The 54,867-nt window shown below is 40.3% G+C and overlaps 3 protein-coding genes and 1 non-coding gene across 4 annotated transcripts; 3 read left to right on the top strand and 1 right to left on the bottom strand.

Moving 5' to 3' along the window:
* Positions 1 to 9,968: 9,968 nt before the first annotated feature.
* LOC145451787 (ammonium transporter Rh type B-A-like) lies at positions 9,969 to 18,308 on the bottom strand. Its single transcript, XM_080330022.1, has 10 exons — positions 18,151 to 18,308; positions 16,379 to 16,554; positions 15,921 to 16,113; positions 14,601 to 14,751; positions 13,362 to 13,506; positions 13,117 to 13,280; positions 12,104 to 12,241; positions 10,970 to 11,103; positions 10,711 to 10,888; positions 9,969 to 10,420 (listed from the first exon to the last, which is right to left on the bottom strand). The coding sequence occupies exons 1-10, from the start codon at positions 18,153 to 18,155 to the stop codon at positions 10,262 to 10,264; spliced, it is 1,443 nt and encodes a 480-aa protein (XP_080186148.1). The 5' UTR covers positions 18,156 to 18,308; the 3' UTR covers positions 9,969 to 10,261.
* A 4,134-nt stretch (positions 18,309 to 22,442) lies between these two features.
* LOC145451786 (uncharacterized) lies at positions 22,443 to 34,431 on the top strand. The gene is made up of 16 exons (XM_080330021.1): positions 22,443 to 22,588; positions 23,776 to 23,923; positions 24,549 to 24,666; positions 24,797 to 24,936; positions 25,011 to 25,200; positions 26,264 to 26,423; positions 26,524 to 26,621; positions 26,692 to 26,812; positions 27,361 to 27,535; positions 28,937 to 29,174; positions 31,716 to 31,876; positions 32,602 to 32,707; positions 33,158 to 33,294; positions 33,656 to 33,821; positions 33,886 to 33,980; positions 34,056 to 34,431. The coding sequence occupies exons 1-16, from the start codon at positions 22,495 to 22,497 to the stop codon at positions 34,186 to 34,188; spliced, it is 2,280 nt and encodes a 759-aa protein (XP_080186147.1). The 5' UTR covers positions 22,443 to 22,494; the 3' UTR covers positions 34,189 to 34,431.
* Positions 27,781 to 27,852, top strand: Trnap-agg (transfer RNA proline (anticodon AGG)). Its single transcript has one exon. It is a non-coding gene; the product is annotated as a tRNA-Pro (tRNA).
* A 2,782-nt stretch (positions 34,432 to 37,213) lies between the features above and the next one.
* On the top strand, positions 37,214 to 51,370 carry LOC145452940 (uncharacterized). Its single transcript, XM_080331068.1, has 16 exons — positions 37,214 to 37,876; positions 38,441 to 38,573; positions 39,437 to 39,554; positions 40,264 to 40,403; positions 40,495 to 40,684; positions 41,388 to 41,547; positions 41,662 to 41,759; positions 41,822 to 41,942; positions 44,475 to 44,649; positions 44,785 to 45,022; positions 45,856 to 46,016; positions 47,416 to 47,521; positions 47,852 to 47,988; positions 49,622 to 49,787; positions 49,859 to 49,956; positions 51,150 to 51,370. Exons 1-16 carry the CDS (start codon positions 37,783 to 37,785, stop codon positions 51,280 to 51,282), a joined length of 2,268 nt encoding a protein of 755 aa, XP_080187194.1. The 5' UTR covers positions 37,214 to 37,782; the 3' UTR covers positions 51,283 to 51,370.
* The last annotated feature ends 3,497 nt before the right edge of the window (positions 51,371 to 54,867 follow it).

The following is a 54,867-nucleotide window of genomic DNA, read 5'->3' as shown; positions in this document are numbered from 1 at the left end:
TTTGTTGTCTTACGAAAGATGATGCGACCTCGGTGTCGTAAATTGTGTTAACTAAACTCGTATGGATACCACAATTGTGCCGGACTTACACATGATATTTGTATACTGTACACATACAACTTTTGTGTAACCAACTCTGGTGTTTCTGTTAATACTAGTTCTGTGTTGAACTATTTGATTATTAAGATACATGAACAACCATTCAGACAATAAAGTTCTTGAGGTATCGAAATAGTTTGAAAGCACCACCAATCATTGTACAGGTTTTTTAGCATGGGAATATTTTCGTGTAACATGAATATATTTCATATGGCTTTGGTAAGAAATGAGTTATGTGGGATAATAATTATAGTATCGTAAAACTTGTGTTTGATTGCATACTTTTTTAACATTGTTTGTTGTTGAAAGACGGGTGAGTTTACATTTTACATTAAGCAGAGCAACTCAAGTAATAAATTTTACCCGTTTGAAAATCAACAACGGAAAAATACCGATGAATGGAGTAACAGTAATAATCTGTGTGGTATATTATTTTTAGTGATATGCAACCAATCGTCTAAGCAGAACTTGTCAATAATTTATCATACCATAGAAAAGCCTATTGTTATGAATTCAAAACAAATGTACTTCGCTTATCACGACGATGGAAATTAAGATCGATGCAGTATTTCAGAGATGGATGTGTATCGTTTGGTGTGGTCCCCAGTCACTAAATGTCAGTTAGTTAAACGATACATTTACAAGTTTACCGAAATCTTGATTTACAAATAACAGCTTGATGATGTAAAGCTCAACCACGCAAATGTGTTCATTGTAAAGTATTTGACACAAACAAAATATCATTACCAAGCTAGTGAAAATTGTTTTCTGATGGCCAGGTAGGCCACATTTGACAAACATCGTACACATTGTATCTTCGTGATGGTAACGACTTTCAGCGGTTTGGTTTCATGTCGGGAATTATTATTTGAGGGTTCAAGAATGATTTCAATCAATACTAGAAATGAACAACAATGTAAAACACGTTTAGCAAATAACAGTGTAGCAAGTACTTTTTTGATATTACGAATGTTGGGCACTAGACACTTCTAGTTGAATTGGATGCATCTAACAAACATATCACAATTTACTTTTACAATAATCAAAGTCGTAGAGTGTATAACCTCGCGATATTTTACATTTAGCACGCACAATGGGGAGTTACTGAAATGATTAGGAATTGATCGCTAGCTTCGAACGGTACTCGATACTCAAAGTGATATTTTCATACTCTGTAAAGTGCATATGTTTCAATTCTCTGTCACAAATTCTGACAATAAATCGTTGGATTCAATAGTAACGATATTGTGATATACTGATTCTACACTTAGTCGTTTCAATTACCCGTTGGGAATCGGGATAATAAAGCATTTTGTATCGGATGTTCAATGTATGAATACTGGAATTATTACATCTTTAGTGTTGTTTATCGCAAACGATAGATTTTAATAATTATACTGATTGTTGAATGTAATAATACCGATATTGTCGTTTCATCTTTAGTCTTGGTTACTGGAAATATTTTCTGATATCCGCGATACGCAGAGTGATTTTTACCAAGGTGGAGTAATTTCCCTATCGAGAACATTTCAGACACACATAGTTTTGCAGCTTAATATGTTAATAACATTGGTACTGAAAAGTTTGTTGCTGTCATAACATTTACCACAACGCGGGGTCTAATTAACGCAAATAATTTAATAATAAAGTAATGATCAACTATTACAAAATCTCATATGTCAAATCAATGTGTCAATCCTTATGTTTACATCATGATAATCTTTGATATAACACCTGTGTTCGTTTGTAAGAAATGAATTCTCAACTACGACGGTCAGACTGTCAAATCTCGTATACTCAAACATATTATGTTAATCTCAAGTCGCCGACACTGAGAAGTAATTACTTTTGTCTTTCAAAATATACCGAGTAGTAATTAGTTTGTCTTGCAGAATATACCCCGTAGTAATTCCTTTATCTTACTGAATAGTAACGACTTTTCAAGTTGAATAAAAAAGACGCGTAGGGATATGAATACAACCAAGCTTGTTATGGATTTTAGGCTTTAGTGATTGTATGGATTCGTGTATGTTTGGCTGTTTTTCATATTGATACTGTTTGAGTTGGTCGGTTAACGGATTTACTTGACAATGTTTTCGTGGTTGATTCTTTGAATATGGTAAGATGGTAAGATGTCGAGACGTAATACTATTTCCGTTAACTCAATTACAACAAAACATAACCAGCATTCAAATAATCCGTAAGCTACAAGTGGATTTAAAACTTGATGCTGTTTTGTGGTTAACTCAAGTCAGTGGTCATATTTGTGTTGATTTCAGAAATGATCATGACGAGTTGGTCGGGTAAATTAGTGGTAGTAACTATGACCGTACAGAGTTGCTGACATTCAAACATCTTTTACGCTGTAATATACGTATTTTATTGTGATAAATTATTTCTCAGTTATTTTTCAGACATTCAAATCTCGTATACTCAAAATATAATATGTTTATGTCAAGTCGTTTATGTGTCGATTAGTAAATAGCTTACTTTGTCTTCAGAATAGTAACGACCTTTACAATTGAATAAAAAAGACCGATCATACGAATACAACCAGGATGAATTAATTCAAGTTTGCGAATTGTAGTGGTATAATCAAGTAAGTGAAAACTATATTTTAACACCGGTTGATATTATGAATAATTCTTTTGAGTATGGTAAGATGTTAAAATGTCTCTTTGACAAACGGAAAGCCGGATCGTGAATAGAGTTGTAAGGTTTCATTACTTGTTTCAAATCAATATGCGTATAATCTCTAAATATGACCGGGTTGAAATTTGGTAGTCTTGTTTGTCAATCCTATTTCAATTCACACTACGCCAAAGTCCAAATATTTCATTTTGGATTATCTGGATTTACCTATAGATTCCGACCATGCTATAACTAGATCGCTATGTCTGATGCATTATCCTGTCAGCGACGTAGGGTTTTACAATTATTTCACACCTTTTCGAATAAGCGTCAACTTCGCAAAGGATTAGGGCGGGATCAGAAATAAGTGAGAATTTGTCGGTATTCGAATCATCGTCTGTGACGGTTCTGTTATTCGTTACTTATTAAATTTTACCAGTGAAATCCAATTCCTGGGACATACCGATTATCAAAATATTACATTATTGTGGCGATTGGAATGTATGTAACAACAAGTTGCGAGGGATGGCTATGTCTTAGGTGTTATCTCGTGAGTGATCGTGGGATTTGCAACCTATTTCACACCTTTTTGAATAAGCGTACACTTCACAAAGGATTAGGGTTAGAGTAGAAATAAGTGACAATTTGTCGCTATTCAAGTTGCCGACACTGGCGGTCTGTTATTCGTTACTTATTAAATCTTTACGAGTGAAATCAATTTCTGTGACAAACTGCTTACGAAAATTTCACCGCGTGAGCGATCGATATGCCTGTAACATCAAGTCGCGTATGTCTGAGACATTATCTTGTCAGCGATCGCAGGGTTTGCAAACTATTTCACACCTATTTGGAGTTTTAATATGTGTACGCGGCTATTGTTGGTATTGGAAACGCCGTCTACGCCGGCTCCGTGGTAAACTAATTACCAACCGACTGATTCCTAGATTTAGCAAACTATTTCACACCCTTTTTTGCTAAAAGTACGACATGCCGCCCGCAGTCTATACCCGAAAGTACGAATCACCGCCGCGGCCATAAGAATAACGATATATTATACCACACTCACCGTAAACGTTGGGATTACTTCAAATTGGTCATATATAATAATTTGAGGTATACACATTAACTAAGAGTCAATCACGTGACTATTTACTATACCTAATACATATTCAACACCGTGCCGCCGCCGCCTATACCCACAACGTTAGTCAAATCATCTCTACCCGAAAGGTCACCATGTCACCACGAGTTTTCACGTCACCGTGCCGCCGCAGCCTATACCCGAGAAGGTAACCGTGCCACCCCCGCCATAAGACACAATGGCACCGTGCCACCGCACCCATAAGAGATAAGGGTCACCGTGCCACCACGAGTTTCTTGGCACCGTGCCGCCGCACCCATAAGAGCCCCTGCCACCTCACGAGAGATCTACTATACTACTCGCTATATCTACACTTCGCAATCGTGGATGCCTCTTTCACACTTCAACGAATATACTGTGCAGCCATGGGAGCAACCAGAAATAACTGTGCAGTGTCCAGAGTTTTTTCATCTTGTCTTCATCATAATGTATGTGCCATGTGGGTTGTTTGGAGCTAGAGATTCTATATCGATATCAACCCGGCGGGCGTTACGCCAGATCGCCGATACGTTTCCGGCACTATATAAAATGATTAGATCCATGCATCTACTGTGGGATTATTTCATGGTCGTGAAGCTATTTTATATCCGTATTTGTCTATGTCATCGCGTGTGCTGTTATATGCCGTTCACGGGCGTGACAGCGTTATGTCAAAACGACAAAATTCATTGTAGACTCTGAATATAGTTTACCGCATATACAGACGTTTACCGACGAGAGTCGGTCGAAAGGCCAGGGGGAAAACTTCGCTATATAGGAAACTGTTGTTTGATGTGATAACTGATATTGAAGAAATATTGAAAAAAGCTCGTTCCCATGAACATGTCATCGCTACAAGTTTGGCAATCATGGCTTGAAGAGTCCACAGCGGGGGTGGAGTAATTAAAACTATAATTATCCAAGTTAAAATAACTGAGTGACAAGGGGTATATAATTTCGGCGCGCGACAGCATTGTCTCTCACCACCCAACACGAAACCATGCAATCGATTCGGATTTAATTACTCGAATTGTCGTGACCGCAGTCTTACTGATAGGAAAATGTGGTCAGTAAAGAAGTACTTCTTTGTCGCGCTCCGAAGTAGGTTTTGCCTCCTTGCACCACTACCTCAGGTGGTTATTATTTTAGATCAATTTTACTTCGTAGTTTTCAAAACTATAGTCCTAGTTCTGACAAGATAGCGTAATGGTGAAGCGTCCGGCTTCTTTATCGGTAGGTCGTGGCTTCGATCCCCGGCCGGGTCAGACCAAAGACCTGATTAGTAACACTGGTATCCATGACTTCCCTGCTTGGCGCTCATGCATTACTGGGATAGCATTGGAGGGGTGGTGCATGACTTAGAAAGCCGTAAAGGCTATATCTGCACCTTGTCTAGCGGCATATGCACATCATGCACTCATGGTATGCATATGCACAGATCGTGTGTAGTGTATGCGCAAAAAAACATCAAGGACAAAAAATAAACTACGTCATTTCCTTTAAAACGGACATTTTTCATACTTGGAAATCGCTTCGTATATACTTGTATTTGAATAGATATTTTCTTAGTTTCTTTTACTATCACTTGAGTACCAACGATGAACACCTCTGCTTAATCGTGCACAACTCACATTTACATTGACTTACACGTGTATGGTTATTGGTTATGGCTCATGTCGTCACGCCTGGCTGTTGCTCATGCTGACAGAGACTTTTGTAACTACTCTCTATCAGATGAAGGTATAGTGACAAGTCCACATATAGGTTAAGTTTATCTTCCGTTTCTTTACTGCTTAATCCCCCGAAAAGTCTCTGTCCGCATGGGCAATAGTTATACGTGACGACAAGAGAGAGAGAGAGAGAGAGAGAATCTTTATTCGTATACATTACATATCAACATAACACTACAAAAATGTTACAGTGAAATGCGACATGCAAGGTAGACGGGAGGCTCGATATGACAAAGTCTTCAGAGCCGAGCCACCCGGGACAGGAGCAATTTTCACAGTCGATAACTAATGAAAAAAAAAAAAAATTAAAATAAACTAACGAACGAAAGGGAAAATAAGACACAGTATCATGGACCAATTTGAAATACAACGCAAATACAATTTAGCGGTAGTTAGAGATAAGAGATTGAAAACATTGTTTTTTAAAAGCACAAGAGTCTAAATTGCGGAGATTAGGTGGCAGCTTATTCCAAACATTGACACCAATAAAACTGATTGAATTTTGCACTAGACTGGTAGAGTGGTGTTGCACAGACAGAGACAAGTTAGAAGAAAATCTGGTATGATGTTGGTGGGTATCTGAAGGTATCTTGAACAGATTATCAAAATATAGTGGCAGTTCACCATGATGATAGCTATGCATGAATTTCATTACCTCAAATTTGAAAATGTCTTCCACTTTCAATATTCTAACGCTACGATACATGCTATTACAATTCTCATATCTAGATTTCCGACAGAGAATTCGTATGGCTCGATTTTGCAAGACTTGCAATTTCTGCAGATGTTTTTTCGCAGCAGGTCCCCAAACTAGGATCCCATAAATGAGATAGCAGTGAATTAAGGCATAGTAGACTGATCTGAGAGTTTGATGAGGAATTAAATTTTTAAGGCGATAGAGAGCCCCGACACCACGCGAGATTTTAGTTTTTATATTGTTGATATGATCAGACCATCCGAGTTTATCATCAATGATAATGCCAAGATATTTAACAGTTTTATGTGTATCAAGATGTGCGTTATTTACTATAATTCTACTGCGATTCACTTGTGTATGAAATACGAGAGTTTTGGTTTTGGAGGCATTGAGCTGAAGTTGGTTAGATGCCATCCATTTTGACACTGTCGATAGCTTAGTGTTAATGTTGTCAAATGCATCAGATAAATTTTTACCGGGTATAACTAGGCTGGTGTCGTCAGCAAACAGTGTGATGTATACAATATGATGTATTCAATATGAATTCCAAGACGCTCTAATCCAGCGGTTCTCAACCTTTTTGGACATGCGCCCCCCTTGGCGATGGTCGAAAGAATTGCGCCCCCTGACCCCCCTGCACTTTTAGTCATGTCAAAAAGAGCATATAATCTAGGGTTACCATATTTCTGTGAACGAATTTCTGAACACTCTTTAGCGCACACTAGTGGATTTCAAAATGAGGTATGACGTCACACTAGCAAAACCTCGCTCATGTCATAGACCAGAGGTGGTGACGATCCGGTTCAGGAGTATGTGGCTGTGTCTTGTGCAACCGGGACCGAAACCACATTTTTTCAGCCCCTTCCCGCCCAAATAAACAATGATTTTGAGCCCAACATAGGGTAATAGAGGCAACTTCTTGGGGGCGGGTGCTTGATATATGAATCTGGTTTCTATATGCATCTGGTCGTTAAATATTTTGAATGAATTTTGTCAATAATATTGGTTGTTCCATATATTACTACATAGTTACTACTCTCCGCCTACATGATCAGAGTTAGCGGTAGAGCTGGTGGAGGATGATGAGTACGAAAATACAGGGAGCGTAATTGTACATCGTTAAGTCATGTTCATGTCCCACCGATAAATTTGTTTATCAGTCTTATGCCGGTGTGCCCCACGGAGCTTTGTAAACACTCCACATCCAGTGGTTTCCAACCTTTTATGATCGGGCTCCATCTCCTATTTGAAAATGTTCCGTGGCCCAGGTCAAAATTTGACGACCTGCCTGATTACTACAAAAAGTCATCACCTTTGCCCAGATTTACTCACGGGCTATTTTGGAAGTTGATTGTGTTCAACATATTCGCGAACCCCAGAATAAAGGCAAACGACCCCCACGTTTGGAACCACTATCTTTGAATAAAGCATTTAAACGGCCTTAACGATCTCTAGGAATTTACCGTTCTCCTTTACTAATTGCGATTACAATTAGGCTTATTCCAGTAGATGAAGGTTGTTTTTATTCATATTTTATTGCAGTTTTTGCGAGGTTGGTAGTCCCGATAATAAAATCAATAAATGTGATAGTAAATCGCGCGCAGCGCGAAGAAAAATATCATGCATGAGCAATTGAGCATAAATATTCCCAAAGAGAATGTTTTTATGTTGATTTACGAAAAAATTATTAGCTTATACGTCAAGTCTTCAAAATTCCGGACATTTGGCATATTTTAGAAATTTCTCCCGGACGCTAGTTTGAACAGTGAAATTCCGGACGTATGGCAACCCTAATATAATCTAATAGTATATATATGGTATATCTTACGTCAAGTTTGAATCCACATTCCAGTTGTTGAGTCTTTTACATTTCTGACAAATTTCCACTGAACTTGTTTGAAAATATCAAAAAACATTGAACAGGACATCAATTTATTTCAAGGTAGGTTGCAGTGAGACTAATCCTAATGCTGGTAGTGACTACAGAAAGCACGACGTCATTCTGTCCTGCCATGCTAAATTTGATCAGTTTTGGAATTTCAATAAATTGTGTTGATTTAGCGTAGCCTAATTGAGGGTGAAACCGGGCAACCTATATTGCATGTAAGATTGTAAGTCTGTCTTAGGCACTGCAGTTCGCCAGCTATTAACAACAGCTACCCAGCACACCGAGCTTTAGGCTACTGCCAAAGCTATGAAGTAAAGAATGACTTACGCGTGGGAATTGAGAACCACTGCTCTAACCAGAGTTGATCATGGATTAGGATTTGGAAAAACTGGATTTGTGAAATTTAGAAAGATTAGGATTTAAAATTTATTTTTCAACGGATTAGGATTAGGATTGGATCTACCGATTTTCGGTGAGATTGATGTCCTGTGGCGAACGACGACAAAGTTTTATGTCCTACCAAAGTTACTTCATGTACTTTGGCACTCACTCATGTAGCGGTTTATTTTTTTTTACACAAATATAAGCATAAGATGTAGACTTTCCAAGTGGAATTCTAAGTTTGAATCGGACTAGGATCAGAATAAGGGTTGAAATATATAAAAAAATGGATTAGGATTTGAAGCTTCGGATTTAGATTGGATTAGGAGTAGGGCTGGGCAAAATGATTCGAGTACTCGAATCTGAATCGAGTAGTAATTGTAATGATTCGAGTCGAGTAGTGAAAGACGAGTTTTTCGAGTACTGAAATTATACGCACCTCGTAACTGAAAGTTAATTTACTTACGAGAATTATAGTTTTGATACTATTTTCCACTGAGGAAGCCGTGAAACCTTGATTGGCCGTGTTTCAGCATACCAGGCACAGTACAAAGCTACGAACGTTACTGGAAATAACACATTTTCGAAGTCATGATCATCCAACAAATTTGTTAAGAAATGCAATGAAATCGGTATCGTCGAAAAAATACCAAAGCATCTGTAATGTGATGGATAACAGGCATTACATTCTTTGTGGTGGCATAAAAGGTTCATATTTGGACATCGACATAGTACATCCTGTTGTGACGTCATAATGAGTTATACTCGATTACTCGACTCGAAGCATATTACGTGATTCAGAATCGAATCACTCAGGTACTCGATTTTGCCCAGCCCTATTAGGACATAGAAATTTCAAATCCGCTCATCTCTGGAACCACCGTCGTCATTTATCACCATGTTCAGCTCATGACCATTCAACATAATAATAATAATCAGGTTTTCTGCCATTTTTATCCGCTAAAGACACACGATGCATAAGACTTCACACGATGTAATGGACGTATATACACGGTCTCTCAATATAGCAATCACCTCGGCATAATGTCCGATGTAACAGTGTTCGATCTTGATCTTTCGATAATTTCAAGGTGATCTCCTTTTCTGATGCTTTTCCTTGACTTTTTTCATTCTTTCTTCACCGGGCCTCTGTCTTGGCTTTTTGTAAACACGGTAGTAGCACACGGCAGTATAGGAGCCAAGCTAACGTCGGAAAGGCGGTATTGCCGGTGATCGGGGTGGAATTACCATGTGGACAGCTATACCTTAAGCAACATCAGCACCCCTCGTGACTCATCACATCTGCCCAAACGTCAGCGATTAAACAGTTAGCCTACGTCATTTAAAACCACCCGACTCTCGGTTTATCTGACTAATTCTCTTGATCCCTGACTCTGCGACAGAAGCTGTAATGAAAAAGAATTTTTAAACTCTCAAATGATGATTATTTTATTAGAGGGTTACATCTTCATCGACACGAATTTCATATCGTGTGTAATCCAGTCCCTCACGGCCAATTATTTGATTTCAATATGTGGTTAGCACGTAACAATGAGAGGTAGTTTGACGCGACGTTAAACGACAGCAGGAGACCCGGCATTTGTCTGACCGGAATGACATGATTCCAAGCTTCATCTTCTTGAAGCACAGTATAGCTGGTCAATGGTCTAATTTATTAATGATGCGTTAATATCGACGGATGGTTAGCCGAAGTATCATTCGGTCTGCTGATTAAGGGAAGACCCCCCGGAGCTTTTGCGTTTCTTTATGTCAGAAAACGACGACCCAGCCTCGTCGTCATCGACGCCTTCGATTTTCTGATATTCCTTGTCGTCAGACGGCGAAATACTACCGTAGTCGCTTGTGTCCGGCATCTGTAAACATTTCGTAACTTCTCAATAGCGTACTCAAAGTAATAGGGTTCAGCGAAATATTAATCCCTTTCAGATGGAGCCACTATAGGCTGAACAGGTTCAGGCCTATACTGTGTCATACACTAATCGGTTCAGTGCAGCCTAGTTGTTGCGTTGGAAGATAACGGAATCCCGACAAATTCCCGGTCGTAACCATGATCAAATCTATTAGCAATATAATCGTGGGGCTTTCCGGGTTTCAGGTCCGCTATGGAGTTGCTAAGGATGGAAAATACTATCGACAATATTACCTCCCAGAAGGCGTTGTCATCGTATAGTTCCTCCCGCAAAAGCCTGTCCCAAATTGGCAGCTTCATGAGAAATCCAGTGAGGGTACCACCTGTGATAGCGATCGCTATGGTAGCTACCAAACCCGCGATCTGATATCCGCCTTGCATTGTGGGACTTCTCACGAAGATCTCATCGAAGCTGGAACCCAAATACGCAACGTGCGTCAGTATCAGAGAGATATGCAGACCGTTGGATATCCCTCATCGAGTGAGCGCCTACCTGTTTTTATAAATCTCGGGCGTCGCGATCGAACAAAGAACCGCGCTGATCATGGCTCCCAGTATGCCGGGCATCCCGTGGAGGTTATTGACGCCGCACGTATCGTGGATCTTGAATACTCTCAGCAATGCAGGCTGCGCGAGAATACCGTAAATGTATATATGCTGTTAGTTACGAAACTATATACGCGTTAGGCTCCATACCCCCTTTCCGTCACCATATATTCGATTCAGCAATGGCAATCCAATAAGGTCAGAAAGATAACGTATTGCACCGATTTTTCTTTATTATTTCATTATTCATATCGATATTGTGAGGAGGTTTACCATTTCAACCATGACAAATCCACAGGTGGTCAGTAACGAAGTACTTCTACCATTTGCGAGTTCTCACGAATACGTTTTGCCTACAATTGTACTACTCAATCGAGAGATTTTACACTCTGGATTCTGTAAAGTAGAAAGTACTTTTGGGATGTGCTTGCTTACTATTCTGAGTGAAAATGCCATGAAAACTGGTTAAAAGAGCCCATGCATCATGTCATTAGTAATTTTACGTCAGTCGCGAAGATGTGCATTGGAATTTCGAAAGTAGAGCCACATCTGATTACAGTGTGCGACTGCAGCATACCCCTCTGCGAGCCCTTGACCAAATATACTTTTTAAACTACTTACTCGCGTACCTTTTAGGCCTTCATTTTCTAGTTGCACGTGCAGTAGCTGTAAATCTTGGAAATTCCTACTTCTTATAATTGAGTAGAAACTCGCGGCTTTACTTCTACGTCTGCTTGAGTACCAACGCTACCTATTTTGACCACCACTGTTGTTGTTGTTGTTAGTATTGTACATATGGTGTTCGGCTACTATGGCCTTTTACACCACACATTTATTTGTACATGTGAAATCAATGTTATGGTTCCAATCCGATCAGAAAGATTACGTACTCTCAACGATTTTCGGCGATCCTTCAGTATTTCATAATCCATATTGTAATTGTGATGCTGACCATTCCAACTATAATGACAATTTAACTTTCTAACATACCCGTACGTCTAAGATGGTACGTAATTTCAGACCTATTCCAAATAATGCCGTATTCATATAGTCAACTCACTTACGTGCGTACTGTACTTACTTGAATGTACTTGAATCCAACTACACTAATAATGCCGGCAGTCGTTCCCGCCAACATCGCGCCGAATGGATGAATCATCAAGTTCGCACTAGATCCAACCGCGACACCCCCGGCAAGCGTGGCATTTTGAACGTGTACCTATAAAACAACATTGGAAATCACTAATAGAGCTGCGATGTACATTTCATTATCATTATGTGGCAGCGACATGCCGATTTATTATTCCAAATCTGAATTGTACATTCTTATGGCTTGTCCACATCCACGTCAATAACCAGTATGTAAAATTTTATGAAACTGTAACCTGAAAATTCAAGATCCTTAACAATTACATGTTCATATTAAATTTATCTTGTAGTTCAAACATATTCTTCATATTTCAGTGCTAACATTGCGGCACCGTATCGTAGGTTCGAAATTGTATAGTTGAGTAAAAAATCCCGCCATTAAAATAAACCCCAAAGTTATTATTAGGACTGAGCAAAATCGAGTACCTGAATGATTCGATTCTGAATCACGCAATATGCTTCAAGTCGAGTCGAGTAATCGAGTATCGTTCATTATGGCGTCATAACAAATATGTACAGTTTATGCCACCACAAAGAATATAATGCCTAATAGATCCATCTAATAAATGATACTTCGGTATTTTTTCGCCCATACCGATTTCATTCCACATTGGTGACAATGCTGTGGGATAATAATGACTTCGGAAATATGCTACGTCCAGTAACCTTCGTAGCTTTGTACTGCCTATATGTTTCCTATGCTACGATATCGCCAAATCAAGATTTCAAGGCTTCAATTCAACAGTGAAAATTAGAATCGAAACAATAATTCTTGTTCATAAATTAACTTTCAGTGGCGATAAGCGTATAATTTCAGTACTCGAAAAAATCTTCTTTTACTACTTGACTCGAATCATTAAAATTAACACTCGATTCCGATTCGAATACTCGAATAATTGCGCCCAGCCTGAGTTATTATCACCAGAATATTTAGTTAACACTAACCATATCAATTTTATTTTTCTTGCTTGTCACTGCCGACACCGCAAACGTAACGATTGTGCACGCGGCCAAGCTGAATATTGTATTGATCACTGCTCTGTGTCTCGCATCTCCCGTGAGAAGACCGGCGTTAAAGCTCGGCCAAAACACCCACAAGAAAACGGTACCTGAATAACACATCGTTTAACCCAGATATAATGTGAGGGTGTGCCAACGGTAAATCGAGCAAATATATATAGGCTACTAACCGACCATGGAAAAGAGATCTGAATGGTAGACAGACCCTTCTTTAGGACTTGTCGTCTGTTCCGTCTTGTATAACACTCTTGCTATTGCCAAACCGAAATATGCACCAAACGCGTGGATGTAAATCGACCCGCCGACATCCGTTACCTTAATAAATCGATATCCGATTATTCATTTATCATGTCTGCGCACTTCGCGTACCTGCAAACCACGGCGAGTTGTCAACGATATTGACATCGAAGCGGCATAATGAAGCAATATATATTAACAGACCGGGACGGGCTCGATGTCTCGATGTGCACGCGACGCAGGTCCGAATACGAAATTTTTATCCACTGCAGTCTGCGCGAACAACCACTAACACATGGTTCGAGTATTTGCTTCGCAACAGGCAATCTAAGGAGGAGTTTATACCACGAAATACGTCCTTTACGAACGAAAGTGGGTTCATGACACCATTTTAGATTTGAGCTGGTGATATGACTTACTGGGAACGAAGAAGGGTTCAAAATTTGGCGCTCGTAGGCTAAATTTATTCATATTGCCTATTTCAAATGAAGGGGTTGCAAAACTTCACCCTTTTAAGCGACATTTGGTGATACCACATATTTTGAGCGAAGGATGGTTCTCAAGACCACCCTTTGAAGTGGGATTTGATGATACTATACTCCGCGGTCGGACAGCAGAAAGCACGATTTTGTTTGATGAGCTCCGGAGCAGATATGGGTGAATAATTGCAATCGACTGCAATTACTGAGATTACTTCTGATATGCGCGATTCCGATTAGGATTACAGTAAACTCTGACAGTGTCGCATAAGCGGTGCATCAGATTGTCGGCCTTTCTGTGCTTGAATACAATGATACCTAACCAGGCTGTACCAGTAACTTGACCTTGCATCCGCTGCTACCCTGGTATTGGTATTAGTGGATTCTCAATCCACAGATACATCCAATATACATAATGGCTGATGGTAAGATTCACATATGAAGTGAAGTAGAAACATCAGAGAATTTTTGCAATTTATGCCATATTCAATATAGTCCTATTAAAACTATAAGGATAAGTAACCGTCCTTTACAGAGCAGTTACGATTACTTCGATTCTTAATACAGTCTATTACTATTACGATTACCCATTTCTGGTCTGAAGTTTCAAAATGTCGATCATTTAAATGACCAAGGGAGCAACTTGATATATCTATGCACAAAATCTGAAATCTGAAAAAAATGAACAGTTACCTCCATAACAGACTCGCCAATCCATAAGGACAGATTATAAATCACGATTTCAAAAAGCGCCATCACGAGGACTTGAATAGGACTGACTTTTCCAAGAACTGCTCCGAAAGAAATCATTACTGCGGCCAACGCAAAATCAACCTTGATTAGTCTGAAAAAGCGTCATAGCGAGAGTAACCATCAAGATCAAATACATCAAACAATATCATATTAGCAATCGTTTAACTCAGGGGTGGGTAAACTTTTGAGCTCGCGGGCCGCATTCAACTCCTAAATCCATTCGCGGGCCGCACTATATAAAATTGAGATAAACCGAAACGCAATATTGGTATTTGATTATATAGTGAGGACATGGAGATTATATATGTTCTTATTTAAAACAAAACAAACATTGCTTTGATGATATCGTACACACGTCAGAAACATAGTGGCGAGATTTCATAGGCTGATCGACCTCAATAACCAATTAGTCATAACTATAGAGATGAAAGTCGGTTGTCCCGATTCTTAGAACAGGATTGAAATTTAAATCTGTGAGCATCGATCTGTTCATAGAGTTACTAATTCCACTTTTGGTTCAGTTCCAGGACACACAATTCTGACAGCATCATAACCATGTTAGAGCTTCAAGCACGCTTCTACGATGTGTAGATAAACTATAAATACCCCATTTCTACGCGTACAGAGAACAAATCTACCTAAGACACGCGCAAATCGTTTGTATAAGCACATCACTGAAATAATTAAAACAGGAGGGGCCAATATGAAATCCCACTCGTCATCCAAATTACGTCAATCTCGTTAAGGATTTCTGTGATGTTTAGTAGTTGAAACCTTTCAAACTGCGTGGGCCTTGAGATCGGGGTGTCGAGCCAGAAATTAAACATAAAGTAAGGAAGTATTTAAGAACAGTGGTTCTCAAACTTTTTAAGACACGCCAACCCCCCCCCCCCCCCCCTTATGATGGTGAAAGATTTCGCGCCAGCCTTATCGTCATATCACAAAACGCAGCCAGGATGCTGGCAAGCCTAACGGATTGTTTGATGGCACGGAAGGTTACGACTGTGGATCAGGGATTTTTAAATATGAAATTGAGACTAAATACAGAGCAATGATAATGAAGTGAAGGGGAGAAAAATTTTTTCAGTGGGGGGGGGGGCGCACCCCAGTTTTAGTACCACTGCCTTGGAATTATCATGGCGAAATATACTGAGAAAAAGTTTAATCAGTTCCCTGCATTATTCGATTTTTAGTACGGGCCGTAGTTTGCCCACCCCTGATTTAACTGAATATAATAATGTAATTAATGTTGTTACTCACTCTACGACGTCCACGAATATTTTGGATTCTCCCGTTTCAATAATTTTAAACCATCCGTTAACAAGAGTCGCCCATTCAATCAGGAAGCAACCCAGAAGGAAATTGAATCCAATAGACCCGAAACCGTGAAGTTTCAAGAACGCCATCAAAAAGCCGAAGCCGACAAATATCATGACGTGGATGTCTTGGAACACTACAAAGGAATGGTGAAACAAAATCACCAAAAAGTTTGGTTTTCATACGCATTTTCCGCAGTTGTGAATTGACCAAATCTCTTCATGTCCAAGAATTTTATCAGTTAGGACGAATAACGGATGGAAGAATATGGTTTTACAGAATGAAACTGTCTGCAGTTAATTAACCATTCGTTTTAAATACAACCCTAGACATCATGTTACGGATGGTACGTTGGCGTGATAAAATTCCAGCAACCACGGTATACGCATTTGGAAGCTTACTCGGGTAGTAGAACGACAAGCTGGGATCCTTCCCATCCACAGCTGCATCAGAACCGCCTTCAGACGCTTTGCCTTGTGGAGAGGCGACATCATTGTAGTCCACGAAAAGTCCGAAAAGAACCACAAATATTACGTGCATCACCAGCAAGAACCCGGTCACTTTGCCTTTGGTGTTCCTGAATAAAATTGGAGCTTGATCAACAAAATGGTGTGCACGAATTCTAAAGATAGTGAACAAGAACTCAAATTCAAAGACGCATATATTATGCAACCCTGATTGAGAATTGGATGTTGTACGTATAGTACACAATGCTGGAATATAAAGGTCCAATACTCCAATGGGTTGAATTTTACAATGTCCACTTTTATAAAGATCCAGTCAACGTTAAATAAGCTGGTCAGTGGTCATGCGAAACGAAACGACTACGGTCAAAGAAATACTGAGCAAAAGTATGTTAGGACGAATTCACCCCTAAAAGCCATTAAGTCTGTGCTTTAGCGCTACGTGCAAAAGATAGAGATGCAAGTAATATCAATTTACGTAAGATTGACAGAATTATATACCGCACTCTGCCCGTGGTGGATTAACTTATAAAAAAATCAGAAATATATGACTCGCCAAGATAAATCTGTAGGTGACAAGCGGATGGAGGCGGTGGTCTAGTTCGAATTATTAGCTAGTTAGTTAGTTGGTTCTATCAAAAATGTCATCTTTTTCAGCTAGTTCTGTTACTAGTTGTCATTGACAGCAGCCAGGAAATTTCGTGCGGATGTTCCACACAGGGATATCTAGTACTGTATCTGGTACTATAGAACCGGTGCGAATCGAATGAATCCGATCGCTGGTTGGATGTTACCATATATCGAGCATTCAAGCTTGGTGCGATAGATTATGCAGGTTTAACAGCACTACGATCGGTACATTCGGAAACCGACCCAGCATTACTAAAAATCGTCATAATAGGCCTAATGAAAAGGCTCCAGATCTGGAAACTTGCAGACCCGCGTGAGGTCTTGATTTTTTGTGTGCATGGTGTCTCGCCATCAGTGCTCGTGGTGATCATACGCCAGACCGAAGTTCGTAATCATGATTCTTAAGCTGTCGACTTATATCACGGCCCACTTTCGTTCTAGGCTTTTGTAGACACCGCTGAGCCGGATCGGATACCACGGTAAATCTGTGTAATCGGCATCGCTATGGGATTCTTCATCAGTATAAATTTACTGTGGCTGATAAGCTTTGTAGCAAACGGTGCATAACGCTGCTTCAACGGTTGGCCGATCGCCCTCAGGGAAAACGAAGGCGTCGTTAACAACTTGACTTAATGCGCTTGTTTTCGTAGTAAATTCCTAGAATTTCTTGCGTCCTACAATCCCGACAGGTCGTACTATAGTTGGGATCATTAACATTAGGCAATGCAGAGCGGATATGTAATATATATCGACAAATAGTCATTCTCGTATACATTCGGTAATGACATACTAAATCGCATAGCATTTATTTCTGTATTCTGAGGCTAAATCATCGACAGACACATTCACAAAACGAATTCCAACCTGGCAGTCAGTAGGCCTAAAATCGTCATACATTCGGCGATTACCATTAAAGCATTTTGTAAGTTGTACCCAAATGACGAGAATCGTTCAAATTGCCTTAATCAAATGCATTGCCTATCGTTAACGCAGTATATGCAGATCATACGTGAACTATATCAAAATTTTACTAGGAAGGCAGTATTGCATTTCTTAAAATAATGCTCCCATGTACTTACGCCATCGCTTCTATCTTCGTATATTCTTGACGGCCCAGATATCCTGTCAGATCTCACACCCGCACTCGCCAACCCGGTGATTGATGAATGAGTTGGATTTCATTGCGGGCGTATAGAAAAGAGAACCACGCCTCTCACGAAAAAATGCCGAGATCTGCTGCATTACTTTTGCGAAATCAGCGTCGCAGTACAGCTGCAACAGGAAATTCCGGCTGATGATGAGGATTGCTATCATCTTGCGATTGATCTGTGCATCAAATTCCCGTGCTATTTTCGAAACATGTGATTCTATTAGTCGATCATTGAGGGGAGTGTACCCATGTAGGATGATCTGATCAACCACGCCCCTGAGGGGGGGGGGGCGAACCCCTCAGACACTTTCATTCTACGAGTCATATTACTATACATACGATTCACAAACCCGCACACACCCTATCCGTAGCGAATTAAGTCCGATACCACGCGATTTATGGACTAGCCAGAATAGGCAAGCCTAAACGGGGAAAGCCAGACTTTCTATATATCTACATCGGCTAGTTGCGCTAAAAAGGAAAGTAATAATAATCCTAAAAATGAGTGAGCGTGAGCATTCGCGATGAGGTGCGAAAATACTTTCGTGGTATGAAGTACAAAATCTTTTATCGTATGCTACGTACCGTACTAATTCACCGCAGGCTATATATTTATAAACAGAGGCCTGGACAGGAAGGCACAGGAAGCGCTTTTCAATGCGACCCTGTCGATTGAAATAGCAGAAATTCCAAAAAGTTCAAATCGCACCGTTGCTAATTTCAAAAAGCGGGCCATGAATGCAATATCTATCAACTAAACAGATAGAAAGGGTATGGGTGTTCGTCCTGCGAATCTTGATATTTCAGAGGTCAGTGTTCGCAAACGAACCTTGGGAGGTGCGACACTATGAATATTTTTGGGAGATTGCAGGATTTTACAGTAATATTAACACCTTTGAATTAAAATCAAAGTTCGCTACAATCTCCAGTTGCGTGCTGCAGTCGCCTGTTCAATCTTGTAGGTGACATGCGGCTAACATATAGCCCGGCCTGTAGTACGCCGTATCTTCAGAAGTCAGAAGGTGTTTTTTGGTGTCGAAACGATTTATCAGCAAAACCATTACCCCAACCCCATCCTCATATGTGTACGTAAGTACGTCAGAGTTGGTAACAAATGGACGAGAATACGCGTCTCATAAAGTAGATCCTATTGACAATAGAGCATTTTAACATGAGTTTGATATCCCTGCCATAGATAGTTTGATACCATCAACTAACCATCGATATATGTAGTAATAATAATAATATTGATAATAATCTGATAATATTTCAACATTCGCTCAGTTACAAGTGCGCACATTGTATACTCGTGTACGTAAAACATTGGTGCACTTTCAACAGCATGATACATCTAAGCAGGATGCCAGGTGATTTCAATATCCTCGGGATGATTTGACTGTTTTCCATTTCCTTCGTACTCCATATACGCAAGCTATTCTTGACAGCGCAGCCGCTAGGATCAACGATACCGCATGCAATCGCGAGAATATGTTTCAGGAATTGTGATATCTATTGACATACCGCAACAATAAGTTTAAATCAAGTTACAGTTTGTCACCGATATTTATTTTGAGCATGTTTATAGCAGTCGTTTAATGCAGATATCTGCATTCTAGGAGCACATCTATTTTATTGGTAATAGAGTGTTTTTGCCTCGTAGTTTATTGCTTGATTGATTGAATTCTCAATGTAATACTATTAATATTAGACTTGGGATTAGCGGCGTAAAACAGTGGTTCCCAAAGTGGGCGATATCCATTCTAGTTGTAAGTAAGTAAATCAACGATTAGAAATACTTGTTTGATTTATAACAGGAATTCTACACGTAAAGACTCAGACTCATATGAGTGTATGGTGTGAGTTGAAACACGAGATAAAATTGTATAGTAGACTATTGAACTATTTCTTCTACTGAAAGTCAAGTTTATCTATAATTTCTCCGGAATTATGCATTCTCAAATGCAACATTATCAATGCTGTAGTCTCCAGATGTATAGTGTAGGCAGGCCTACACGAGAAGAATTCTATTCGTCGATGCTCCATATCATTACCAAATTGCCAGAGATGAAAGCGATTCCATATTACACTAGCAGAATGCGAAAAATTGAGGAGGCGGTAAATAAAAATAAATATTCGGCACACCTATAAATGTTTTCATTGTTTTCGGTTATGAGTCAACGGAGAGAGCCTTGCTTGCAGCTCGGAGCATACATAAGCTTTGTCCTGGAATGAATTACTTTTAATCGATTTCGGCTTGTCAGTTTATTTTCACGTTTCCAGTTTAACTTTTACGCAACATAGAGCTATCTGCATCCATGGCGTTTCCCGTAAAATTAATGTAGCAAAAAGAGTACGCATTTGAAAATACAAAGCACAACAAACTATCTGTTTACACTTTCGAACATCTTTGCACAGTGCATACACTTGATGCGACGGATGAACTTGACGCTTCTCCGCGAGTGAATATATTCTTGGAATTGTTTTGGAAACCACACGCATAATAATCACGCGAAATTTGTTCTTCGTTATGCACATGTTTAAAAACCTTGGACACAATTGTACGTTGGGAGGAATAGTAAAAGACTTTCCACGCCCTTTTGAAACTGCTACATAATACTTTACCATAATAGACCAAATCTTTTGCAGGGAAGGCGAGCCTGGTATGGTGCAATACAGAATCAGTTTGTTAGAAATTCAGCTTAAACTCGATCATCGGCAGTCCATAATATACTATAACATTGTACACATGCAAAACACTGAATATTGAAATATCGCTAATCAAGTCGCCATCAGCAAATGCATATGACACTGGTTGTGGTTGACCTAATCCGTGATCTACATTGTAATCTACGTAAAAATCTCATCACTGCAGCATTAGAGAAACAGAAATTCACTTTAGGTAATGTATAGATGAGGCGATATAAACGAATTTTAGTTTTAACCGTGATCGCTACATTCAGTGATGGCCCTACGAATGGGGGGGGGGCTGGGCGAGACCTACCGGGGGGCCCCTATAAGCATCTAACCGTAACTTCTGGGGGGCTCCGCCCCCAGACCCCCTTTCGCATCTCTTGTTGTTATCTATCTTTCACCACGCCCCACGGTAAGGTAAGGTCAGGAGCTGGATTCGGCCATGTCTATTATTGAATGCGTGCAAGGATAGACTACATCTAAACTAAGTAGGCCTAATTCTACCGCATGCAGAGACGTGATGATCATCGGGATACGGGACTTTTCTAACAAATGCAGAGATTTGATGATGACTGCACGGAATCATATTCTGGCTTGGTACACGGATTTCCATGTTTATTCGTTATTATCCTTGAAAAAAGAGCATCATCCAAATAGGGGGCCCTTCGACCAGGGGGGGGGCGGGCGATCGCCCACCTCGCCCATCCCAAAAGCCACCACTGGCTACATTTAGTCAGCCTAAACTTTTTTCTCGCTTGCCACATAAACGTCAAAATCTCTGTTGGAGAAAATTGTCACATTACCAGGGAAAATTAGGCCGCTCGCGTACCCCAGTTTGGGAGCACCTAGTGTATGAGAAAATAAACTTCCGTCCCCCTCCTGTTATTGGAGTTTCCAATTTCCAATTTGGAAATACGACAGATTTATGTTGACAGCATGAAGATATCGATATCCTCAGACGGAATTTTCAATGTTTTTTCGATTTGTGCGCATGGACGCAATTTGATATCAAACTAGTACAGTGGTCCCAAGCCTTTATGTCTCCGCCGACTGAATCACGCATAACATAATTTGACCGAATACCACTCAAGACGTGTGAAACGCGGGGTGTTTTTAAATTTCTTGTCTTTTTCATTAGGAATAGGATAAGTTGCACCAAAAATAATTATCAATTTAAACATGGATCGTGTGTCTGAAATAACAATATCATACCAAATATTGACATAACGATATCTCGGTACTTCCTCAAAAACAAAAATTTAAATTCACTAAAATATCATCAGGCTTCAAAATGATTGCAGCAGATTTTACTGACCAAACCTTTTTCACTCCACCCCAATCATTTCAGTTATTGTCAGATGTCCGAAGATGGTGGTTCGGTATAACAGTTGACTGTACTAAGTGCCTGACCGGACAATGTACGGTTTGCGGATTTTGAGCAATCATCCGAGTCGACGTAATTAATAACACTTATTAACAATTTCTTGTACGGACTGCGGGTTGTAGAATGAGTTACACAGAAAATTGTTTATAATTGTAATAACTTGATGATTCGTCACAGATATAGGCTTTATACATCAAAATGACTATCTTGTTTCGCGTGTTTACAGCAGTCGTTGTATGCAGCTTTGTTCAATTTCATTCGCCTGGCACTTTCTTTGCATATGCTCTAGTCGGTGAGTATGAAATTTTTGTTGCTTTTTATATTCGTTGAACCTAACTTCCTTTTTATCATGCAATCACTTTTCAACAGCTTATTCAGCGCCGACATTAGATTAGTTAGAGAAGTGCTCCATTACATTCAGCTTTCTAAGTGGGTCTTACTTGCACCTTGGACTTCTTGTTTCTGTAAAACCGCACGCGACTTCCGCTACGGTTACAATGCAAATCCCGGACACCCTCCTAATTCGTCTTAGGTATAGAATAAATAGCACGTGGATGTACTCCCTGTTGACAAGCGAGGCAAATAAATTCTGTGAAGTTTGCACTGTAGGCTACTTCTTCGCGATCAAATCATTAATTTCTGGATCGATTATAGTGTATGAATAACATGAATCCCCTCCAAAATGTTCTGATTTCCTGATATTACTTAGCCTATGTCTCAAATTTCTAAGAGAATACGACTTCTCAAAAAGGGCGATCCATGTGATATTTTGGTCCTAGGAGACTTGTTTGAGATTCGAAGGCGGAAACGATCATTAGATGAGCTTTTAATAAGCTTGCGAGCTTCCGTCGTTATACAGCCGATCGGGTGAACATGAACATTTGAGAAATCAGCCACTCAGCTAACTTCCAAGTTATCAACATACATTTAATTAGGCGAAATATCGTTGGAAAGTGACGACACCAATTGCCCCTGGTAATAATACCAAACTCACCGATGGAGGAATCCTGACGTATTTCATCCCTAACTTCCACGGAATATTTCTTGGAATATTTTATGTATGCATATTTTGCGCAGTGAAGATAGCATTTACACATATTTTTATCACCCAACTGTCACCAAAATGATGTGTATATACTGCTACATTGAAAACAGTCCGATGGAATATGCAAAAGCTGTGTGTTTATGATCGTCTAAATCAGTGGTTCTCAACCTTTTTTTAAACACGCCCCCCTTTATGATAGTGAAAAATTTAGCGCCCCCTTATCGTCATATCAAAAAATCCAACCGAGATGCTAGCAACCTCAACAGATTGTTTGAGGGCATGGAATGTTATGATGTTCATGAGAGAATTAAAAAGTATGACATTCGATCTATATATAGAGAAACATGCGGGAATTGGAGGTACCCCCCCCCCCCTAAGGCGCGCGCCCCAAGTTGGATACCACTGGTCTAAATGATGGCAATGAATCGTTGCAGGGATTGGAAGTAGCACTCACGGCGTCACTGTCGAGGACTTTCTTCATATATTCAATGAGCATCGTCAGGATCTCATCCCGCCCGCAGCAGATATGATGCTACTTAGATGGAACGCAGGACTGCACGAAGCTGCTGATATTGTAGCGAGGTAAGCGGACACACGCAGTCATTACTCGCTACTCCCTCTTGGCTGAGACCGGATCCTGGCGAAACGCGAGGCGCTTGTTTGAGAACCCAGTAAGAGCTGTATAAGATTTATCATATACTGGAAACTAACAAAGGTAATTTAATAAATAATTCACAATCCACGATGTCGTTATGAGCCAGCACTCTTGGCAAAAAATGTGTATTCACGTCCGTATACAACCCGCGATGTAGGGTGTGCAATGTGCATATATACACTCTTTTCAGCAACGATCATATCAAATTCTGCATAGTACACCATAGCTCACAAGCAAGCCAGGACAACTCCCAGAAAGAGGAAAAGTTCACGCTGCTTTTCTTTGATTAGTTCTCTGAATACTGAGGAGTTATCCAATCCATTTTCATTGAATTGAATGCTCATGATTATCCACTTCTCAAAATGGATGAATCATCGTGAGAATTTGGTCACAAAATCGTCATTGTAAAATTCCATCTTATGTACTGGACAAGTGGACATTCTTGTAAAGCTATAAAAACTGTCCTTAGATTTCGTTTCAGCGCACACCCAAGAGAGACAAGGAATAGTAAATATTAACTTATCCTCACAGCAATAACATTTCCATATTTAGGCAGTGTACAAGTACAGAGGAAGTAGTCGTGTCAGAGTCCGGATACATGGGATTACGATTGGAAGTACCGCCGTCAGGAGATATCGAGCAATACATCTATGAATATTTCAACAATCAGGTGAGCACATTTCAGATGAATCCATACATAAGCGATGGGCTGAAGCCGCCAAATTTTTTATGACTATATATTTGGTCGACCTAAATTCTGTCATGTATGCATAATGTACTTATTTCACCATTCCACGCAGTCGACAAGCTGTAATAATGGAAGCTGCGATATAGCATATCTCAATACAATATGGCATGATCTACAAGAAATTGGTTGCGCTGCAGCAGAATGCGAAAGCGAGATCCAAGGATATCTCGTCGTATGCTTGTATCCTAATATGTGAGTATCGGTTTACTGGGTTGACTCCATGCGAGTACCTATAGAAATTTTAAGGCTACATTCAACCATTGCAGAGCCACAGTTACAGATCTCGATTCGGCTTATACTGTGGGAACTCCGTGTACTCTTTGTCCGGGTGATTTCCCAGCATGCCACAACAATTATTCGCTCTGTACTAATCAAATACCAACGGAGATCAACATCATCCAGCATCCAGGACCGAACGTCACTAAAGCCGGTCAACGCTTCACTTCTAACGCCATGGTAACACGCGCTGTGTATCTTTGGAATAAGTAGCCTATATTTCTAAAAGTCGACAAGATGTCAAACCGTAAACTTGTAAACCATTCTTATATTCAACCCAACTTTAACGATAGTGTTACTTTCAATATTAAAGTGTTCATTTTGTTTTTTGTTTTTGTGTTATTCATGGTGTTTGTCGACTATACCATGGTCATTTACATCAGGCCGATATAAATCCTTATTTTTTATTCCGTAGCTGCGGGCGTGTAGCACGCCTAGCACGGCCCACTTCATAGGCTTTGCTTAGACACCGCTTACACGGAGGAGATGACGAGGAAGCGCCTAGATAAACCTCTAACACTTAGATAGGAATTCTGGAGTCGACCTCGGTCGGACTCGAACCCACAATCCATTGGTGTGGCCGCTGTGGATTATACCACGTTACCAATATATCCTATCTCGCCACTAAAGTATTTTTGCTCACACAGGGTTGTAACCAGGTCACAAGGTTCCATTCTGATATACAAACACAAGTCTATATTTCTTTTATAATTTTTCTGGAGTGAAGTCAAATTCTGATCGTACGACTGTAACTCTTACGACTAATACTTTATCGACTCTATTTTCTGTAAGAAATACACACCGTTCATTCAATTTGATTTAAACGATACTATATATTGATGGAGGTATTGTTTGACGGAAGCGACGCAAAATGCTTTTTGTGGGATATCAACTTGCAATTTACATACTAAGGGGTAAAAAGGTCAAGGGTCGGGTCGCCGGCACGTCCCAGTGCAAAATTCAGCTTTTCGGGTGGTAGATAACTGTTTTCGCTAACAGCGCTGTTAAGTATAGAGACATACAACACCTCGTTGTATCGCACGAACAACATCACGAAACGGGTCAGTAGCAAAGCAACCGGTTGGAAACCTCTGGCCAACACTCTACAAAGTTTTTGTGCCTTCTGCGCCATGGAGTGATTTCTAAGATATGGCAAAACGGCATCAGGTGGAAGTGGGGGAGTGGAAAACGGGAGGTTTGAAGGTATACTTCTACTGTTATTAACACGATCCCTTCCTCCCAGATTCAAGTCGTGGATCAAAATGGAGAACCGTTCACGGGAAAGCAGAATTCTGCATGCCCATATGAAATTGGAGTTGAGTTTTCAATGAGAAGTCACCACGAAGCTCGACTTCGAGGTGACACGGTTGTGAATTTAGTGGAAGGAGTTGCGACATTTGAAGGTTAGCAGCGAATAGGTCCTATTGTATATTGCATTTGCATGCGTATCTTTGTTCACGCGAGTTGTGTTATTTTCGGCAATCACGCGACTTATGTTTTTAGACCTTACAATAACCCAGCCGGGTGAATACAAGCTGCGGTTTTATCTTGAATCCCCTGAGAACGTAACAGCATTAGAGGTCACGTCTGATATGTTGACGGTAAGCTTGCAGCTCAACTGTAATATTTTTATCGCAATTTGCGAGCTTTTCCTTGATTTATCTCACGTAGATCGATTACCCGCCAGATACCATTGACAATTGCACGGTGGAAGAGGGAGATGGGCAATTCGAGAGATTCTATGAATGGAAGACATCCAATTGTTCGAAAGTATGCATCGAAGATTGCAAAGGTATATTAAGAAATTGGAAGTATTGGTTTTACTCGTTATTACAAACCTAAAGAGTCTCTCACATACGGTAGCATTTCACAAAATAGTCAAAACAGTCCTTGGTAATTTTGATCCAAATATTGATTAATAATATTCATCATTATTCAAGCAATGGCTTTGATTATGATGTATTATTATTTTCAATCCGTTCAGGATTATTAACTTTCTGACTATTAGACTAATATCGGTATTCTTTGATGGCTTATTTATAACATTGTTATAGAAGCAAAGTCATCACAAAACAACGATAAAATAGTTCTTGTATCGCGCCCATATGGAGCAATAATAATGGCAATTGCGCTCTTATAGTGGTATCTGTTATTCCGCGTTCAGTCGCTAATTGTTATTGTCGCCTTTCCTAGTTATCATCGTTCAACTCAGTAGTATAGGGTTATGCAAAATTTAAGCATACGTCTATGCGCTTGCATTTGCGAGTATTTTAGCCGCTATATCGCAATTTTTTTACTTCATCGGGAGTATGACTTCAAATAACACGAGTCCGTTTACAGGGCAGTACTCGAGCTGCTACGAATTTGAAGGATGTGGGCCGCACGCGGATTGCGAAGATGGGAAATGTGTTTGCAAGAATTTCAGAGACATACCAAGATTTCAATTTAACGCAGAATCACTACGGGATATGCTCAGACCTCAATCGATATGCGACCCCGATCGAATAGCTGTGAGGTACCGTCATAACAAATACTTTTCATCGATAACAAACACATATTCAATCAAGGTCATACAAAATAATTGATAATCGTACCCTCTCTAGGGGTATGATTGTCGCTTTAGGTGCACGAGGTCCCGGGTTCAAATCCCGGACGAGCCCGTGTCGAGATTATATATTTTTTAAATCAACGACGATATCTATGAATTCCGGAGTCATTTACAAATAAAACTTTTAAAATAATTCAGAAAATGTACCCGTCGGCTCGTTGGTCTAGGGGTATGATTCTCGCTTAGGGTGCGAGAGGTCCCGGGTTCAAATCCCGGACGAGCCCAAGTGGAGACTGTAGTTTTTTAATCGACCACGATATCTATGAATTTAGGAGTAATTTACATATAAAAGTTTTGTAAGTTATAATTCAGAGAATGAACCCGTCGGCTCGTTGGTCTTTGGACTCTCGCGGGCCGTAGTTTGCCCACCCCTGCTCTAGCTTTTCACGAGTCTGCGCGCACTCACTAACTCACTGCGCGGTTCCTTGAACAACAGTGCGTAACGACTAAAAAAGGGTCATCACTTTGGCTTTTTTGTGCGGAGCTTCGATTTTCTGTGCGCAGAGATCGTGTCAGAACTGCGCAATTGCGCGAGCGCGCGGCTTAGAGGGAACAGTGCTTGTAGCACGGCCCACTTCTAGGCTTTTTATAAGACATCGCTTTTACACGGATGATAGTATTTAATGTGAATTTTAAGTTCGAAGAATAGAAACCAAAACAGTATTCCATATGTAATTATTTCAATAGCTGTTGAAGTCAATGAGAAGTCTGTGGTCGATCAAAGTTGTGAACAGGTTCTTTGAACCCTGGATGGCGAAGAAAACAAAGAACTAAAGAATAAATAAAAATCACTATTATTTGTGTCCGAAAAAAAGAATGAATAACCTACAGTCACTATAATTTGACGTAGTGAGAAATTAGTGGAGAATTGCGGCAGACCTATGATGCGAGCCACTGGTATAATGTATTGTATACGAATGAGGGGTTGGGATTTTTTTTAATTTATCAAGATATCAATTCATTACGGTTGAGCACGCGTGCGTAAATGCCGGTAATGCAAGCCTTTTCGTGTTGACGAACATACGCGTAAGCCCCATTCTCGCACTCTACTCACACACACGCGCTAAAGAATATCCTACAGTCACCATCATTGGACGTAGTAAGCAAGTATAGTGGGGGATTGTGACAGACTGTGGCCGCGGGCTACATTATCATATACGACCGGAAACTCTCTGCGGGCCGGTCATAATCACGTCGCGGGACGGATGCGGCCCGCGGGACGTATGTTGCCCGTCCCTGATATAGTCTAATAATCATTAAGCAGACACATATTGCATTTCATGACTAATTGCGTTTGCCGTCACACAGACTCGACAAATGTGGACTGAATATATTGGGATACACGTTGGCAGACTTATATTTACTCGGGCCAAAAGCTATTACAGAGCCAATTGATGCGTATGGCGACATAAATGACCAGTTACTATCTTATATACAATCATGCGCCTACAACGATTGCCGGGGTCGCGTGACGGTTGGGACAGATGCTATGGAGTATGAATTGGGAGTCTCTGGTAATTTTGGTGATTGCAACGCAGATATTTCGGTGAGTGATCAATGATCAATTGATCATAGATGCTTCAGAGCCTGCGGCACATATCTACATTCATAATGTTGTGAGACTGTAGCTGCTCCGGTTTGACACAACGTATTTGTACAATGTACATAAATGTAATAGGCCACTCCCGTATGCTGTTATATATGTGTAATATATTCGACCAATTACACTTTAAACATGTAAATCTTTATTATGGCGTTATGTATTTTATTATGCAACCTATAGTTGAATACTGTAAAGTCGCCACACCTAGGATTGCATTTAAAACAAGCAGTTGTTTAAATCGTTTAGTTTAAAACATGTTTTAAACAGTGTTTTAAACAAAGGCCTTTCCATAAAAAAACAAAATTGTGTACGTATGCCATATGGGATGGTTGGAACCCTCAAAATAGTCGGTACAACAGCTATAGTAGGCCTATACGTAGATATTTCGTCAAAGGAGCTATATTTACCCTATATTTTCAATATGATTTTCAGTGTCAATCCACTATGGCGTCAAAATTGAATATTCGTGACGTCATGCCTTTAAAAAAACATGTTCTCAACAAGGGCCTTGTTTTAAACATGTTTGTTTTAAATTGATTTTTGTTTTAAATGCAACCCTCACACCTATAGGCTTCTTGTTCTTGATTATGCTCGTTTGGTGATTACAACGCAAGTAGTTTTGTTCGTCATATCCAAGTATTTTTGCGTATCTACCTATCTACCTTTATATACCTATATACCCAGGAGTGTGTTGAGATGAGAATGAATTTAGAAATAAAAACAGTCGTTGTTTCCAACATAATTCGTATTTTTTTCGAGGTTTCGTTTATCCATATGATCACTTGCATAGATGAAAATAACATTTATTGCAATATTATGGTGCACAATAGTGCAATAGTGTGCGCCATAGCCTACTTCAAAAAATTTAGCACTTGTATTAATAAAGAAACAATATTCATTAAATATTTTAACGTTCAGTGACAAAGTCACTAAAGACGTCGTCCATGACAGACTGAGTAGCTTAGAGTAAAAATTGCTTGACATTTCCCGCATTCCACTATCCAACCACTATCCACTATCCATCCGCTATTTACTCGACTCCGATGCATCTGCTCGAAATACATTTCCACTGTTACCCCTGGCCTGATCAGCGATGCTGATGAGCCCCTTTCCAACCCAACCCCGTTTTCTAAGGCTTGTGTTCAGAAAATTGCTTGGGACCTGTTTTAAAAGCGTGTGCTCTAAAACATGTTTTGTATTAGGGGCAGCCCTACGCATTTGATAATAAAGCTCGGTAAATGGTTAGAAACGAATGGCTTCTACTTCTTTAGATAATTAAATGAAGTTTTCTATATGTATAAGTTTTACTAATGAACCCCTATATTAGCGGTCGGGAACGTTTTTCGTCCGAAGGAGAGGTAAGGCACAGGTGAAGCACAGACAGGCCAAGGCTCACCTGTGATAGCGCGATTCATCGTAAATAACTTGGAATTTATGTTGATCTGATATAGGCCTAATTATCGCACTGATTCCGAAAATCTAATTATATTGATCGACTTCTTAATTCTCAAAGTAGTCGGCGGCAACATAACGTTACGCTACACGCCTACATTTTAACGGCGTTGCTAGAAATCTACTTACCAATCAAAAACGTGGATTAGAATTTGTAATTGTGAATATCGGTCAATCCACGGCAGCTCATTTCTCGCAGTCAATCAGGAAGACAATGTGTATTTGATAACTGACTTGTCATACAAACGTCGCCATGTCTGCTATCCTCTTTGATCAATGTATCGTGCAAACCAAGATTTCGAGGCGGGTATATCGAATTCGTAAATGATTTTGGTCGCCGCGAAACAGCAATAATTTAAATTCATAAAATTTTGAAAAGGTATAGGGTAGGCCCCTAACTCTGAATTCGCCACTGTCTTTACCTCTAAAATACATGTATATTGTTTATACTGCTACAAGCATACTTATTCCGACCGTAATGAATTTACTGATAAGATGTTGGAATATTGATAACTTAAGTACAAAAAATGGCATACTCCTGTAGGTTTTGATTCCGAAGTATGTATCTTTGATTAAGTTGGCTGCGTATGAATATAAGGCTATTCGTAGGAGTGACGCCATCGTAGCAACGTAATATATGTAGTAGAATACAATCTCGGAATTACGCCTACCTGCATATTCGACAGCATCGGTCACTCTGCTGTAGGGACAATGGGGCATCCGCATGGAAGCATGATGTACATTAAATATCTGAAAACTCATCACCCGATATTGAGCGATTTCGGTTTCATAAACACCTCATCCCAATCGTGTTAAAGCTACGCACTTGGGGGTAGATACTCGTATACTCAAAGGTTGTGCTATGTTATACGAAATTACTTCTACCTTTAGTGGAATAGCACCAATCCAGTATCTAACTTCAACACTTCTGAGTCAGCAACCGCGAAAACCGTGACCTGTGCTGTACCGCTTACCGCACTTCAGTATAATTTTGCGCCAGAGGACCCTTCTCTCATATTTGAATTTCGACAGGACAACGGAACTCACGTCACGTACACTCACAGAGTGCGCGGCTTCGGAGGCTTTTCCTCGTCACAAATAACGAGAAAGCGTTCGCTGGCAGTGGATTTCTCGTGTACATACGTCCGAAGTTTGACGACATCGTTGGATTTTGGAATCGATGTATTATCGGGGTGGGATTTACTGATCGACTTTAATATATAGTTGTGCGATAGTCTTTAATGAATGTTGACTGAGATATGTGGGAGATAGGAATGTTCCACGCTAGACATCAAAGTTCTGTGATCCAACACACAATTCTTGTTTGAAGCTCACCAACAATACAAATGTGCAATCATTCGTAAACCACGTCTCGCTCTTACAGCCAAAGCGATTGGACGCCCCTGATCTAATCACTATGTATGATTCGTTGTTAACTCGAGACAAGTACACTTCCACACTACACTACTTCTACACACTCCTGTGAGCCCGATGCAACGAATAATAGATATGAAACCGACATTGAAATCAATCTGAACGGCTATAACCGAAGTGGTTGGATGTTACTGAAGAATAAAGAATACGGTAGATTGGCGCATTTATTATATCGTCTACAATAGTTGTTTTTGCTTTAATCATGTACAAGATACAATGAGACATGTTAATTTTCATTGGGTTTCGGGAAATATCGTATGGCTCTCGCTGGAATTAAAAATATGTAGCTTGCAAAAGGTTTCCGACCCCTGCCAAAGTGTCCCATGCTCAATTGTCGTTTGTACATTGTGTGGCATGCTTAAATATCGATTAGTACGGGTGTTAAGCCATTACTAATGCTAAACTCCGGGTCATTTTATCGCAACCATACACTCATAGGATGATCTTAAGCCCACCGACAAAACTAAGACATAGCTTTCTGCAGGACAGAGGCGGTGGCCGTTCACGACCAAGGCAGCTACGGTGTGGAAATCAGTATGTGGGAAGACTCTACCTACACGACGAAATACACGACACCGCCAGTAATCATGGTAGGTTTTCTGAAGAGATAAAATTATTGCCGAGATGAGGAGGGAACTGCATTAACGAGATGTAGCAAATTGGATTTGGAGTGGATTGGTATTTACTTCCGTTTTATTGCAAGTACATGATGTAATGCGGGTTCATATTTGCAAGAAGACTTGATATAATGAATCCCGAATATAAGACGAGGATTGAAATATGCCAAATTCCCACTTTTCATGAATGAGTGAATGAATGAATGAATGAATGAATGAATGAATGAATGAATGAATGAATGAATGAATGAATGAATGAATGAATGAATGAATGAATGAATGAATGAATGAATGAATGAATGAATGAATGAATGAATGAATGAATGAATGAATGAATGAATGAATGAAAACTATATTGATTATTGTAATTTCCAAGATGACATTCATTCACACATTATTACTGCGATGAAAACTAATTTTTAGGTGCCAGAATTTGTTTTTGTCGGTCTAACTCTGGAAGGCCTCGAATCGACTGAAGTTATTTTATACGCCGACCATTGTTACGCAACACCAACTCCTGACGAACACGATTCATCTGGTGAAGATCTCGTAACAGATGGGTAACGACACACATTAATGTCGCTTCGCGATGCTTTAAAGTCGTATTTCGGACACCGACTGTAGGCCTTCTCATATTAGAATTGCCTACTCTCGTGGCCATGACCAATTGACCAACTTTTGTAATTACCGAGTCTACCTTATCAGTTTTTCATCGTCATAGTGCCTACTGGCAGTAATCATGACCAAATCCACACATTCGAAACAGTCAATTTCCCTTCTATGACCCTGGTTTATCAATCGCTGATTTTAAGACCGCAAATCAATGATCGGTTATGCCGTGCATGCGTGGAAAGTCCACTGACAGCCCTATTTGAGTCATGACTTGGAACACGAAGGCTGATTTGCGTAATGGAATTGTAGGTGCTCCGCCAACGACGACGTCACAGTGGCTCAGAACGGAGAAGGCAGAGATGTGTATTTCTCATTCAAGTCATTTACTTTCATCGGCCAAACGGATAACACAGCCGCTTACATCCATTGTGACGTTGTAGTTTGTGCAGTCAACGATACCACTGCATGTACAGTGGTATGGGCGATATTGAAATTTTCAACTCGAAATTTGGAATATGCCTGGGTTATTTATACTATAGAGCTGCAGTGGAAGAAGGCGAAAGCGATCGATTTCGAAAAAGCATGACTATACAACGGTCTCGCTCGGCCCTGTGAACATGAGAAAAACACATGAGTGAGTAAACCTTCTGCAATACCAGTATTCAGATTGAATCACATCTTGAAAATTATATTGTGATTGTTTCTGCAGCACTCAATCGATAAGCATTCAAGATGAAAAGTACTCATCCTATTTTTCGAAGGATTTCTCCACACAAGAACTGATCAATCCTCCTGTGGAAAGAACCGCGGGCTTTGCTAACGTTAATGTCTACTTCGCTTGAGAATTGACGCGTTGTTTATATATCTACAATCCGATATGTGTATACTCAGCAACATTTCTGTATTCGGTTTGATTACATATTGTAATTGGTGAGGTGTATCACAAATCATATTCTTCATTTACTATAATAATGTTAACTGCTTGCTGCAGTTATACGCATTCTCATTGCGCATGTGCTGGTTGAAACAGCTTGCATGGCTAGCCAACTATACTGAGGAAATAAAAAATATGAATACGGAAACAATGTGGTAGAAAGTCTGCCTCTTGAACTATAGCTGTCAATCACGAATCAGGTGACAATGCTTTTCGGGGCTGAAAGGAGGTGCGGTGGGCTATTATAACCGCCCAGTGTTGTAATCAAGTCACTATACCTTCGAGTCACAAGTCATCTCGAGTCATTGCAAGTTTTGACTTGACTCGAGTCAAGTTAAGTCACTCGATATTTGGATCGAGGTGACTCGGATCAAGTCAAGTTGTCTTTTCGAAGTACGAGAGTTATGATTAATCCGTTGCATTCGCCATTTATATCAAATCGAGGACCGACTATAGACTTAAATATACATGCCAAAAAGGCTTTATAGCTCACGCATGCGTAGAATTACTTAACCACGTAAGTAACTGCATACCCTCCTTGTATAATTGTCCGCCAAAATAGAGAATAGAATACGAAACCTCAGATAGTTGAAGCGAATTGATATGATGCACTCCATAATTACATATCCATGGGATGCAATTTAAGCCTGCGCCAATGGTTGACGAGTAATATAAACGATATACGGAGAGTTTAGGTTAATGTGAGCACCGGTCATCAATGACTGCTGACCATCAGTCCATAGAACAGAGATGCATACTTTGCAATTATTTTGCTTTCCCACTAGTCAACAACAACGTACGCTGTAAGCTCCAGTCCCCTCGTTTTCGGTCAATTTATATGTGATGGAACAATGGAGGCTCGGTAAAACGCACAGAAATTGAGTGATTGGTTGCTCTCACACGTCACACCAGCGTATCGAAAACAATCCGAACATATGTAAGATACAGCGGTTTTTGTCGACACCGATTACTTGATGACTTGAAATTGCACGATTCGTAAATTTTTTCCGAGTCACGAGTCAATCCACATTTTTGCCGAGTCGAGTCAAGTTAGGTCAAGTCCTTTTTGCAAAGTGACCCGAGTCATCCCAACATTGTAACCGCCATATCATTTAATTAAACGCACCTAGTTGCCGGACGGAATATAATGATTTGAAAGTAGACCAGTGGTTCTCAACCTTTTTGTATTCGCGGATCCCCGTTGGACTGCCACGGACCCCCGCGGACCCCACACATACACACACAGTTTTAGTTCAAATTTAGCTCTAATAGCGTGAAACCGCCATCTATCTATCTGTCTTGTGCAAATATTTTTCCAAAGCGAATTCTGTAGATGCATTTCTGGAAATACGCGGCCGTGTCTTGAAAATCTGTATCGTCGATTTGATATGAAAGAGTGCTGAAAATCCATTTCCACAAACATAGGTGATGGCGAATAGGCTACACGTAACGCTTCCGATGACGCCTTTGGGCATGGTCGCAACAACAACAATAACAATATGTTTAAACTGAAATCAATTTCAGCATTTCAAAATGCTTTACTAAGCGTTCTTCCGCAATTTCAAATCAAGTCGCGGGCCGCAAAATATGACCTCGCGGGCCGCGCGTTGGTGCCCCCTGTCTTAGATCGTGATCAACCCGCAACATTATCACAAAGTGCAATGAATTAGTCATTAGTCCTGGTCAGAAAATCCCGGTTTATCTTTAATATGATATGAGATATGTAGAACTGATATTCTTTATGGTAGCATAGAGGCATGTGTTTGAACTTTCCAAATCTAGCATACTGTCATGGCGTGATACTGGGCGATACTTGAATACTGGCGTTTGTATGTATAAGGGGTTTTATGGTGCTCGACTACTAAGGTCTTGTGCACCAGGACTGGGGAGCGAATAGTTGAGTCAGATACGTCTACACAATACAACAAATTCTACGACCGGAATGACCATACGCAGATCAGTCAACAGACAGTCCAAGTTAAAGCTCACACTGCTATGTTCAGCTACATTTTTCAAATATTGTGTCTGGTGAGAGTATCGAGCACGTCAGTAGGAAATGTTCTACAGTTTCTGGTACGCTGCACGTTTCGCAGGGACCACTGTCATGACAACTCATACGATGGAGGTGATAGTTCAATTTACAGTGTCCAGTTGGTAGTCGCAATATAATTGATGATTCCCGTCGGGACAAATTTCGTGGACGGGGAATGCATGAGAATCGTGCGTGTAAACGTAGGTACGTTGAGTCTTGCTCGATGCCGTTCAATTGCGACATCCACTTCTCTATACATATTCCATTGGTGTGGGACTTCATTTCGGCAAGAGACAGAAACATTTCATTTACGTCGTTGGATCCAGGTGTGCTAGCGGCGAGTTCATCCGCCCTTTCATTGCCACGTATTCCTGTGTGAGCGGGAGTCCAAATGAACGTCACTTGTCCTCTCTTTGTTATGCCAGGTCTCTACAAAGTAAGATAATACTTTCAATTAAACTCGAATTCTGGACTAGAAGCCTAACACTCGATTCAGAATAGAATCACTTAGTTAGGCCTATACTCGATTTTGCGCGGCCCTAATCAAAAGTTAAACTGAAGTTTACCGTTTTGACAAGAGAGGTTCAGACAGGGATATATAGAACTGGATTCAGGGTATAAATAGAAGTCCGATTCAGGGTATATATAGAAGTCCGATTCAGGTATTGTTTTACTAGAGCCATGTTGCGGGAAAAAAGAATCCCTGTTAGTCTGCACCCTCGAGGTGCTTGAAAGAGACTATTATATATGTACTTATTACATCACAATCTTACGGTGCTTTGAGCTGATGCACTGCACATAATAATGAATTATTGCGATTTTATGATGAGACCAGCTGGCCTAAACACTAACCAATAAATCATATGCCTGCTTTATATACAGAAAAGCAGCCGAGACAGTTCTGTAGTTGTTGTTGTAGTTGTTGTTGTTGCTGTTGTTGTTGTTGTTGTTGTTGTTGTTGTTATTGCTGTTTATTAAACAAAAATATGTGACGCATATCGCCTGACAGCCTTTTGCACCATTTCTGTAGTTGTTACTTGCTTTATAAACGGTGTATACTGTCGTGGTCTCATGGAAAGTTGTGAAGCGGCGGGGATTTGTCAAATCGCAGGCATTTCCGTGTGTTCTAGTTATGAATTTCACCATATAGCCAGACTCGTATCCTAGCAACCAATAATATAATTTCAACAATCGCTAAATTTACACGATTTCAAATGTATACTGGTTTATAAAACAATGATGAAGTATCAACAATATGACACATATATACTCAGGAAGCCTGATGATTCCCGCATCGTCGGAAGGCTTCGTCATCTTTGTTTCTTATTCTTTCACGTTATACTATGGAAAGCGAATGTAGTTCGCTATATCAGGCAGCCCATACGATCAGAGTTAGCTCGTTTACGGGATTTAGGATTCTAGAGATTGAATGACATATATAAAACGAAGTTCATTCCGTAACGGATACAAATGAATATTGTGTTTCGAGCATTTATAGCAGTCTTTGTGTGCGATGTCGCTCCATTTCATTCTCGTACCACAACTCTTGTCTTGGCTCAACGTGGTAAGCAGGCTTATACGTACTTTCGCCGCTTCTATACAACGAAACTGCTTCTTCATTAATACGTGATCATTTTCCCGGATCTTATTTACGATGACGTGCGGTTAGTTGCAGTCGTTGCTTGTGGGGTATGGTGTCGCTGTAGCACCTCAAAAAATTGTCATGGAAAATAATTAGGAATTAAATGAATAAGATGAGGTCTATAGCCATTGCAAATATAATTTAGCGGTAGCTTGAGAGCTGAAAGTCAAAACAACTCAGTAAGGCGTTCTCTTGCTATTGATAAGGGTTAGTATCGGGAAGAAAACGAACGCACGCTGTAGAAACGTAGGAACGCATGCCGGAATTGATATACTTGACTATTATATGAATGACCTCACTTTTCCTGGATGCTCAGATTACATCTTCCAATGGCCAAAGCCCGAGAGTTCAGTTAGATCCAAATTATTCGCAAACCTACACTTAGTTGTTAACGAAGTATCTTTTTAGTTATTTTCTAATTCGTTAGTGAATTCCGTAACCAGTCGTTATACCAGTCCATGCGTTATACTACCCCTATGATTTCAGTCGTAAACGTCACTGACGAAGACGTGCTTCATATCTTCAATGAGCATCGGCAGAATCTCATTCCACCTGCAGCAGACATGATGCTGATTCGATGGAACGAGGAATTGCGTGATCATGCTGATTCTGTGGCGAGGTATGCGAAAGGCATATGATATTTGTCATTAAACTATATTACGGCCATGGCTGGGCGCTTTGTGCAATTGCTCTAGTTCCAGCACTTAGCCTAACATTTAGCATGTGCTATAACCTATCAGAATGAGAATATAAATTCAATTGTTTAGCATCGGAATAGTTTATTCTCCTATGCTGCTAATCTGAAACTTTGGATAACTTGTTTTTTACATAGTTGTACAAAATACTTCATTGATAAATGTTCCAAAACAAAAGTGAGTTGTTTTATTTCCAACTTGCTCAATAACGTTCGCATATTTCCCTTCGTTGAAATTATCGTTTGTTTGTTTGAGGTCTTCATGGTGTTTGTCGACGAGTATGGTCATTTACACCAGGCCAATTTTCTTCATGTATATTCCGTAGCTGCCGACTTGTAGCTCGGCCCACTTCTAGGCTTTTTATATGACACCGCTCACACGGATGATATGGCGAGGAGGAGCCTATAGATATACCTCCAACCCTTAGGTAGGAATTCCGGAGTCGACCTCGGTCGGACTCGAACCCGCAACCCATTGGTGTTGCAGCTGTGAATAATACCACTACGCTATCTCGCCACTTGAATTATCGTGTATCCGTCCTTTCTGTCATGGTGACCATGTTCAATTGTTCATATTCCAATTTTGCATGACCTCCTTTCTTGATATTTAAGACCAAGACTTTGGGTAAAAACTGTTTTAAAATGCGTATCCTTCGATGTCGTTCAAGCTTGACGAAGGGACAGAAGGAGAAATACAAATAATAGTTGATCATGATCACGCAACCTTATATGACGTTACTAGAAGCATATTATAATTCCTGTTGATAGTATTACCTTGTTCTATTTAGCCAATGCAAAGCTGGCGGCTTGGCGGAATTGCCCGAGGACGAGTACCTAGGATTTCGTATCGAACTACCTCCTACAGAAGATATAAAACACTACATTCATGAATATCTTAACAACCAGGTGCGTACAACAGATAACCTGTTACATTGTAAATCCATAGTTGGGAAAATAGGTGTATTCATCAGATTCCCACCATAGAGCGGGGTGCAAATCAGGCAAGCGGCGCTTTCAGATACCAAATTTTGCTTCCAAACCCCTTCTATTGGGTGAAAATGAGTTGAACACACCAATCCTCATGGATATATATCACATATGGGGAGTAGTGGATTCTCTTTGCGCCAACCACCCTTTTGGATTTCCTGGGAGTTACACGAAAAGAGAACCCACTGCACCCCGGGGATATATCTCCATAAAACTTGGCGTATTTTACACATTTACACCCGTTGGGTACCTGAATGTGCCGTTTACCTGATTCAAACCCCACGCTATGGTGGTCATCCGATAAATAGACCTATTTTTTCCAATTTTAGCCATAGGCTCGCATCGTCGTGTCTTCGAGAACAAATGTCGCCATTTTAAGGATGCTGAACAAACTGTCCGCGCGATCGCGGACTTTTTGACGCGGAGCCAAATAAAATGCTGACCGGAATTCGCCACCTCAATAACTTGTACTATACATGTACGACGTACGTACATTGTACGGTTCAGGGTAGCGAAAGCGGTCTAAAAGCTTCTCGTTGCGAAATAGTCGTTGTATTTACATATTGTGCAATTCACAAATTTTCTCGGAGCGATCTGGTATTCCTATAATAATTTTACAATTCTACAGTTAGCCAACTGTAAGAATGGAAGCTGCGATGAATTGTATCTCAAAACAGTATGGCATAGTCTTCAGGAAATTGGCTGCGCCACGTGGAAATGCGAAGCAGAGGTTCAAGGATATCTCGTAGTCTGTTTTTACGATACTCAGTGAGTAAGAGCATACTGCAAGTAAACGAAGTTTTCGGAAGAAATATGAAGGCTTTACTACGCCAACACCATATGTCTTCCACTATTGCAGAGTCGCGGTAGCAGATCTGGACTCCGCTTATACCATCGGAACTCCTTGTACTCGTTGTCCGGGTGATTTCCCAGTCTGTCATGACTATTATTCGCTCTGCACTGATCAAATACCAACGGATATCATAATCATCACACAGCCAGGACCAAATCTTACTAAAGCCGGTCAACGTCTCACCTCCAATGCCAAGGTATGAAGGATAGCAATCCGAAGTTATAACGTCGGAGGTTGCCAGGTGCATTTCCGGGAGTGACACAGTACCACACAGTTATATAGCAGAAAATTCGATAACTATGATTCCGTTACCATTATATAGAACTGTGGTCCGGCATTCGTGGCCTCAAGCTGGGAGCCACATAAGAGTAGCATATAGATATAATTAATGATCACTGAAACTGGGCCCAACCCTAATCATAAGAGTATACATTAATCCTCGTGCAAGCAACTAATAGGACTTGGCGCATTTGCAAGATTACCCGTCGTTCACGATGTGAACGTGCCTTTACAAAATTCGGTAAATGTTTTCGTGATTACCCAGCCACAGCAACCGCTGAAGACTACCGCGAGTGCGTAAATTGAAGGAATCCCACCGAAAGTTGTTAAAAGAGTGGATACCCATTGAACGTGAATTACATAATGAAAAGGATAGAATAATTTAAACCATAAGTCAGTTCATCAAAACTTATTTGATCATGATGCATTTGGTTACTCTTTTTAACTGTTCTCGTCATATGTCCATGCAGCAAAATACACTTGATATACCCCTTAATGTTTCGATAGTCTTTTTAAGGAATGCTGGCTATTTTCCTCTTAGAGGTGATGAATTAATTGTCTAATTTTGTATTTATACTTACTCATCTAACATATCAATTGCACGCCTGCTTCCTTCTCAGATTGAAGTATTGGATCAAAATGGCGAAATATTCAATGGAAAAATGAATTCGGCTTGCCCGTATGAGATTGGTGTTGAATTTGCAGCGAGAAGTCATCACGAAGCCAGGCTTCGAGGTGATACGACCGCGCACTTAGTTAACGGAGTGGCCAAGTTCTCAGGTCAGCATTCACGACTTTACCCCGTCTATACAATTTGCCAACATGTCATTTATCGACGTGAATTCTTCCGTATTTCGTAAATTATTTCGCAATCATGCGATATTGCGTTTCCAGACCTCGCCGTAACTCAGCATGGTGAATACAAGCTTCGCTTTTACCTGGAATCTCCTGTGAACGGATCAGCATTAGAAGTCACGAGTGACATGTTGGTGGTAAACATACAAGCATATCCGTCGCATCTTAAATTCACAAGGTTTTATCCTCTTGTTTGCAGATCAGTTACCCGTCAGATACCATAGACAATTGCACGGTGGAAGAGGGTGAGGAGCAATTCGAGAGATTTTACGATTGGAAAACATCCAACTGCTCGAAAGTGTGCATCGAAGATTGCAAAGGTATACCGAAAGAAGGACTGCTCTCCAAATATGACGTGTCCTCAAATTAAAGTTGTATGTGTGAGAGTGCAGCAGCCATCTTCCTCAGTAAGCCCCCTGCAGCAAAAAAGGGTTTTCACTGGTGGTCCTGTTGCACTTCATCAATCTCTGTGGTATCGAGGTCGCGCGTCATCGCATCTCAACCCTGTGTGAAATTTAATTAGGGTGGGTGTGAACGTGAGGTTCACGTTCGTGTTCTGTGTGTGAACCTCCGAAATGGAGAGGTTCACGTTAACAAACGAACCTTGGTAGGTTCTGCACTGTGAAATTGTTTCGTATATTACAATTTTCCCTTCATTATAACATCTTTAGTTGAAATTTAATACATTTCAACTGCGGGCCACTCTATGCATGGCGCTATGGCAGCATCACAAAATTAACACTCAACGACCATGCACCCTGACAATCTCAAAATATTACTTTTTGTGTTACAAGAGTTTACTAGAATATTTAGTGATTCTCTGCTGTGATAGACCCGCAATCACACAACATCTGGAACGAAATACGCGCTACATGTAAGTAATCAGCGAATGATGCTTATTCAACCAATCGATCAAATTCATATCATTGTCTGATGTAAAAAAATCTAGCAGGTGAATGGGATCAGTCTTTATTTCATATCTTTATTGTATCATAAAAACCAAATCCGTGTGATGGGGTGTTGGCTACCGCTGTATAACTTGTTATTGGAGTAATATCGATAGCAAGTATAGAAACCCGTAACAGGGTCGCGCGCCGCGTGTTGTGACCCAGGCCTAGACCGTTAAGGCGTAAGCTTGTATTCGTTGCGATTCCTCGTCGAAATTGTTGGCAAAGCGACGGAAGATATTGATTTTATGAGATTAATTATTATATAATTTGATTTCCCAAGTTGTTACATTTGGCGACGTTCAAAACGTCAATGCGTACTTCAGCATTGAGGTATTATGTGGCCCGAATCGTCGCTAGGTATCGTATACTTTAACATAGGCTATCACTTCACTGAAATGTAAAGTTCTAAGTAGCAATATGACGTCACGTGACGTCACGAGGTTCACGTTCGCGTTCACACAGAACCCTTCAAAAAGGTGCGCGTTCACACGGACCTGAACCTTTTCAGAGTTTCACACCATCCCTAATAATAATCTAAAATTCTCAAAGGTGGTCAAAGTATTCATCGTTTTTACTCAAGTAGCAGTATAAGTGACGTAAATATCTACTCGAGAAGAAGTAAAGGTAGCGAGTTTCAAGCAGGAAATAATTAGGTGTTCTAGGCCTATAGCTTTGCCCAGAAAACTGAAAACTGTCAAAGCTGAAGCAGTCGAAAACATAGCTGCTTTAGTAAGTAGTCCAAGCAGGCCAATTGTACTTGAAGTAGAAGTCAAAGTAGAAGTACTTCATTACCGACCACCTCTGGAAATTTCTTCATAACATTGGCTGATAACTATCTGAAATTCGTTCACTGCGTGACTGCTTAAACGAGTCGGGAATGTGCAACAGTGAATGCGTGCCAGAAATACCGCAAAGCGTTAGTTAAGATGCGATGACGGTTGACGTCGATACCACATAGATTGATGAAGTGCAACAATACCACTCGTGAAAATCTTTTAGCTGCAGCTTACACACACTCTGGCTATGCTGATGAATATCGGTAAGCCTATCTTTTGATTGGTTTATATCATTTTTACAAGCAAGGTCTTCAAAAACTACGGTCAAGGTGATCCATCCATTCATTGCATGGAGTATTAACTACAAATTGTAAAAAGCGCCTTAATCGAGATTATAGGGCACAATGATTCGAGTAGTCGAATCTGAATCGGGTATTAATTTTAATGATTCGAGTCGAGTAGTAAAAGACGATTTTTTTCGAGTACTGAAATTATACGCTCCTCGCAACTGAAAGTTTATTTACTAACGAGAATTATTGTTTTGATACTCTTTTCCACTGTGAGGAAACCTTGAAACCTTGATTGGCCGCGTCGCAACATACGAGACATAGTACAAAGCTACGAACGTTACTGGAAATAACACATTTCCGAAGTCATGATCATCACACAGCATTGTCAAGAAGTGCAATGACATCGATATGGTCGAAAAAATACCGAAGTAACTTTAATGTGATGGATAACAGGCATTATGTTCTTTGTGGTGGCATAAAAGGCACGTATTTGAGCTTTGACATAACACATTGTGTTGTGACGTCATAATGAGTGATACTCGAATACTCGATTCGACTCGAAGCGTAATACGTGATTCAGAATCGAATCACTCAGGTATTCGATTTTGCCCAGCCGTAATCGCGAAAAACGCTATCCTGCGTTCTGTCACGGATATATATTTTATATTTTTTTTTTATATTTTCGCATTTTCTAGCCTTAATTTTATTTGTAATAATTGTTTTGCATTTATGATACTTTAGGCCTACATTTATGCGCTGGTATTTGTGACTATATTTTCAGATATGATTTCGCGAAATATAAAACATGGCTTCAACAGACATGAATCTGTTTGTAGGCCAATACTCGAGATGCTACGAACTTGAAGGCTGTGGACCTCACGCCAACTGTGAAGATGGAAAGTGCGTTTGCAAGGACTTCAGGGATGTTCCAAGATTCCAATTCAATGCAGAATCGTTAATGGAGATGCTCAGACCCTACTCGATATGTGATCCCAATCGAGTAGCCGTAAGGTGTCGTTATAATTCACACCCTCTCTGTTCCCATCATTGTGCTTCTAATTAGAAAGATGCCGTATTGGCGTCCAAGTTATTTCGCTTACCGTGTATATGACCCTTGACAAAGGAATATCTTTTCCAATCACACAGACTCGACAAATGCGGCCTCAATATGTTGGGATACACATTGGCAGACTTATATATACTTGGGCCGAAAGATGAAACTATCGCGATTGACCCGTTCGGCGACATAAATGACCAGCTGCACTCGTATATACAATCATGCGCCTACAATGATTGTCGTGGTCAAGTGATGGTCGGTGCAGATGGCGTGGGGTATGAATTTGGCGTTTCAGGGAATTTTGGTGACTGCAACGGGGAGATTTCAGTGAGTTGTCACACATCTGATTACAACCGCGCAGTAGGCTACTTGTGTCGAATTTCCCATCTCTGAGAGCCGAGCTAGTGGCGTCAACAGCGTCAACAATTCTAATGTATCATACAAGTATGATGCCTCAATGCAATATACCAACAGTACATATACCCTAACATTTGAAAGCATACCCCTAACTCCTCATTGACGCCTGTCGTGTTGAAAGTGAACAGTCCCCTATCGCCGACCCCTGATTAGACAGTCGTGCATATACCAGGGGCTCTTGTGGTCCAGGGACCCCTTACGGGTCCGTGAGCTAGTTTTAGGGTTGCGTGAAAGGGAAATGTTGAACTACATCATCGAGAAACTACAAGGACAGATTATTATCCTGCGGCAATGACGCCCTGACTGGGACTGTGATTGATTGTCGCTAGTAATTAGTTAGCTTATTTTAGGCATGGAATAGCCACCGTACAAAAAACGTCGAGGGATCCGCGATCAAAAATGTTTAAAGAACCTGGCCTAGTAGACAGGCGGTTCAATGAACGTGGTCGGTGCCACGCTCACCCCGGAACTGTTTTCAAAGAGGTGCAGACAGGGTTGTAATGAATCTCGATTCATGACTCGACTCGAATCAGCCGCGAGTCGCGATTTTTTGGTGATTCGACTTTACTCGAGTCATTTTCTTAAAAGTGAAAAATGACACGACATTAGTGACATTAGTTTAGACACTGGTTTCTTTCGACTATGCACAATGTACAATTTACGTGTATGCTTATTACTGGTAGCCTAAGTACCTACGTATAGCGTTTCTTTTTCAAATTAATTTACGTCATTCTTCTTTTCAGGACAACGGAACGCACGTCACGTACACACATAAAGTGCGAGGTTTTGGCGGATATTCCAGCTCAAAGGTAGTAAGAAAACGGTCACTGGCGGTGGATTTCTCGTGCACATATGTGCGAAGGTTTACAACGTCGTTGGATTTCGGATTTAGTGTATTCTTGGGGTACGTATACTCATTCATTGAACTATTTCAACACATATTTAAGGCTACTAACTTGGGGAAAGTAGTTAGTATAGTTACATAGTACATTTTTAACAGGATTCACTCTCTACATCAGAGGTCCTAAACTCAAATGTGCTTGCGGGCCAATTTTCCAGTTTTTGACGACGCCGCGGGCCGCAGCATCAATAGGGGTATTCCATGTCTTTCCAAGTAGGCCTTATTGAACGGGATGAACTTGTCCTATTGAAAGTGAGCCGATCCACCTGAATGTCATTCAAGACACATCATAAAAATGTGATTTAGGCTACTCTTGCATCAATTCAGACCTGGCATGAAAAAAATCATAACATTTATAACTATTTGAATAGAAGTATTGTTGTACTTGATATAAATTAATTATAAGATATAGACGCCATGTGAGCGGACAAATATAATGTTATCATAAAAGCTATCACATTATAATTTTGCAGCTACTATGAATATTTTAAATTTAACAGATTGATAATAAAGCATTTGGGGTTTAGCAGTGTAGCCCAATCCAGGATTCGAGTATACTCCTGATAAGTGGGTTATTAAGCTCATGGTTCAATACCTTCGAATATTGGAGCAGAAAATTAACAATATACATATATTAATGAATGTGTCATAGTTATAGAAATGTCGGAACGCAAAATAACCCATTGTTGTTGCATCGTTGGAACGTACCACTGGTACTCGATACCTTTAAGTGGCCTTAATAACATGGTTTAGCGACCCAAGATGTAACTAGCAGATTGCCAATGGTTGCCATAACTGCTTGCTCAGATAGCGAAATACCAAGCTGCGACCAAGTGATGATGTTACCGCATGCACTTCGATTGGGTAAGGAAAGGACGTGGTTTATTTTTGTCCTTGATGTTTTTGCGGCATATACACCGACTCATGATACACATACACACGATCTGCGCATATGCATACCATGAGTGCATGATGTGCATATGCCGCTGGACAAGGAAGTGCAGATATAGCCTTTACGGCTTTCTAAGTCATGCACCACCCCTCCATGCTATCCCAGTAATGCATGAGCGCCAAGCAGGGAAGCCATGGATACCAGTGTTACTAATCAGGTCTTTGGTCTGACCCGGCCGGGAATCGAACCCACGACCTACCGATCAAGTAGCCGGACGCTTAACCATTACGCTATCTTGTCGGTAATAAACTTGAGCAAGAAACATAGGTGTTATTTTTGCAAAAAACACTCATGGCAATGGTCCACTTAATACACGATTGCTTGGGAATTGGATCGAGTCATTGGTACTATTATGGGGTAGCCTATTAACGGTCATTGGCGGATTTATATCACAACGTTTAGAAAGTTTAACTTCGGCACCCGACCATACTGAAATATAGTATTCTACAGAACGAAGGCAGTGACCCTTCGTAGCAAAGGCGAGTTCGAAGTGGAAATCAGTATTTGGAAAGACTCTACGTACACTACGAGATACACATTACCACCTGAAATATTGGTACGTTTTCTTCGTATGACTATCGCATTGCAGAGATGAGTACATTGAACAGGGATTTAGATTGAAATACTGCAACAAAACGGATTCTTTTTTACTGGATTGAGATGGGATTACAATATTTACCAAATCGGACTTATCTTCAATATTGGATATCAACCTCATGGAATTTGGGGTCTTGCTTATTGTGACATGATCATTTCAATAAGTGGACTATAACTGCATGTCATGAAATGTAATAATGTACATTGTACTATTATAATTATGCGTTCCACGTCTCGAATTTACGCTATTCGTCCACTCACTCCAACCGCGTTGAATTTTAAATTCCAGGTACCTGAAGTTGTTTATGCGGGTATAACCCTGAAAGGACTCGAATCTACACAATATGTTTTATACGCCGATCATTGCTATGCAACACCAACTCCTGATGGAGACCATGCAATCAACGAGGATCTCATAACAGATGGGTAACAATAACCACACAGTTCCATATCGAAACACCCAAACTAGAGTCTAGGACATTGTTTCCTAAACTTTTTACACAACGCACCCTGGGGGACGCAAACCAAGTATCGAATGCGCCTCTAACTCCTTCCTACTACGGCAAAAAAAATTGCTTGGTTCATTGCAGAGTATAGGCGTAAATAATTTGTGTTGATCTAATGCAGGGGCCGGCAACCTCTCGTATGCAGCGTGCTGAATTATCAAAAATTGTAAAATATTACCAACTGGCGTGCCAACCATTTTTAATTTTGTCATATTTAGCGTTTCAAGTAAGGAGTCACACCAACCACCTATCTGTAGCTGGAATCTATCTTGCAGTATTGGTCGCGAAGCATATAAATTTGGGTCGCTACCGCACTAGACTTACCGCCTAATGTACGCAATTCGTGCACCATTTAAATTTAGTCGCGTAGTGATCGATCTTCGCTGGTTGCCACAATCGTTTCCAAGTATACTGTTCGGTACCACAGCCAATACGTGACCGGTACATCAAAGATTTAATGATGAGATGGCCTGATGATAAAAATGTGTCAACCCCTGCAAATCAATTTGGCAGCGCACACAGCGCATGGAGTCGCATGTTGCCGAACGTGTGTCTCATATCGTTAAAATGCCCTGGGCCAAAATGCTGGTTCCTATAAAATATTCGCGATCCCATGGGCTTCACAGTGCACAATCCTAGACTAAAGCATCCGAGCGGTTTCATACGATATTAGGTTGCCGGATATATCTTTCTGTGGGTTTCCCATAATCTAAGAAATTGGGACACGGTAAATCGCGCGGAGCGCGAAAAAATATGTCTAGGATAACTAAAACCTGCCTCAAAAGACTCTGTATTATGTAGATTTATCAAATAATTTTAGCTTTTTCCATTTGAACAACTTATGTGACATGTTTTGCAATAAACATGATTAAAATATGTCTTGTTCGTCAAATCATTTGACGTGCCATGAAAAATCATTTCGCGTACCACTTCCGATATATACGTTACGTACGCGATGTCAGAATCACATGTTTGTACGAATTCTAGAACGGACACGATCAGTGCAAAATCGTATAAGTCAATTTCTCTTCCAAATCATCGCACTACGTTATGGTTCGATATGCGCTTAAAACTGCATCGTCCTCGTTGTACATGCCTTTGAATCTACGCTCATAATTTGCGCTCACTAGGTTTCACTGAAATATAATTAGTCTACTCTCTACTGGTTGCTTGATTCATTGACTGACTGTTTGGTTAAAAGTTCGAACACTCATTGTTGCATAACGATGAACATCTGCGGAGAGCGTGGGTGACGATTTTAGATTGAATGCACCTTGTACGGCCGCGAACGACGTTACCACATATTCATAAATTTTACTTCCGTGCACAGAGAGAGTTATTAATTTACGGTTTTTCCCAAAGAGTTTCCATTAGTCCATATCGCCCGCGTATACTGTTAGTGTCCCCTTCTTCTCTCTAAATTTGCCTTCTGGCCCTTTGGCCCGCGCTATACTAGCGCGGAAACGCAAGTTTGGGCGTTAGATGTACTGATAATTCTGTTTAGGTTTGTAGCGTTTGAGGTACGCAAGTTCAGCGGCGTAATGAAATTGCAGGTGCGCCAATAGCGATGACATCGCAGTGGCTCAGAATGGAGAAGCCAAAGAGGTGTTTTTCTCATTCAAGTCCTTCCATTTCACTGATCAACCAGATAATAAGACAACTTATATTCATTGTGACGTCGTAGTTTGTGCAACCAACGACGCAGCTGCGTGTACAGTGGTATGAGAAATGATATTGAAACTACGAATTGTAAAATCGGAATATCGAATAATTCATGTTAATTAATATAGAGCTGCAGTAAACGCAGACGAAAACGATCGACTACGGAACAACATGAATCAGCAACAGTCTCAATCGGCCCTCTGGTGATGATGGATGGGACACATGAGTGAGTAAATTATTACATTTGCCAGAAAGGAAGCTGAATCGAGACACATTAACTAAAATCATCACCCCTGATCTCTGCATTGCTATATTTATCAGCCGACCAGCGCAAAGGAAGTACATATGCACTGTCGCTCTGTCAAACGTTTTGTACAATGGTCACCAATCAATTTGAAAACAGCCGTTAGAGAGGAAAGGACATTACGTGTTTTTGTCCTTGATGTTTGGTGGTATTTACACCGACTCATGATGTTCACACTACCGATCTGCGCATTCATATGCATGCCATGAGTGCATGATGTGCATATGCCGCTAGACAAGAACTGTGTAGATCAGAGGTCTCAAACACACGGCCCGCGGACCGCATGCGGCCCGCGAGAGCATTTTGTGCGGCCCGCGACGGCATTTTGGAATTTCAAGAGCTATATATCTTTTTTAGGTATAAGAACTTGAAGTTCACCCTGAAACTACTATAAAAATCACTGAAATCCCAACATACTTCACTATCACATCACTTTTAAAAGCTACCATGCGGTAGAAGATCAGCTAATACGCCACATTTCTAGTTCATGACGATAAAACATGACCCGTTGATAATTCGTGACTGAAAATTGTGATTTGGTTTGGTGCGACCTTCCGTAAAATTTCTCGATTTCGGATTGACTGGGTGATTAAATACAAATGACTCGAGTTGAGTCGGGTCAAACGTTAAAATGAGAGAAGGACTTGCGACTGGGAACGGTGACTTGGTAATCCTACGGACGCAACAATCTACGCAACTGTCATGGGGAGTAGTAATATATCAAAGGGTCTTAGATTGCGTTGCGTATAGGGTATAGGCCTACGCCATCTTGTCGTTATTAACATCCCACTTCACTTCAATGCCTTTCGAGTTACATATAAGTGGTGTAGGCTACAGTGTGTACTTATTCAGACAGCGGTTGAGATCTAGATTCCATATGTTTCCGATAAAACAAAATGCAGAGGTCTCAATGTATCGCAGAATTGTTCTCTGCAGTATTTAGTATTAAAAATGACTTGGTTCTGCAACATTCGGCTGGAGTGCGTATGCATTCCGATAGTCAAGATATGTTCAGTTGTTCACGAACTTAAGCTTCTGGTCTCTGGAAAAAATGACGTCACCGTCTGCTTGCAGCTTTCTTCTACCCAAATATTGCAGACGTATTGTATTTGCAGGTATCGATCGACAAACATTCAAGACAAAAAGTACTCATCCTATTTTTCGAGTGCTTTCTCTACGCAAGAACTGATAAATCCACCGGCAGAGCGAACGGCGGGCCTTGCAAGCGTCAATGTCTATTTCACATGAGATACGAATTAATTGATGTATTCAATAGTATTTGCGTATGCAGTTAGTTGTAATATAATTTGATCGGAGAGTCACAAAGTTTAACTAATACCCTCTGTACTGTATACTCGAGAGGAGCAGACCCTTTTGGGACGTAAGAGACGATTAGCGACATACAAAACGAATATTAAGGTTTTATGCACAGACATTCCGGACCAGCTGCATTAAAACGATCGCGCCGGTTTCGAAATCAATTTTCAAATCAGCACACGATTTACTATGACGAAGTCCATACGATCTGTATAGGCATAGGGTCTCACTATCACCAGACGAAGATGTCGGCACTCAGCACCTCATCAGACATCATATTTTTCACAGAGGTGGTCAGTGACGAAGTAGTTCTACTATGAAGCACTCAAGTAGTTTTCCGCTACTTTGGTACTTACTCAAGCAGATCTAATTTCACGCTACTTCTACTTCGTAATATTTTGTGATCTACTTACTTACTTTTTGCTAGTTTCAGTGTATCAAGTAGAAGTAGTTTAATCCTTCATTCAGAAAGATAGCCTGATGAATCTCGGGGCTGTTTTCATGGAGTATCAACATTTAATTTTCATTAAAGTTGAGTAAAGCCCAAAATTTTCGTCGCGCTTCGCGCACAGTGGATGTGGCGTGACCGATATGATTTCACGAAAGTATCGGTAAATATAATTTAGGTAGCTGGTTGCGTGGCTCCGTTCACACCGCATTGTCACCTATATGAAATATTTCATCACGGTAAATATAGCCCTCCATTGTGTCTGAAACTACCGTTTTACCTATCATATCGCAATCTAGCCGCAATTAGTGTGTCCTAATCTGGAAAAGTGGACTTTTTTAGCTTTAGACCCATTTTATCAGACCACTGTTAAAACTTTCTGGACAAAAGACATGAAATATAGTTGCCGCTTTTTAAAAGTAGTATTTATATTTCTCTTTCTATTCTCAGTATCATACTTTGAATTCTAATTAGTAGGCCTATCAGTTCTTTTGTCTGGAGAACATACATATTGAAGTATAAAAGCAAGTGCAGTAAAGCGTCTGTTTTCGGAAAATAAAACTACACTATACGGCATTTTTACGATCAGCCACCTTTTTATTAACGTTGACTTATCGCGCAAAGTGTTAACGTCGTATCCGACACAACTTTTTCAGATATTGCTCTTCGACCAATACTACGGGGCTTATAATATGGGGGAGGGTGCCTGTAACCGCAGAAATTGAAGCCTATTCTGGGTACACGACCACGTTGCACTGTCAGCTGTCTACGCTTCGGTTGTGAGTCAAGCACGCGTCTTCTTGGACGAAGTACGGTTTTTTGATGATACAGATTCCCAGCGATAAAACAACTGACCGAATTACTTATACCAAATTCTTAATACAATCAAATACGACAATTAAATACACATCAAAGCCAAATATAACCCTAACTACAATAATACGGCCCTAACTGATACACATCAAAATGCAAATATCACTCCTTTCAGCACAGCGCGCTGTTCCAAATGAATCAAGCACGTGTAGTTGTGAAATACAATAAACCATTCATGCGTCACAATCAAGAAGCAGTGGTGCATGGTGAAATCATTAAAGGGCGAAATTCTGCGCCAACAGTGCCATACCATGATATTTTCTAAATCGGGGTGTCAGAGTAAACGGAGGATTCCATGATGCGAGCGAAAGCTTAAACTGTCGAAAATCTATACCTCCTGGGATGCATCAGTATGAATCAAGCTCTGCACCTTTTGCATAGCTCAATTTGCAGCTTTTGACGGTCCATTTTAACGAATTACGATATTTTTCACTACTTACTTACTTGAGTAGATTTAAAGTCAGCCAATTCTACATCTATTTCAAGTAGCTTTAAGCTGCTTTTAAAAGAAGTACTTCTACTCGTATTTGAGTAGATTTTTGCGTCACTACTTTGACCACCTCTGGTTTTTCATTAAACTTTCCAAATCAATGACAGAATTGACGGCCGAGAGCAGGGGTACTCAAACCAGGGTATACGCGTATTCTTTATATCAATTTCGTTGGTGTCAATAATTGATTGATTGAGTAAGCAAGCAATATTCGTTGATTATCTATATGCAGTTTATTTGTATATTACTGTTGACATTTCGGGCCAAGCTCACAGTAGAGAGCAGAGGTGGTCAGTAACGAAGTACTTCTACTTCTTCGAAGTACTCAAGTAGTTTCCCCTACTTCTGGTACTTACTCATGTAGATCTGATTTTCGCTACTTCTACTTCGTAATATTTTGTGATCTACTTACTTTTCGCTATTTTCAGTTTGTCAAGTAGAAGTAGTTTAATCCTCTGATGAGGAAGATAGTCTGGTGAATTTCGGGCTGTTTTCACGGAGTATCAAAATTTAATTTTCATAAAAGTTGAGTAAAGCCCAGAATTTTCGTCGCGCTTCGCGCACAGTGAATACGGAGTAACCAGTGTGATTTCCCAAAAGTATCGGTGAATATAATTTAGGAAGCGGGTTGGCGTGGTTCCGTTCACGCCGCATTGTCGCCCTTCGCCCATATGAAATATTCCATCACAGTATATATCGCTCATAGCGTTTGAAACTGGTTTCACAGTCATACTTATCACATCGTAATCTAGCAGTCCATAGCGTGTACTAATCTGGAAAAGTGGACGTTATTTTAGTTTTAAAGGTGATTGTGCATACCACCTTTGAAACTTTATCGACTAAATACATAAAATACATTTTCCGCTTTTAGAAGTAGTATTTATATTTCACTTTGAAGTCCCAGTATCTCTTTGAGTTCTAATTAATATCAGTTCTTTTTCTGGATAACGTACATGTTGAAGTATATAAGCAAGTGTAGCTACACAATATGGCATTTTTACAATCCACCATATTTTGTATTAACGTTTACTAATCACGCAAAGTGTTTACACCGTATCCTATACAACTTCTCGATATTGCTCTTCGACTAAACTACGGGCCGTATAATATGGGAGAGCGCGCCATAGGCTACCATGATATTTTCAAAAACGTGTTGTTCGAATATACTTAGGATTAGTATAGCATTTCCCTATCAATACTATGATTTTCATCCCATGATGCGGACAAATGCTTATGCTGTCAAAAATTTGATACCTCCTGGTATGCATCATCAATATGAATCAAGCTAGAGTAGATTTAAAGTCAGTCAATTCTACTTCTACTTCAAGTAGTTTTAGGATGCTTATGGAAGCAGTACTTCTACCCGTACTTGTGTAGATTTTTATGTCGCTACTTCCACTTCTACTTGAGTAGCTTTCTTGACTACTTTGACAACCTCTGGTAGAGAGTCACTAAATATTCACTAACGGAAATATTTCGAACAAACTTTTTTAACGGAACAAATAATTTAGGAAATTGGCAAAGCGCATGCTCGTTAGTGATGAGTTTCTCTTCATGCCCCCAGCGCCATGCAGAAAGGAAAATCGTGATACATGAAAAGAGTTCACAGTGTAGAATCTACCAAGGTTCATTTGTGAACGCAAACCTCCAAATTTCCGAGGTTCACTACAGTGTTCACACGCCGAACGCGAACGTGAAACGTTTG

Source organism: Botryllus schlosseri, chromosome 12 (assembly GCF_051294905.1).
Source record: "Botryllus schlosseri isolate E-star chromosome 12, Bs_hap1, whole genome shotgun sequence".
NCBI lineage: Eukaryota > Metazoa > Chordata > Ascidiacea > Stolidobranchia > Styelidae > Botryllus > Botryllus schlosseri.
This window is presented reverse-complemented; position numbering and strand designations above follow the sequence as displayed.

Coding starts and splice junctions, on each gene's coding strand:
- LOC145451786 (XM_080330021.1), top strand. CDS start 22,495: ATGACTATCTTGTTTCGCGTGTTTACAGCAGTCGTTGTATGCAGCTTT. Junction 26,424..26,523: donor AGGAGTTGCGACATTTGAAG/GTTAGCAGCGAA, acceptor TTATGTTTTTAG/ACCTTACAATAACCCAGCCG. Junction 33,981..34,055: donor AACATGAGAAAAACACATGA/GTGAGTAAACCT, acceptor TTGTTTCTGCAG/CACTCAATCGATAAGCATTC.
- LOC145452940 (XM_080331068.1), top strand. CDS start 37,783: ATGAATATTGTGTTTCGAGCATTTATAGCAGTCTTTGTGTGCGATGTC. Junction 47,522..47,851: donor CATTACCACCTGAAATATTG/GTACGTTTTCTT, acceptor TTTAAATTCCAG/GTACCTGAAGTTGTTTATGC. Junction 49,788..49,858: donor ACGCAGCTGCGTGTACAGTG/GTATGAGAAATG, acceptor TAATTAATATAG/AGCTGCAGTAAACGCAGACG.
- LOC145451787 (XM_080330022.1), bottom strand. Junction 13,507..14,600: donor TTGGCGAGTCTGTTATGGAG/GTAACTGTTCAT, acceptor CGATTTATTAAG/GTAACGGATGTCGGCGGGTC. Junction 10,421..10,710: donor ATGACAACGCCTTCTGGGAG/GTAATATTGTCG, acceptor AAATGTTTACAG/ATGCCGGACACAAGCGACTA.